Source organism: Trichosurus vulpecula, chromosome 3 (assembly GCF_011100635.1).
Source record: "Trichosurus vulpecula isolate mTriVul1 chromosome 3, mTriVul1.pri, whole genome shotgun sequence".
Taxonomy (NCBI): Eukaryota; Metazoa; Chordata; class Mammalia; order Diprotodontia; family Phalangeridae; genus Trichosurus; species Trichosurus vulpecula.
Window position 1 is genome coordinate 158,486,522 of NC_050575.1, and position 72,089 is coordinate 158,558,610.

At 42.9% G+C, this 72,089-nt stretch overlaps 1 protein-coding gene across 1 annotated transcript; it reads right to left on the reverse strand.

The window, feature by feature from the left end:
* Positions 1–8,541: 8,541 nt before the first annotated feature.
* STK35 (serine/threonine kinase 35) lies at positions 8,542–59,298 on the reverse strand. The gene is made up of 3 exons (XM_036750387.1): positions 58,481–59,298; positions 39,236–39,985; positions 8,542–14,593 (listed from the first exon to the last, which is right to left on the reverse strand). Exons 1-2 carry the CDS (start codon positions 59,013–59,015, stop codon positions 39,273–39,275), a joined length of 1,248 nt encoding a protein of 415 aa, XP_036606282.1. The 5' UTR covers positions 59,016–59,298; the 3' UTR covers positions 8,542–14,593; positions 39,236–39,272.
* Between the last annotated feature and the right edge of the window lie 12,791 nt (positions 59,299–72,089).

Genomic DNA, 72,089 nt, shown 5'->3' on the forward strand with positions numbered 1-72,089 from the left:
TCTCCCCAGAACCCACCACAATGCATTGCACAAAGAGGTACTTAATAAATGATTACTGAATGAATAATCACCATGCTACATGGAAAAGGGAATAGTCAGAAGAATCTATTTTGAATCCTGGCTCTGTTTGGTCCCATATGGCCTTGGGCAAGTGGATTAGCCTCTCTGGATCTGTTTCCTCTGCAAGATGAGGCAGTTGGGTTAGATAATCCCTAAGGTCCCTTCCAGATCTAAATCCTGTGAGTGAATGAACAAAGTATTAAAATTGCAAGGGATCTCAGCGATTGTCTAATCCAGCACCTCCTACTAATTTTTTATGTGTAAGAAACTGAGATTCAGCAAGGGGAAGGGACATCCAAGGTCACATGGAAAGGGGCAGGTTAGTTTTTACAGCAAATTTCTCTGACAAAATCCTCATCTCTCAAATATGGAGAGTATGGAGTCAAATATGTGAGAATGAGTCATGCCCCAATTGACAGTCAAAAGATCTGAACAGTTTTCAGAAGAAGCAATCAAAGCTATCTATAGTCATATGAAAAAATGCTCTAAATCACTATTCATTAGAGAAATGCAAATTAAAACAGCTCTAAGGTACCACCTCCCACCCATCAGATTGGCTAACGTGACAGAAAAGGAAAAGGGCAAATATTGGAGGGGATGTGGAAAAATAGGGACACTGATACATTATTGCTGGAGCTGTGAACTAGTCTGACCATTCTGCAAAACAATTTGGATCTATGTCCAAAGGGCTATAAAACTATGCATACCCTTTGACCCAGCAATATCACTACTAGGTCTGTATCTCAAAGAGATCAAAGAAAAAGGAAAAGGAGCTATATGTGTAAAAATATTTATAGCAGCTCTTTTTGTGACAGCAAAGAATTGGAAATTGAGGGGATGCCCATCAATTGGTGAATGGCTGAACAAGTTGTGGTAGATGATTGTGATGGAAATGACAAGGAAGTTAGTGTCATGAAAACCTGAGAAGATGAACTGGCGCAAAGTACAGTGCGCAGAACCAGGAGAACATTCTATATTGTAACAGCAACATTCTAGAGTGATCGACCATGATTGACTTAGTTATTCTGATCAATACGATGATCTAAGACAATTCGGAAGGATTTAGGATGAGCAATGTTATCCGCCTCCCGACAAAGAACTAATGGAGTCGGAATGTAGATGGAAGCATGTTTTTTTGCTTTATTTTTCCTGTTGCTGTTTTTTTTTTGTCCCTTTATTTTTGTTTGTTGTTGTTGTTTGGTCTGTATTTTCTTTTGCGACATGGCTAATATGGAAATATGTTCTGCATGACTTCACATACATATTCTATATCAAATCTCTTGCCTTCGTAAAGAGGGGTGGGGGGAGGAAAAGAATTTGGAACTCAAAATTTTTTAAAAAATGAATGTTAAAACACTTTTACATTGGGAAAATAAAATAAAATAAGGTAAGAGAAAAAAAGAAAGTAGCAGACTAACAAGCTGGATTGGAGCCCCAGGTCAGAGGGGTGCGGGCCAGGGAGACCCTGAATGGGTTTTGCCCACATCATGTTAGCAAAGCTGACACACACAAGCAAACAAATTGCAGAAAAGTCTAGAGTGCAACAGTAATAGGCTTTTGTTCCCAGATTAGTGTGCAGTGGATGACCAGTGAGAAAGGGGAGGTACTTTTCTGGGTTGAAATTTTTGGCTTCTCCCCCTCCTCCCCTATTTCAGAAGATAGAGTAGCTGCTTATTTTGGGGCAGTATGGAATACTATGGGGGAAGGAGGTGGGACAAGCAGCTGACCTAAACACCAGACTGGATTATTTGAAGATTTGGACAAAATGGGGGAAAGCTTTTTTTTTAAAAATTAGAGTAATTTTTATCATAATTTCAACAATAAGAACTGAATTGAGACTTTTAAGAGTCAATTTCTTTGGCATTCAAGGCTCTTCATAATCAGAGCACAACCTGTATTTTTCCTCATTAGGTTTACACTGTCTCTGTCTGGGCCCTGCAGTGCTGTGGCAGTAGACCCAGGCGGCTGTTATTAAATTCTTTTCATTCCATCTTCATGAAACAGGTGGGGAAAGAGATAAGGGCCTGAGGCTGTTTTAAGAACGGAGCATGTGGACCACAGCCTGAACTGGAAGGAGGAACGGGGTAATCTGAGGCTCCTGAAGAGCCATCACCACATCTTAGAATTGGAAGAGAGCTCAGAGATGACTGAGTCCATTTTACAGATTAGGAAACTGAAGCCCAGAGAGATTTTGTAATAGGATTATGGCCAGGCTGGGACTGGGAGACACTTGTCTCCTGACTTTTAGACTAGGGTTCATTCTACTTTGTCACACTGTCTCAAACACAAAGTCCTGTTATTGTTGAGAGTATGTTCAGAGTCATAGGATATAAGAGCTAGAAAGAAATTGCTAGAGCAGGAAGGAGTCTTAGAACAAAGAATGCCAGAGCTATATAAGACTTCAGGACTATACATACAGTCAAAGCTGGATAGGACCTTAAGAATGGTAAATTAAGTCACTTAGCCCCAACTGCCCTGCTTTTCCCCCTCCAAAAACAAAAACAAAAAAATGGCAAATCAATCAACAAACATTTATTAAGCACTTATTATGTACCAGACACAGAATACATAATGTTCTGCAGCTGGGAAATAAGATACAGAGGCAATGGGGTATAGAAAACTATCTTGCCCTACAAGAAAGTAAGGGGGAAGGGGATAAGAGATGGGTGGGGGTGGAGGGGGTGATAGGAAGGAGGTCAGATTGGGGAAAGGGGCAATCAGAATGCATGCCATCTTGGGGTGGGGGAGGAGAGAGATGGGGAGAAAATTTGTAACTCAAAATCTCAGCATACAATATCTGCTGGCTCTCTCAAAGGATACTACATCCCAACCACTCTCCTCAGTGCTCTGCGTTGCTTTTTTTTTTTTCTCCTGCTCCTAGGGACTGTGGGTCAGGAGAAGTGCTTACTCCTTCTCCCCACGTCTCCTTGAGGACCCAGGATATACTACCATCGCTGTCCAGCTTCTCCCTTGAGGTTCACTCTGTCCAGATCCTTGTTGAGATAGAATGACTTCCAGGTGGCTCTTTCTACTTAGTTGAGGAATTCACTATTTGATTCAGTCTCCCACTTGGTGAATTCAATATCTGTTTTACTATCCCCTTGAACACTCTTGTCTTTCCAGTTCATTCACTTCCAATTCATCAGATCTCCCATAACTGTGCCACCTCCTTCAGATATAAAACTCTGAAACTCCTCTTTCTGATTAAAATCTCCTCTCCTTTCTTCTCTTCTCCTGACTCACTCACACTAAATCAATCTTCATCCTCTCTGTGACCTTCAGTACTTCCATCCCTAGGCAGCTAGGTGGTACAGGCACTGAGCCTACAGTCAGGAAGACCAGAGTTCAGATTTGATCTAGACTGTTACTAGCTGTGTGACCCCGGGTGAGTCCCTTAATCTGTCTGACTCCGTTTGCTCAATTGTGAAATGGAGATTCTAATACTATCTGCCTCTCAGGATTGTTGTGAGGATCAAATGAGATAATATTTATGAGGCTCCTGCACATAGTAGGCAGGCACTTAATACTTATTCTCTTCCCCTCCTCTCATCTTCAATTTTCCAGTTTCTGTTGGTTCTTCCCCTGTAGCCTACAAACACCCTCAGTCCTCCCCATCCTTGAGGAACCTCCATGTAACCCTGCCATTTCCTCAAGATATTTCCCTATTTCCCAAGCTTCTAATAAAGTTGTCTACTTTTGGTGCCTCCACTTTCTTTCTTTCTTTTTTTTTTTGGAGGGGGGAGGGCAGGGCAATTGGAGTTAAGTGACTTGCCCAAGGTCACACAGCTAGCATGTCAAGTGTCTGAGGTCAAATTTGAACTCAGGTCCTCCTGACTTCAGGGTTGGTGCTCTACTCACTGCGCCACCCAGCAGCCCCTCCACTTTCTTACCACCCCCTCACTTTACCCTCCCGCTGTAATGAAAGTTTTATTTTGGGTCACCAGACAAATGATCTATTAATTCGTATATCCAATAAGCTTTTCTCAAGCCTCATTGTAGTTGACCTATCTGCAGCTTTTAACACTGTTGACCACTCCCTCTTTCAGCATATTATTTCTTTTTTTGGATTCCATGGCATTACTTTAACTTGGTTCTCCTACCTTTCTGAATATTCCTTTTTCAGTGTCCTTGTTAGAGTCTATCTTCTGCCCTGTGGACTGGAGTGTTTCCTAGGGTATGAACCCAACTCTTGTTTCTCTGTCTTTATCTCTTTCTCCACACACACACACACACACACACACACACACACACACACACACGATTCCAATCTACACAGCCCCAATCCTCTCTCCATCCCATATAGGAAAAAAATCCAGAAATGGATGTCCCATTGGCATCTTAAATTCCACATATTCAAAAAAGAGAGAAACTTTTGAACTTTCCCCCTAAATCTGCCTCTTCTCTAAACGCCCCATCTTCGGAGTACTATAATCCTCTTGTCTCCCACCTCTGGAAGGCACTCGATGATCATCTCTGCCCTTCTGCTCAGGTGCCATCTTCTCTAAGATACTGTCTCCATCCCCCTGCCCACTCTACCCCATGTTCTTCTGAATGTGCTCGTCCTCTTCAGGTTTTCTTGTACTGTACTTCTCTTTGTAGATCTCCCCAGTAGGATGTTTCTTGAGGGATAGGGACTCATGTTTTTGTCCTTGTATCATTCCCTAGCATCTGATGCAGTGCTCTGAACATACCTAAGAGTGTAATTAAATGTTTGTTGAAAGGTTGAATGTTTAACCAGGAAGGCAATTTAGACAAAGACTATGGAAAGACAGCCTGAAAGGAACCTTACTTAGAACATAAAACATGGAATATCAGAAACCTTTAGGATTCTCACATTAATCTGTGTCTCTTACATGCATTTACTTTCTAGTTTGTATTATTTATGAATGTCTTAGATGAGGCATATGGTGGCACAGTAGAGTGCCAGGCCTGGAGTCAGGAGAATCTGAGTTTAAATCTGGCTTCACACACTTACTAGCTACGTGATCTTGGGCAAGGTCCTCAACCTTTGCCTCAGTTTCCTCATCTGTAAAAATGTGGACAATCATAGCACTTGCCCCCTAGGGTTGTTGTAGGGACCAAATGCGATAATAATTATAAAGTGCTTAGCACAGTGTCTGGCACATAGTAGGTGCTATATAAAAGTTGTTGTTCAGCTCTTAGCAGCTGTACTTTATAGAATGTGGAAACGTAAGTCTAAGAATGGACCTTAGGGACCATCAAGTCCAATTTCTTATTTTACAAGTGAGGAAATTGAGAAGGGAGGTGACCTGCCCAAACATACAAGTTAGTAGCAGAATAATGGCTAGACCAAATGAGGTAGTTAAAGATACAGCTCTTAGCACAATGCCTGACACATAGTAGGTGCTTAATCAATGCTTATTCTCTCCCTTCCACCCAGCTCCTTCTTCCACACCCAATGGCTCCAATCTGTACTGCATATTTGATCACATACTGTGTTGATGGGATTGTCTTTTCTTTCTTGGAGCTAAGTTTGCTCCCTAAAGAACTTGGGGGAATCCTGCTGGCAGCCCCAGGAACGATTCCTGGAGCCTAAGGGGAACTTGGGTAATTTTATTCTGCCAGCTTATAAAGGAAAGCAATACACCCAAGCCACGACATCTCCCACTGTACTCTCTCTATATGTATGTATGTATTTCTCTAGCACCACAATCATTATGAGCCAACAATATTCAAATGATTCAGGCCACATTCAGAACATTTGTTCTTACATATTATATTCAATATAACCTTAAGTGTGTTGTTGTCACACATACACATACAAAAGAAAAACTATATAACACAGAAAGATTTACTTTAAACCATTACATTTAAGTTGAATAGTACTATTTCCAATGAGGCAAGTTTTTATCACTCCTTCCAGAGGGTGATAGAAAACCTTCCAGAAAACCCTTCTTTATCATTTCAATTATTTTGCCTGGCTTTGCTGGAAAGTATTTGTTATTCTGCACTTTAATGTCCTTATTAGGGAAGGATTTAGCACAATGCTTGGCACATAATAGGGGCTTAATAAGTGCTTGTTAACTGTTGAATGAATAAATGTATATTGACCACTCCTCCACCCTCCCATTTAAGAGAAACAAACACCATTGTGCATATCATACCTGAAAGATTGCTTTTATTTTACATATTTTCCTCGACTAAAAATAAATAAAACTTGCTTTGTGTGTGTGGTGGGAGAAGAGATTCACATTATAAAATGCAGAGCAGGGGTGGGTTATCTTGAAGGGCCAGAGCCCTAAAGGAAATCAGCTAAAGGTCTTATGGATGTCACAATCAGGGAACTCAGAAGCCATCTAACCTAATTCACATCCCCAATAAGTGGTCATTCAGCCTTTGCTCATTACCTCGTGAGGAAGTCCACTTTTAGACTTTATATTCTAATTGCTACCAAGTTTGTTTTTTTTAAATTTACTTGGAGCCTAAATCTGCCCTCAGAAAAAAGAAAAGAAAGTCAATCTGTTGATTCCTTCTTCTTATCAGGCTAAGCAGGACAAGTCCCACAATTACTCTTCTCCCTGACAGCATTAAGATCACAAGTCTTCTTCGGGCTAAATATTCCTAGTTTAACTAATAAGTTTCCAGTCCCCTCATCATTCTATTCACCCTCCTCTGGAGATGGTCCAGCTTGTCACAATCCTTAATTGGGTTTCCTAAAACTAAGCACAACTTGTGACCAGGTGGCAAGTCTTTTTGGTCACATCACCTCTTGAAGCAGAATTCTGTGCCAGGAGAGGGTGTGGAGCCCCACCCTTCACCTGCCCCGCCTCCCCTATTCTAGATCTGGAATGCCTACAAATTTGGCCTGTTCTCCCTACAGATTAGAGAACTCCCAGACGAATCTTATCTTTTTCTCGAACTCACATTCCAAAGACTTGAATGTTTTTTTTTTGCTTCAATTGAATTGTTTCCAGGCCCTGTTATCTCCCTAAAACATAGTAATGGGGCCCATCAAGCACACCACGAGCTCTACTGAAGTCTAGGGCTGGGGGTGATTAGTTCCATTTAAAAGCCATGGCATCTCCCAGACAGCTTCTCTCCCCAACCCCAATTTGGGAAGGGTGATAGAAGATTTAGCTCCTTTAACATTCCCTCTGGCTGGCTCATCATTAAGACTGAATACAGTCTAAGCTCCCAAGCCTGACCTCAACCTATCTTTCCAACCTCATCTCCTGCTCCTTCCCTACAGAAATCCTCCCCTATATCCAGACTGGTCAGAGTGCTCGACGTGAAGGTAAGAGGAGACGGGTTTGAATCCTGGCTTTGCCATTTATACCATTTTGAATTATGAACCTGGGTTTAGATTTCAGCTTTGCCAGTTTATACTGGTGTAAACATGGACAAATTACTTCTCTGGACCTGTTTGCTCATCCTCAAATGTGTGAGTGGGGGTGGGTTATACTAGATGGCTTCTAAAGTCCTTCCCAGCTCTCACTCTAATTCCTCAAACACTGTATTATTTTACCATCTCCATCTGGAATTCCTACATCCCCCCTTTTCTGATGATTAAAATATCACCTATTCTTTAAGGCCCAAATGTCACTTTACCAAGTTCTCCCAGATCCTGCAGTTCAGAACAAGAGACCCACCAGCAAGCAAAAAGGGAATTAAGGGGTCTTAAATGGATTATCACTGAGGTCTCAACCAACTTTGACATTGTGTTGTTTTGAGGTCCTACTTCAGAGTTGCTGGGAGGAAACCATTTTTGTAAAACCCTGGAATGCTACATATAAATGAGTCATTTTTAATTTTACACCTCTGAATCTTCTGTGATCCAATGTCCCTGGTGACTGAGCCATTCTCTTATTTAACATAGATGATCAGGAGGTAGCATTACAAAGTCAGAGGCTCTGGGTTCAAAATCCAGCCCTGCTTGTATGCCACTTTACTTTAGGTGCAGGACTATGGTACCTTGGAGAAAGTTCTTATAGATCAAAAGACCGTGCTCCTATGTCCTCAAGAGTTTACTTCTGGAAGAGCAAAGAAAAGTTAACTATGGTGGACTTCTTTCTTTGTGGTGAGGAAAAGATCCCTCCTCTATTTGTCAAATCTACCTTTACATCCAGAAAAGCCCTTGAAACTTTAGCCTCCCAATATTGAGTTCTGGTGGAGGTCCTGGGACAGGGGCGGACAACCTCCCAGGAGTCACGTTTTAAGTTGTTAATCTCTGTTCTTCTGGCTCTGCAAGTCTAAATATCCAGCTCCCTATACACAGAAGAGCTTCGCTACTCGAAGCTGACTTGCTAAATTCTGAACGAGTATTTCCCATCTTTGGCTTTAGTTTCTTCTTCTGTAAGACAAGACTGATGGTCTCACAGGGTGGCTGTGGTGTTCTTTTCCAAGGCTGTACCCACTAGGTACGTGCAGGGCTCAGAGTGGATGGGGGCCTTTGAGTCCTGGCCTATCCCTACCACCAAAAATTCACAAGTTGCAGGACCCGTTGAAATCACAGATGACTTCTTCAACCCCATCAAATAGCTTTATTCACACAAACGTCTCTTAATTTACAAAGTGTCTGCCATTCATACACATCAGGGGATCCACAGTGTTCGAGGAACTTAAATACAAGGTTTCAATCCAACCCAAGTAAACTGAGTACAAAAAATATTTATATAAAGTTGTTCACACGTAGGTCCTAGATTACCAGCTTCTGTGCAAAAAAAAAAAAACAAAAACAACCCAGAAAAATAGATTTATTAACTAGTATTTTAAACTAACTTTGAGCCTGGGTTTAAGCCTTTCCCTCACACCTGCCCATCTCTGTCCTGTCCACTGTGTCGAAGGAGCCAAAAGGTTCTATCTAACCAGAAGCTCTTTAGGAAAGGAGTCTTGAAGAGTGAAGATGACTTTTTCCTCTTGCTCTCCCCTAACTACATGGCCATCTGCTTTTTCCACTTTCTATACGATCTCTCTTGTGGCTGGGGAAGGGGGTCCTGGGGGTTCAAAGTGCTGTGGAAGCGCCAGGCCCTGAGCTGCCTGTAAGGCAACTTTACAGAGGGTGGGTGGGGCACCTACCCCCACCCCCGATGCTGGGGCTCTAAATGTTTGAGTGGAATTGATTTTTTTTGGGAGGGGGGAGGAGTGGGGAGAAAAATTGATTCACCCGGTAAAACCCAGGGCAGGGACAGGCTATTCCGGAGTCAGAATTCTAAGGGAATTAGCTAAAAGCCTTACTGATGTCACACTGAAACCAATGGCACCAAGATCTACCAGTGTAATGTATGGGGGCTTGCCAGCAAGAAGTCTACTGCTTTTGATGTCTGTGTACATAAAGACTTAGCTAATGTTATTCTTCTGAGTATGTACAAGGCTTGCTATGCCTTTATGCTTGGGACCAGGCTACGGGGCTGTTAACAGGTAAAATCATACATTGAAGTCAATCCTTTAACCAAATCCCTGGGCATGGCAAGATGAGAGGCATGGTCATCGATTCAGTGCTGTGGCTTCCAAGTGCCAGTAATCTGTCTACCTTACTAACACTATCCATTCTGATCATCAATCAGATGCCATTCTGAGGCTTTCAGGGTTCCTATTTGCAAGATGGTTCAACTTCATTGACATAAGGAAGTATGGGAAAAGGACAAAATCAGGGGTCTGATCTTGGACCAGAGGCCTAGAAAGGGGAAGCTGGGCAAACAACGGCAAAAGAGATCCCAAGCCAGCCTTGATGCATGGATCCGGGGACATGTATAGATTTGGCCAATGCCAGGCAAGGCACAATCCCCAGGCCAGGCTGGTGAGCTGAGTTGGCAGTGTGCAGTAAGAGGCCCACAAAACAAATCAGCAGTATTCCCTGCTCCCTCAGCCTGGGGATTTGCTCGCCTGGAGGAGGGGCAAGATGTGGTGTTTGTGCCTGTTTCTGGTACCAGGCACGCTTAAACCCAGACAAGATCCTGCCTACTGAGACTTCAAAAGTAAAACAAAACAGAATTGAGGAAGAGGATCCATAGGGACATTACTTTCCTCCAGTTACTTAAAAAAAACCCAAAAAACAAAAAACACCTTATTGCTCCAAGCACTCTGGTTCAAGGAGACATCTGATATGTTAAGGAGCTAAAAATTCGGAAAGGAGGAGGGAGGGGAGAGACACAAAATAGGCAGGAAGACCTGGGAAAGGGACTATTGGCCTGTTAGTCCTAGCACCTCTGGATTTTGCAAACAGGCGGGGAAAAAGAGAGGGACAGGAATACAACACCCCTCCCAAGGCTAACCGCTGGCTGTGTCACAAAGGACACTAGGTGTTTAATAAGGATTTAAACTCCCTGTGCTTTGAAAGTCCCAACCCACAGCTCCTGGAGTTTGGCCTCTCCTTACTGTAAACAGGACATTTCAAAAGTAAACAATTTCATACACTCACTCCTAGACCCCTTGGGAATCATATTCCTTTGAGGAGAGACTTTGTAAAGTCAGCTCTGGGCATGAGGCAGGGTATGGTGGAGAGGAAGACACTTGCTCCATCTATAGGGCTGGGAGAGAGGGGCCAACAAAATGGGGCTCGACCATCAGGTTGTCAAGAGCCAGAGCTTTGTCCCCAATGCCCCAAAGTGGTAACTGAGTCTATTTTGAACCAGGTTCATGATCTCTGCCAATGGGTGCCACGTGAACCTGGTTTGATGACTCCTAAACACCAGCCTGCGCTACTGGGCTCATCTCACATTCCTGTGTGTTGACATTCTCCCAACTCACGTCACTAGTGGGGATGTGCCCTGGTAAGGAATCTTAGCCAGCAGCACTATCAGCAAAGAGAAATGATGGAGAGGAGGTAGAAACAGGAGAACAGCAGGGCCTGACTGCAAACGAAGCTCTTCCCTCCAAGTGGAGGTCCCTGTCCCTGTCCTTCTAAGAGAGCAGCCAATGTCCTCTGGAAGGTGTGGGAAATGGCGAGGCAGGTCACAGGGCAAAAGCCTGGTCTTCCCACTAGCATGAGAATTTCAGTTACTTATGCCTAGGACAAGAGCCTCTTCCTGACAGTTCAGAGAACCAAGAACACAACACCAGAAAAGTCTGCCCCTAGAAGGGGCCCAGAAAAATAAAAAAGCGTCCACAGACACTGACAGGAAGGAGATGAGGAAGACAGCTGCGTGGAGGAGAAAAGGGAGATGAAGACCAGACAGGGGAAGAAGAAGGAGAGAGGAAGACAAAAGTGTGATATACTTTGTGAAGCTGGAAGTTTCCAGCATAAGGCACTATGGTCTGTCTCTGGGATTCTCTGGCCTTAAGAGAAACAGGTTTAGCCTGGAAGTCCTATCTGCTTTCCACAGGGAAGATACAGGCTTGGGCCTTTGGCTGGCCTGCCCTTTATGATTATCTATTCTGCAGAGAGTGAAGTCCATTCTATGGACTCCTGGAAAAGTAACGAAATGTTACCAGTTTGCCAAAAGGGATTTTTAGTGGGGAAAGGGGAAGGGCTGCACAGTAAGGAAACAGCCAAGAATATCTATTGCTCTTGAAATCCTGGAAAGGTTTTACTTCTTGGTCTAGGATGGGATTGGCCATAGTCATTAGAATTGAGCAACGTCACTCAGGGATAGGACACTGGCATGGGGAAAAGAATAAGAAGAAGAATATAGAAGGGGCATGGTGAAGGGGATGAACAATCATTAACTGCTTCAAGAGTGCCTAACTGTGTCACATTACAAACTGATGAACTCTATCTAGCTCAGACCCCTCAACATCTTGCCTTTCTGGTTATGGGCAGAGGAGAGCACAGAAAAACATTTAGCCTGGCACCTTCTTGATGTGGTTTCTAGAGAGGGAGAGGGAGACAAGTGGAAGGCAGGTCCTTGGCACTCACTAGATGGCTCTCACTGGAGCCAGGGTCAAAGGAGTCCTGGCCCATGCTTGGATCAAAACCGGGAGGGCAAGGCTAGCTTCCGATGCTAGGAGACCAAGGATTGAAGAGTTCAAAACCCTTGGTTGTGGGCTGCCTACCCAACACCAGACATAGCCACCTTTCTCACATGTAGACTAGAATGTCTGAGAAGTGGAGCTTTGTGACCTGGAAGGATGGGGGGATTCTGAGAGTCAGTAAAGGGTGAGAAGAGGTCTAGGTCAGGAGAGGTGGACAGTCTACAAGAATATCAAAACAGAACTGAGAAGAAGAGATGATGAGAGGAAAACAAAATCACCCCAAACTCCAACCAATCTTTAAATAAAACAAATTAGCCCTTGAACCCTCATCAGGGATTCCTGTGCAGGGGTTGGGGGGAGAGGGAGGTGCAGACAAGGGGGAATTTGTGGCACTGAAATACGGGACTGTTTTTCACCATTTACTAATGAATGAAGAGACAAGTCTGCCCCACGGGAAAAGAGGTTTGGGGGCAGAGAAGCAGCCTTCACCTTAATTAGGATTTTTCCCAGATCACACTTTCAAGAGCAGTGTGTATCCATACTGATATAAGGAGCTGTCTTCCTAAAAAGGTGGAGAGAGAAACAAAGAGTCATACCCAGAACAAAAGAGTTGCCTTAAGGAAGGCCAAGCAGGGGTCTGGGTCCAGGTGACCCCTGCAACTTTGGGGCAGGGGGCTGCTGAATCATGCTAACTGAAGCTAGCTGTCCACAACAAGTTCAGTATTTGAAGGCTAGAAGAATCCCATCAGGAAACTGGGAAAATAGATATTTTTTAATTGTACAGATACAGAAAACAGGGTCCCAAGTTGGGCATGCCAGCTAGAGGGAACCTGCCAAACCAAAGGAGATGGAGAAATAGTAAAAATGTCTTTTCCTTGTCCCTGTCAGTTATCTTCCCTCCTCATCCCTGGTCAATCTTCCCTAGCTTTAGGTGGAAAGAAGGAAAAAAAGGGGGAAAAAAAGACTTTTCCTTTAACATCAGTCACCTTTCCCACTCCTGGCTATAATGGGGTATATAATGCTTGTGCCACTGAGACGGAGAGGAACCACAATGGTGTACGTTCAAAAAACTTGACCTTAGCACTTGATCATACTGACAGAAAATGATAAATGCAAGGGGAAATTACCCTAGAGGGGTGGCAAGTACACTGGGTAGGAAGAGAAAGAGTGAGGGTGAAAATATACAGACACACAAAGAAAAGTCAACAATCTGGCAATTTTGAAGGTCATTTTCTAAGCTGGCAAATGGGCTTCTCTAATTAAGTGGGGCCTTTTCTTCTGTAGAGAGCAAGTACATTCCTATGGAAAACACCTCCAATTGAGATAGGGTCCCTCGTGGGGACTTTACTTTCACCACTATCTACCGGGAACAAGGCATAGGATGATTTCTGTCAGCCAAGCCCCAGGGGTTGCATGTACCCAGCCAAGGAAGTGATGTATTGTCAAGGCCGGCTGGGTTAGCCTCAGCTTGCCTGTCCCCACCATCCTATGATAATGCTGCTGGCAGACTCTTTACAACTGGGCCATTTCTAGAAAGCACCCCACCTCTCCTGCTGGTTCTAAAAGGGGCACCAGGTAGACTAGCCTAAGAACACCACCATGTGGCTACCTTCCTAGCAAAGATTTGGCACAACTGATTCTCTCCTTGCAGGAGAAACACACGAATAAAGATGGGCACAGGAAAATCCTTTTACAACCTCCTTTTAGCTCCACTCAGTCTGGAGACAAGCTCACTATAGAGTGAGAGACTGAGAGTAAGAGTGATAGAGACAGAGATAGACAAACAAGCAGAGACAGTGTGTATGTATATAAATCACCTAACAGTGGGGAGATCCAATTCCTGACTATGGCCTGAGGTTTGGATTCCTGGAAACCAAAGAATACTATGAGACTGGGGGCACCCTCCCCCAAACCCTGCACTGGGCCCTCCCATATTTTTCCAGGTCTGACCCAGCACATTCCCTGCCTCTTGTATCTCTTACTCTCTGTTATGGTATAAGTTAGTGCTGGCTATTTGGATATCACTTAGGACTGAAGACACGTAGGGCCTTTTTCCCCTCCCTAGTTATCCAACAGGAATGATCATCCTTGGGCCAGAACAGTTCCTGACTAACCTAGGGAAAGGATTTAAGAGGAAGGGCCCTCTGCTCCACACCAGCAGAAGAAACCCTTAGGAAAAGTCCTTCTGCCCTTGAATGGGTTTGATGCCCTTGATGGTGAAAGGCTGGACAAAGGGATCTTTCTTAACGAGCTGTATTGTTTGAAAAAGCAGGACTGAGACACGGGAGGAAAAGGAGAAAAAAAGGGAAGAAGATGAACAAAAATCCTTCCCCCACCCCATCTGTAAAAAAAAAAAAAAAAAGTACACATATGCTGTGTCCATATTCAATTGGTTTTAAACGAACTGGTGCCTGTCCATCTGAATAGCTTCTGCTCTTCTGAAGTCTCAATTGGCTTCCCAAAAAAGGTAAAGAAAAACTGAAAGGAGGGGAAAAAAAAATCAAACACAGAAAAAACCACAACCACCCCCCAAACAAAAGCTTCACATAGCTGGAGATCCAGCTGTCCGGAGAGCGCCCATCATCCGCCCAGCCACTTCTTGAGATCCTCTGCCTCCTTCTATGCACATACTGAAGAGATTGTGGGTCCCTGCGAAGTCAACCTGAAAGACACCAATAAAGGAGAAACCAAAATAAGTAGGTTTGGATTCACTCTCCACTTTGGTTGATGACAACTTGAAAAATTTACAGAGGCAGCATGCAGCAATGGAAGGACCGCTGGTCTTGAATCCTATTTCTAAGCCATTCATGATGACCTTAGGAAATCCACGGGATTTGGAAAGGACCTTAGAGATCATCTAGCCACTGAAGCCTAGAGAACCATACCTTGGAGAGAATGATTTCTGGTACAATTTCAACATGGCTGTTGTAAAAATCAAATGAGATAACATGTGACAAGATAATCACAATAGCAGCAAATATTTCTATCCTATAATGCTTTCAGTTGTGCAAAGCATTTTATATATGATAATAAAGATACTGCTGTAGCTCTTCATATGTGTGGGAGAAGGCAAAGGCACATGTGTTTGGAAGCAGCAATACAAAAGAACTTATTGAATACCTACGTGTCTAACATCACCAGGCAGAACTGGAAAACACCTTTTTTTTATCAAGTGACTTAGGGATCATTAGAGTCAGAGCTATAGGAGCCCTTAGATACCAACTAATTCAAAAATAAGGCCCAGGGAAAGGAAGGGACTTGTCACGGATTACACAGGTGGTCAGGTAGCAGAGTGGAGATTCAAGCCTGGGCTTCTAGTATACTGTCCACTATACTAGATTGAGTGACAGAGCTGAAACTAGGGTCCACAGCTGCTTTTTCCCATCCTGACTCTTTGTATCATTCCCTGCTGATTCCCAAGGGGAATGAGCATGTCAATTTCTGATCAAATGGATAGAGGTTGGGCTACTTGTGCTAACAGTGTCCTTTCCTCAAAAGGCAAGGGGAGAGAGTGGGGCAGAGAGAGTAACTCAAGGGAGGATGTATGGGGGCCCAGGAAGAACACGGGGGAAGTGTTTGTACTGCTGGCTACTGGCTGCCTTTATTTTAGCTCTTTCATTCAGCAAGACCAACTATTTCTATTATCTTCTGGTAATAAACACAAATAATGCAGTAAGCCTAGGAAATGAGTTTGGCAAGGTGGTCTCTGCATGTTAGATAGCAGAACTCTGGCAAACATCTGCAGCATCCTATTCTGCTGTTAACTCCACGTGACATGCCTGGGAGAGCTCTCATCAGTGCCTGGGATCAGCTGGGGGAACATGTGCCTGAGTAAGGGACATGCTGAAGCAGAGGCAGAAAGCTCACAGCAGATTGAATGGTCTCTGGGGTGGTGCAGTGCCCATTCAAGTCTGGGGGTGGGGTGGGAAAGGAGGGAGAAGTGTATAAAGAGAGTAAGGAGAGGTGTATAAAGAGAGTAAGAGTGTGTGTGTGGGGTGGGGGGAGAGAGGGTGTGGCAGGAGGAAGGGGGAGAGAGAGGGAATGCAACATTTTCAGATGAAGTGAAAACCCTAAGCCCAACCTAGGAAGACATTAGCACATGAATTTCAAAGGTGTTCATAGAGCCCCAGCCTCCATCACAAGGATGAAATCTCCTCAAAAGCATCCTTCCAAGTGGCCATTCATTCCTAGCTTAAACACTTCTTTCTAGTGATGAGTTCACTACCCTGTGATAGCCCATCTCTTTCCTTGGAATCCATACTTAGTTTGCCCAATGTTCCCCTTCCTCAGGGGCACATTCCTGTATACTGGAACTCTCACAGATCACATTAGCCATTAAGAATAAAGGCTTGGAGCACTGGCCCTGGAGTCAGGAGGACCTGAGTTCAAATCTGGCTTCAGACACTTGACACACTTACTAGCTGTATGACCTTGGGCAAGTCACTTAACCCCAATTGCCCAGCCTTCCCCCCTCCAAAAAAAAAAATAATAAAGGTTGGCAAAGTTGTGTGAGAAATTAAGATTAACGCCTTTAGGTTTCTAAGATCCAAAAAGCTCGGGGCAAGGATGGGTCTTTCCTTGATCCACCTCTAGCAACATTTACTAATTACCAGTTGACTGGATCTTCCACAATTTCGCTTTGCACATTCTTTTAGGATCCCAGAGTCTTTTCAGAGATCTCTCAAACTGCAAAGCCTAAGTACCAGCTAAAGCAGGAACCCCTGTCTGCAATAACCCTGACCAGTTGTCATTAGGTTGGCCTCTGCTTGAAAACCTCCAGGAAGGAGGAAATAGTCCCCTGAGACCAGGGCATCTCATTCCTAGATGGTCTTAATTAGAAGATTTTCCTCAAATTGACCTGAAATCCTTTCTCTTCTTTTTAACTTCTATTCTTTAGTCATCTATGATCTTCCTTCTCCATGATTTAAAAACAGTAGTCTTGTCTTCTCTTAAATCTCCTCCAGGCAGTTGTTTCTCTTTGGGGTTTAAATGATCTCATGGCTTGGACAATCACTTGACTCTTCAAATTCTAGGCTCAACATATTAACTTTGATTTTTTTTTAAACTGGTCACAAGAAAAAATAAACAACTGGTCATAAAAAGAACATCCTCAATCAGTGATGATTATCAGAGTTTCCTGGGGCACTGAGAGGTCAAGTGATTTGTCCTGGGTTATGTAGCTGGTATGTGGCAGAGGCTGGACTAGAATCCAGGTCTTTCTGACTAGAGGGCTGGTTCTTCAATTGAGGTATAACTTAAATTACACTAATTGGATTTGGTGGTGGTAGCCTCTGGCCTACAGAAAAACAAAGCTGGAGCTACTTAACTGCTTAAGTCAAGGTTTATTCTACTTCTGAAAACTCTTAATTCATTTAAAACAATGAGGTAGTGAGTGGTAAAAATCATGAAGCCTGGGCCAAGATCTAGTTCTGACATTTAATAACCAGGTAGCCTCAAGTAATTTTCAGAATTCTAATCAATGATACCCACAAATACAGCACTTGGCACAGCCTCGAGGGGACTCAACCCCCAACAACCAGTGAGGTGAGGAACTTCCGAGTTAGGAAGGCGAAGTGGTCACATAACTAGTAAGTGTTGAGAGAGAATAAAAAGTCACAGGATTAGTAGTAAAGGCAGGACAAGGATTCAGTCATGGAAGTTTAGAGCTGAAAGGGTAGTTCGGGCAACCACTTGCTTAACGTCACAAGGACAGCTGGATTTAGGAGCCAGGAGGGCCTGCTCTGCTCTGCCTGTTTTACTGTCCTGCTACTTCCCAATCCTGCTCCACAAGCCATTCCCACACCCCACTCCCCCACCTGAGTTTTCTCAGATGTAAAACAGAGTTCTTAATACTTGCATTATTTGCTTCACTGGGGGCGTTGTGAGGATCAAATATATTATCAGTAAAGTGCAAGATGAATACAAGCTACTCCTGATGCTATTCATTCCCTACTTCCTGAGATAACTGGGCAAGAGCAGAAAGGTGAAATTTAATAACCTCTACCCCTAAGAACCCCATATTCTTGTACAATTAACAGAATTCCCAGGAGGAGTCAAGGAAATGACTTCTATTTGACCTTCTATTTGAAAAGAGGGATGGCCAGCCTCTAGACCCCTAGACCCCAACAATCTAATGTCTGAGTTGTTTAGTAGGGCCTGGAATGTCTATAGCCCTTTCCCACTGTTCAATGTTCTTCACTGGACCATCTCCTTTCAAAGATGGTCTCAGGATCCTCCCAAAAGGATGGTGGGCATATTATTTAAGCAGATCACTAGAACAAGATATTAGAGGGGCATATCAAGTGGCACCAAGCAGCCTTCTTTGCTTTTGAAAGAGCTCAGATGCCACGGGAGCAGGGAGGTAGGGGGTCACTTCTCTGCGTTGACTCTGCTTTGTGGTGCCTGTTTGCCACTTGAAAGAAGTTAAGACAATCAATGCCACCTACCTGATTTAAATTAGTAGCTCCAACTGTGAATGGTGGGCAAACTTTCTGGTCTTTTTCCCCATCCAGTTCAGCAGTCAGCTTTAGGTTGTGATGCATGAGGGTCTGACCGGTTACACAAGGTTCCCTTCACAGCTGGAACTGACATTTCTGTCGTACATTGCATAAGTTCCCTCATCGAATTCTCAATACAGCCCTACAAGGCCACTGAGGCCATCAGAGGCAGCTAAGTCGGGGCAGCTTGATGGAGTGCCAGGCCTGAAGTCAGTAAGACTAATCTTCCTGAATTCAAATCCGGCCCCAGACACTTACTAGCTGTGTGACCCTGGACAAGTCACTTAACCCTGTTTACCTGTTTCCTCATCTGTAAAATTAGCTGGAAAAGGAAATAGCAAACCACTCCAGTGTCTTTGCCAAGAAAACCAGAAGAGGGGTCACAAAGAGTTGGACATGACTGAAATGACTGAGAAACAACATGAAGCCATCACAGGAGTACAGTCCTCATTTTACAGGTTAGGAAACTGAGGCCCCAACAAGTTCAGTGCTTTGATCCAAACTACAAAACTAGCCAAGAGGTGGAGCTGAGGCCTGAACCCAGGTCATCAGATCCCCAAATCCAGAACTCTTCTTACCACACCACAGCTCCTTCCCTAAATACTCAGAATATTGGGGATGGCAGGGTTTAAAAGAACCCCCAGCTCAAACGAGTTTCAGAGACAGAGAAATTTAGGCCTAGAGAGTGGAAGAGGCCACATCAGGGACCAGGTCAGTGTCAAGGCCTGATGATAACATGGTTACCACAGGTATGTTCAGGAGAAGGCACAAATACTTCAATTGATTTTGATGGTACCCCCTTCCCTCTGAGCCCATCCATGCCTTCTCATCCTGTGAGACTCTTAACCATGAACTCTAATAAATTTCCCTTATCAGGGGTCTACCCAATGTGTTGTGGGACTCTCTCTGGATCTTTTCCAGGTTGCTGACAGGGACCCACTCTAACCTCTGAGGAATATGAGAACTAAGACCATCAAGTACTCTGGGGCCTTTACATAACAGTAACGCATATTTCTACAATGTTGTCTAGTTTACAGAATGCTTTCCTCACACTATCCTTCCGAGGTAAAGAATAAAATTATTTTACAAATAAGGAAACTGAGCCTCAGAGAGGTTGAAAAATGGCTTTCCCTGAATTATGCAGCTGCTGAGTAGCAGGATTGGTCTCCAGACATCGTGATGCCAAATCCAGTGCTCTCTGGACTATGCTACATTGTACAACTGCTTGGGGAAGGAGTCTGGCCAAGACTGAAAAGGCATTTAAGTATCTGGCAGGCTGGTCTAGACCAGTGGTTCGCAAACTACTTTTGCTCACAAAATAGTATAGTTCTTTCTCATAAGGAACTGTGGCACACTGAATGTTTAAGCTGGCAAGCACCAGGAGAGTTGGGAGACAGATTCACACATGGGGTTCCTAGCATACCTGGTGAAACTCATGGCATTCCTTTTGAGAAGCACCAGTCTAGATGACCCCTAAAGGGAAGTATTTAATCTAACAGGCCTCGAGGCACTATGGTACAGCAGAAAAAAAAAAAACCACTGGAATTTTGACTCCTGAGACCTGCATTCAAATCCCAGCTCTGCTACTTATTACTTCTGTGACCTTGAGGGCAAAGTCATTTCATCTCTCTAGGCCTATTTCCCCATCTATAAAAGGTTAAAGCTGGATGACTTCTGAGATCCTTTTCAGCTCCAAAACTATGATCCTACACTGCTAGCGGCAATGCAGGAAAATCTCTCAGCGTGGATGCAATTCCTAGCTCAGTTCTGAGCTTATAGTATGCAATAAATATTTGAGAAGTGGTTGAAGTGGAGGAAGTACATAGTCAAGGAACCCACCAAAGTCTTTGCCATCCCCTCAAACTATCATCCTCTTATTCTCCCTTCCTTTCTCAGAAAAATTCCTTGAAAAAGATGTTGAAAGTCTATACTTGCTACCTCTTCCTCCCTCCCTCAACCCTTAACTATCTGGCTTCTGATGTCATCATTCAACTAAAACTGTTTTCTCCAAAGATACCAACAACTCTTAATCCTAAATGTTAATTTAATTGCTTTAACTGCCTTTTCTCAGTTTTTATCCTTCTGGCCCTATTTGCTGCATCTGGCACTGTTGACTACCCCTTCCTCCTCCCGGTTACTCTCCTACCTTGTCTGGACGATCCTTCTTAGTCCCCTTTGCTGGTTCATTAATCTATACCATCCCCCTAACCATGGGTGTTCTCCAAGGTTTTATCCTGGGCCCTCTTCTTCTCTTCTGCCTTTCTACTTTCTCTTGGTGACCTCGTCAGCTCCCACGGAAGCTCTCTCATCTGACCTCTTCTCTCTACTCAGCTACCACCCTATTTCTGGCCCTTGTCACATGGATCATTGCAACACCTTCCTCACTGTCTCCTTGCCTCAAGTCTCTCTCCACTCCATGCTGCTGTCAAAGTTATTTTCCTTAAACACAAATCTGACTACACATTTCCCCTAGTCAAGTAACTCCATTGGCTGGCTCCTCACTGCTTAGGGTAAAATATAAACTCCTTTGCTTAGCTTTTAAAGCCCTTTACAACCTGGCCTCAAGCCTTCCAGACTCATTCCTCTTCCACTTCATATTATCCCCCTCCATCCTTGAAAACACATCTATGTGAGATTTTTCTGGGTTCCTCAACTCCAAGTGTCCTCCTTCCTTTATGACTATTTTGTATCTATAATCAATAAGCATTTACTAAGTACCTGGTAAGGCACTATGGTAAGTGCTAGGGATACAATTACAAAGAAGGAAAAGATCCCTACTCACAAACTTACATTCTAATGAAGAGACAAGTAGATATAAAAATGTATACAACCTAAATAGAATGTTAATACAAATACATACAAAACTGCTAAGTACAAATTAATTTGGCAAGGACACTAGCAGTTGGAAGGCTCAGGAAAGGCTTCATGTATAAGACGATGCCTGAGTTTTAATGTAAACAGGATGCATGTGTAGAGATGCTGGGGTGGGCAGAGGGAGGGGAAGACTGAGAGAAGGTATTCCAGGGCTGGAGACATACCATCTGAGGGGAGCTGATCACATGATGCTGCTTCCAACTTCAAAGGTTCAGTTCAAAGTGGCTTAATTTATGAACTTTTCCCTAATTTGGAATCTACTATAGTTAGGAACAACAAGCTAACAGCAGGTTAGGAGGTAGACTGAGATAGCATCTTAACTTCCATGGGGGATCCTTGGCCAATTAATGAATCTCTAACTTCTTTCATGTCTCTACCATCTAAAAATGGCCACACTACTCTGGCTGATGACTGGAATGAGAGCTGCCATGGTGACATCTGTCTGGCTCAGTCAGCGCAGGCAGTACACACTATACTTTAAAAGGAAAGGCTTATTTGTTAAAATAGGCAGCCAGAGAACACTTAGCAAAATAGGACAAACGATAACCACATAAAGTGATGAACCTCATCAGCTTCTCAAGCTAATTCCTTTCTGAGGGCTGTAGTGCTGACCCCCAAAGGAACATGAACATCATCCCATTTTCATTACCTAGCTAGAGTGGGTCGGCCTATGGACTCTTTTGAAGGGATCAAGTTACTTCCTCTGTTACAGTACAATAATTCAGGCTCAGGAATGTCATCTTGGATTGGGGAAAATGGTTGAACACAACATAGTTAAAGAGAAGAAAAGTAACCACAAGGATATTGGCTTATACCTGGGAGACCAAAAGCCAGTGACTCCAATTTGGGATCACGGAGAATATACACAAATCAATGTGGCAAAGTGGAATGGCAGGAGGTGACCTGGAGATTAATCCTGGCTCTACCACTTACTGGATATACTACGATGTCCTGTGGGCAAGCCCCCTGCCTCTCACTGGATCTCAGTTTTCTTATCTGTAAATGACAACCCCAAAGGTCCTTCCAGCACTAAGATTCTATATCATCCTTCTAACCTCTTTAGACTCGAATTTCATGATATGGCCAATAGTAACAGGACTCTCACATGTGTGAGTCACTGTGATGGTAGATACAAGCTCCAAACATACAGACTCCGCCTCTGATTTACCGGGTCTCTGGCTCTTTGGGACTCCCAGAGATGAGGAGGAGATAATACTTGGCTGTTACCATGGTTAAATTAGGTTAAATTAACAGGTCTAAAGTAGAAATGATGAAACGAAGGGAATCTGAGCTCTCATCTAGAGCCAGAAGCCCAGTGAAGTCAGGTGATGGGACAAGTCACCTAACTTCTTTGGACTTCCGTTTTCTCACCTGTAAACTTCAGGGTTCCTCATCTGCAAAATGGGTGATGTTCTGAAAGTGTAGCAGACATATGACCCGGTGGTGGTATCGGTGTTATTAACTACTGGAGAAGAGGCCATGGCAATAATTGGTCTTAACTAATTCCCTTTCTCAACTTAGGAAGTGTGCCCACGAAATGGGATCTGCAGACAGTTTCAATTGGCTCCCAAGAGAGAGGGAGAGAGGGGTTCAGCTGCAGCTCCTGTAATTAGCAAAGAACTGGCTCTGGGGGAAAGGCTGTGATCTTATTGAAGGTGCCTCGGAGATGAAGGCCTCTGGGGCCTAATGCCACTAGACAGACATCCCAATGCTATTCCTAGCCAAGGGGCTAAAGGTGACCAGGCAGCTCATGGTCTTTGGGGAGAAAAACAAACTAACAAACCTGTGCCTGTAGAGAGTGAAGAGAGACCGGGACACGGCAGGGCATCGACTACCCGCAGGTACCTTCTGGGCTGGAAACAACCATACAAGTCCCTTTCAACTTGTTGGCTATAATTGCTAAAGGGCTTTGGGATCTCTGTGCGGAGGGACTGTAGAATAAGTCAATGAGGTTCCATGGGAGAATGATTAGACTTAGGCTGATCTGGCCAAACAAATGAGAACTAGAAAATGTCTCCCCACTATCCCCTGAAGATTAAGAAGAACAGTTCACATGTATAGAGCAATTTGCAGTTTGGAAAGCCCTCTCCTCACAAGACCCCACATAAAGGAAATGGCTCGCCCACAGTTATTAAGCTGGTATTCAGTGGAGACAGGACTTGAACTGAGGCCCTCTAGCTAAGCTCAGCATACTCCAGTGCCCCTCAACAACAACAAACATTTTCATAATCCTTCACAGACATAGATCTTCACATTAGTTCTGTGAGGGGGACAACGCAAGTATATGATCATCTTCCATTTACAGAGAAGGAAAGTGTAGAGAGGGGAAGTGTTTCTCTGTTAATTCCTATTCAGCCTTTAAAGTCTGAGTGAGAGGCTGCAGGGGAACATAACTCTTCAGCATCCTCCTCAAGGACAGCCAGAGAAATGCTGAGAAGGAAATGGGCAGAACAAGAACACCAACATAATGAACGCATTTTGTATGAAGAGATACAGAGGTAGAAATTCCAAAAGAAAAAGATATCAAGCATCATCAACAGAAGTACCAGATGTGAAACTAAATGGCACAACCTTCATGAAGCCTTCCCAAAGATCTGGCCAACAATGCTGCTTTCTTCTTAAACCTATCATGGAATCTTTTATTGCATGATAGTTAACCTGTATTTGTCTCATCGCATCTCAGCTTCCCTAGTCTGTGAGTTTAATGAGGGCAGGTATTATAATCCTATATAGCAAATTCTAAGGTCCATGTTCCTTTCATTATATTAAGGGGCCGTTTCCATGACACTTTCAATCCCCATCACTCCACTGCACTCAGTTTCTTTTCTCATCCCAAGAACTCTGGGGTCAGAGATGGCCCATCGCACCTCTCCCTCCCCAGACTGGATGTCTGCCGTCCACCTCTTTCATCCTGTTTGGTCCAGGGTCTTACCCCAGGTTGCCATGCTCTGCTCTATGGACCTCTCTCCATTCATTGGAGAACCTATGGTGGATCCGATCAGTAGGACACCTGGGACGCTAATTAGGACCAGCTCTGTGGAGGCCCAGGGACAAAGCTGGGGGTGGGGAGAGAGAAGAGGTGTCAGAAGATCTGTCTGGTTCCAGGTTTCTGTTAGTATCATGGATCCTGACGATGAACTCTATTGAATAACATTAATTTTCCTAAAACACATCCTTGCACATGCTATTCCATCTGCTCAAAAACTGTTAACCATATTCATATTTCTATATATCTATATTGCTTGATAAAACCTTCAAGTGCTTTCCATGTTAACTGTGAGCTAGGCTGTATGCTACTAATCTCTCTGATCCTCAGTTTCCTCATCTGCGAAAAGGGGCCAAATAACTTGGCCTTAGTCACTCAGCTAGTGCCAGGCACAAATCCAAGGCCAACACTCTAGACTCAAAATACAGTACCCATTCCCACTATGCCACAGTTTCAATGGACCAAGTCTGAATTTCCTAGCTTGGCATTCAACACCCTTTATAATCTGGCTCCAATCTAGCCACATAGACCAATTCCTATGACTCCCCTACATGTACGTCCCTACTCCAGCTAAACTAGTTTCTCTGATCCCAGGCATTCTTACTTTTGTGCCTTTGTTTACACTCTTCAGTTAGAAATGCCTTCTCCTTCCTCCTTCAAGGTCTAACTCAAATACCACCTCCTCACTGACTTCTACAGTCAAGAATCTTTCCCTTCTCTGATCTCCTATGATCTTGGCTGTACAAAAGGCGTATTATCCCATATTGTCATTTATTCTTAAGTCTTGTTTTGCTCACTGAAGACAATGTCAGAGATTACGTCTTAATTTTGTATTACCAGGAGTTGGCAGGAATCTTTGAAATCATTTAGTTTACTCCTTATGTGAAACATGAATTCCCCTCTATTATCATCCTTAGAGATGAGCACCCAACTCCTACTTGAATACCCACCCGTCCATCACAATGAACTCACTTTCCACAGAAAAAACTCAATTGTTGAAGAGTACTAATTATTAAGGTTCTCCCTTACATTGACATAAAACAATGATAATAGTAAAGAGAAAACATTTATATAGTGCTTCAAGTTTATATATTTTATCTCATTCGTTCTTTACAACAACCCTGAAGTAGGTGCTTTTATTATCCCTAATTTACAGATGAGGCAAGTGACTTGACCAGGTTAACACAAGCTACTAAGTGTGAGGTAGGACTTGAATTTAGGTTTTCCTGACTTCAAGTCAGGCCTCTCTCTCTCCTACCATTGACTAGCTGAAATTTTTCTCCATGGTACTTTCACACCAACACAGCATTTAGTTTATACATAGTAGGTGTTTTGTTAGTGTTTACTGATGTCAGAAACTGGCCTGCCCCAGGGGATGCTTCTCCAAAATAAGATCTAGTGAATTGTCAAGGGGATCCGAAACTATCAGGAGAACAGACCTACAAAGATCACAGATTTAGGGCTGAAAGGGCCCCTGAAGGTCAGTCCTCTAATCTAAACCCCTGACTTTACAGACTAAAAAACTGAGACTTGGTACTTCTATAATTGTCGGTAAGTCACAGTGCTGAGACTGGAGCTCAGATCCTCAAATAATCCCTAGAAAATAGAGTGGAAATGTGCTGCCACTAAAGCAACTCCTTCAACCACTGCACTTCTTACACGTTATTACCCTGACCCTTACCATACCCTTGAGAACATGAAGTGTTATGTCCTTTTTGCAGATGAGAAAACTGAGACTCCAAAAGCAAAATGCAGAAGCAGGTTTCAAATCCAGGTCTTTCAAATTCAAATGCAGTGTACTCTTTCTACAAAACCATGCTGCTTCACAAACACACGCACACGCATGCAAATTCTAGGTGAAGGACAGAAAACTTTCCTCCAAGATTGGGGGAAGATGATGACCACAGAAGGTATAATGAACAATTCTGAATTTTGTATACACAATGTAGTTAAAATTAGAAAGAAAATAGATAACTTGGGGGGAAAAAAATCTCTGCACTAAGTTTCTCTGATAAAGGGCTCATTTCCAAGATACATATGGAACTAATTAAAAAGTTTAAGCAGAGTAACGCAAATTAAAATAATCTTCATCAGACTGGCAAAGTTGATAAAAAAGGAAAATGACAAATGTTGGAGGGGTTATGGGAAACTAGGTTCATTCAAGAACTGGTGATGGAGCTGTGCACTGATCTAGCCAATCTGTAAAGCAGTTTGGAACCATGTCCCCACCCAATTACTAAACCCTTTGATCCAATGATACTACTACCAAATTTATACTCCAAAGTAATGAAAGAAAGAGGCAGAGAGCCCATATGTACAAAAATTATTTATAGTAGCTTTTTCTTTTTGTGGTGGCAAAGAAATAAGGAGGTGCTCAATATTGGCATGTGAATATAATATTATTGTGCTGTAAGAAATTATGAAGGGGATGGTTTTGAGAAACCTGGGAAGAACTCTAAGAACTGATACAGAGTGAAGTGAGCAGAACCTGGAGAACAGTTTATACAATACTGTAAAGACAAACAATTCTGAAAGACTTGAAAAGAACTTTGATCAATATAATGACTAATCCTGAGTTCAAAGGACTCATGCTCACCTCCTGACAGAGAGATGAGGGACAAGAGGTATACTGTATATTGGATAAAACTAATTGGGCCAAGGCAAGAATTTGTTTTGCTTGACTATGCAGATATTACAAGGCTCTTTTTTTTTCTTTTTCAACTGGGGGTGGGGGATGGATGGGTAAGAGAGAAAACAGATTTTTGTTTATTGAAAAAAAAGAACCCTAAACCCTAGGAGAGCTGAGTTCTACTACTGCCTTGGCCTTCGATAATTTGAGTGACCCTGAGTATGCCAATTCCTATCTCTGGAGCCCATTTCCCCCCTTTAGAAAAGGAACAAGAGTTGACTAGACAGACTATCTCTAATGATGACTTTGACATCCTATATTCTAATGTTTTATGTTCTCAGGTCCTGATCAGCTCTGATTTTAATCACCTCTGAAACTATGGCCATTAAGAGTATAAAGACAAATAGATAGAGGATTTATCCCTCTTACCTACAGGCCTACCATCTTCTATCCTATTTCTCCGGCTGGCATGAATTATAAATAGCATCCCACAATTTGCAATAAAAGTGGCTCTTAAGGAGATTTTTTTTTAAACAGCATGCAATCATGGCTCCAACTTATTACATAAGAGTATAAAAGATGAATGACAGAAGTCCCATTCTGACAGAACCAGAGCCTGCTCCCCAAGCCCTGTCCATGTGACAGGACACCACATTGCTCATTTTCAGCTCACTCCCACCCTTGAAAAAAGGATGACATACTCTTAAAAGACAAAATTATAGCAGAGTGCACATGCAAATGCCAACATGGTCATCTATCATTTAAAAGCAAACTGTTTACACAGAATAGGGACAGCAAACACTCAAGTACAAATCCTACCCAGCAAGCACAGGATATAAAACTCAGACCAGAATCTATCTAAAGGGGCAAGGAGGGATGGCTGGCCACAAAGGAGTATGGAGATGTATAATGGGGCCTGAACTTAACATCGGAGAATAAAACAGACTAATGTGGGGATCTGTGAGTTGAGGACTGACTTTGATCCCAGATAAATTAATGAACTGGATAGTCAAGAAACCTGGGTTCAAACCTTGAATCTATTACTTTTTAGCATGGGATGTCACTTCCCCTTTTCTGGGTAACAGATTCCTCATCTGAAATAAGAGATTAGTCATAACTGTACCTACATCACAAGGATGTTAGGATCAATGTATGTAAACTGCTTTATAAACTGAAAAGTTCTATATAAATGAACTTTTACTTATTATCTTTGAAGGCACTGAACTATATGATCTTCCCTTTTAGTTCTGATATTCCTTTTAGTCCTAATATGATGTTTTGAAATCCCTTCCAGCTCTAACAACCTATAATTTTAGGATTCCAAAATCTAGAAAACTGTTGCCTTCCATTAAGGAAGTTTATTTAAGAAGGCATGGGAGTGATGGCTAAAGAAGAAACCCCCTCACGCTCTCCTCCTAGGCCTCTTCACCACAAGCTTCCCTTCTCTCTCAAGAACAACTGATTCCTACCACAGCAACATAAAAGGGAATCAAGAATTCATGGTTGAAGATTTTTGTATTATTCTAGTTCCTTTCACCAGAGAATCTTAAAAGTATTATTACTGCACAGAAAATAGTCTCCCCAGGGCCAGGGGCATCTGTAGAGAAAAGTCAAATTGTTTCTCCGCACCCCGCCGCCGCCGCCCCTTTCCTCATCCTCTTTAGAGGCACTAGAGGCAAGAGAGGAGGCTTCAGTGCCTCCAAGGACCATATGCTGCCTCATCATAGGCAAACACACCTGTTTTGCAGACTTTGGTGATGGCTAATGTACCAAGGGAGAAAATAATGAGGAGAAAGGGCCACTATTAAGCATGACTTACCCAACCTGGACTGGGAGTCAGAAGCCCTGGGCTTTAGCTTGGAAAGGTTTATGGGTTTGGAAAGGTTTCCTAAGGGAGGTGAAGGGAAGTGGGTTGTAACCTGGCCTTGAAGAATAAATGTTAAGTAGAGTCTAGCTGGGGAGGAAGCAGAAAGCAGGGCGTAGTAAACAGACCAGCCTGTCCTGGGAAGAGGTTTCATGTTACAAAGCAGGGGACCATAGACCTTGACTAAGACTGAATCATAGGGTTGGACAAGGTTGGACAGCTGAGATTGTGCTGGAGCTGTAAGCTAGAAGTCAGGGGAGCCTGGTTCTGCCACTAACACTGAGTAAACTCAGCTAAACCACTTCCCCTTCTGTAGGCATTGACAAAGAGGGGGAGCTACTCCCAGGAATTCCTGATAAATTGGATAGAAAAGCCCTTGCAAAGTTTTAGACAAGACTCCGTAAACTCCAGTTTTTCTAGCCCTGATCAAGTTATTCAAACCCAAAAACGTGAGTGCCAAGGTTAATGTCAGGTCACATCATAGGATCCTGACTGCAGAGTCAGAAGGGACCCTTCCTTCAACATCATCTAATCCAATTTCCAATCCTGTTTAGCTGACAAAATATGCCTATGATTTTCAGGGTAGTGAAATATTTTTGAGATGACTAGTAGTAGCCACATCTAAATTTCAGTTTATTTTATTTTCAAAGTAAATTTTATTTCTTAATTTCAGTTCAGAGAGTAGGCCTAGTCCCTGAAGGGGGAAAAAAGCCAGCTAGCTGCTAGTTTGGGGTGTGGCTTATTCACAATCCTCTACATTCAGGATTGCTGTCTGTCCCACATTAACCTTGGCTCATTAGAACCAGTCATCCCAGCTGGTTACTAACAACAAAGAATTCTTCACTTGTGACCACTGGTTCTTTTTCTGCCTTGTGCAAGGTTGGATTTTTCTGGTAAGATGTTGATATAATCTGCCAAAAGCTGAAAGTACTACACACCCATTCACAGCCTTGGACTTGCTTCCTAGGACATGTCTTGGACATGTTAAGAACATCTAGATGCAAATACAGAAACAACTGGAGGCCAGTTTGATTTACCACTTTCCAAATGAATAGAAGAGATAAAAAGTGAGGCAAAGCCAACTCATCCATGACTTCCCATTTGTGCAGAAAAATGGAAGCTCAAAAAGCCCAAGACAACTCTCACAAAGCCAGAGTCCCTACCTGAAATGCACATAAGATGACACTGGAGGATTTTGGAATTCAGCGGTACCATTTATATAACAATTAGCCTTATCTCACAGAACTTTCCACCACAGATACTGTGGTTTGGCAAAATTGGGTGACTGGCCATCTTTCATACACACAGTCAGTTTTCTGGCTCCATAGTTTTGCTTCATCCATTTCCTACATTCAGAATGTAACCTTTTCTCAGTTGAAATTCAATTCGTGGCAAGACTCCGATCAAATTCTATCTCCTTCAGGAAGGTACTCCCGATTTCCTTCTTTTCCTCCTTCCCCCTCACCCAGTCAAGAAATGATCTTTCTTCTCTCAGATCTAATAAACTTTTGTGTGCATTATGATACTACTATCTTCTATTCTGCTTTATGTTTACTACATATTTACCATGTTTTGTATCCCCATGGCTATTGTGAGCTTCTTAAGGTCAGAGACCGTGTGGCTTGGTGCTTAAAGAGGTCAGAAGACTTTGTAACTTACTGTGTGACCTTCTCCAAGTCAGTTAACATCTCTTTGACCCTCAGTTTCCCGATCTATGAAATGGAGCTCATACTTGTACTATTGAATGTACCAGACTATAATGAGGAAAGCTCTTTGTAAAATGTTATAGAAAAGCGTCATTTCTAATGAAATATTTAATTATAAATATTCTTCTGGTGATACTGAATGGCTTAGAATTATGATTTACCACAGTTTCTAAAGAACTGAAGTTCTGGCTTACCCACAGGGCAATGGAAAGGTGCATGGTGGGTACAAATACTGTTACACATAACCAACAAAGAAATGAGCAGAAGTAGGGTAACAGTTGTCATTGGAAACATGTATGACTGTAAAAAGAGGTGGGCTAGGTGACAGCATCATAGTTATCCATAAATGGCAAGAGGCTGAGAGGGACTGGACTTCTAAGGTCTCTTTCCACTCCAGAGCTGTAGAAAACCCTATGGTCTAAAGGTGAGCCCCCTATCACACTAGGTGGTTACCCTACAAAGGATTTATGGCAGGACATGGCTGATACTGTTACAGAGTAAGAGGGCATGGAAGGGCTGCAATCTAGACCCACTGGAAGAATGAGATTAGAGATCTGTGGAAACGTTTCCTTGAGTAGCACATTGCGGACACTTCATACATGGTTATTAAATGAACTTCAATCAACTCATATTGTACAATATCATAAAAGAGATCTTAAAAGAAACTTCTCTATCTTTCTCTGTGGCTTGTAGCTTTTGGGTGGCCCCTTCTGAGCTCTTGTCAGTCTCTGGATAACACTTTCTTTTCCAAAGAAGCAAAATAGAAAATCTGACCTTTGTATAATGCTAGTTGAGTTATAGCTTTCCCCTGGCACCTCTAACTGAAATGGAAATTCCTTTAAAGTTGGGAAATTCATCACAGTAGTTTACGGTATTGATTTATTTTAAACATCGTTGGCAGTTTTAAGACTTGCCTTGACTGAATGCTAGAAATGATGAAAGGCTGGCTTCCTTTCATTATGTAATGCTACCAAATAAACCACCAGAGGGCTGAAAGAACCTGTGAGTAACTAGAGAAAGATGCTTGAAATACAGACTCTCTCAAATTCTTTATCACTGAGACTTGAGTGCATCATCATGAGGAACTTTTACTGACCAAGAGCGCTGAGCTCAACATGCATACAGCAGGTGAGGGAGTCTGATATAGTGCAGAGAGAACACTTAACTGGGAATCTAGAAATATCCATGCTCTGGGGTCTTTTGTTCCCTCTCTTACTCTGGAAGAAAACGCTCTCCACACCTCCCTTCTTTAGGCCTCTGGAGAACAAGGGGTTAGATTGGACAGTCCCTTTTCAGTACTGACATTCTAGGATTCTCTGATCTATTGGTGCCCATGACCCACTATAAGAATCCAATCCAACAAGCATTTTCAAGACCAATCTCCAAATCCCATAACTGCTATGTGGTTAGGGGCTGGTCTCACATATGCAACCTAATGATTTAATTCAAAAGGGACTCTGGCACTTTGGGGCCACAACATAAACTCCATTACCTGCTAGCCCACTGTTACAGTTTTATACTTTAAATCTTTAGGCAAAATGGGACAAAAAAAATAGGAGAGGTGGGCAAAGAATGCCAGAAAGGACCCCCCCAAAGGCTTTTATTTCCTCTCACCCTCTTAATTTTCCTGGAAAAATACCTAGGTTATATGGAGCAAAGGGTACAAATTATAGAACACTCACTATCAGAGCTGGAAGGAACCTTACTATGTTCATCTGATCCTAAGGATTGAGTCTTAAGAGTGGAAAGGAACCTTGGAGGCCATCTAACTAATTTCACACAGGAAGAAACACAGGCCTAGAGAAGAAAAGTGATTTGCCCCAGATTCCACAATTAGTGAGAGGCTGGAAAGAACTTGAACCCTGGTGTCCAGACTGGGTCTGAGTTCTTTCCACTATAACACACAGTGTGCTCAGGAGAAAATAGGAAGAGGCAGCTGGAGTTTTAAGTAAATAGCTGCAGGGCAGGACCGTCCCCTCCTGCTTTTGATTGTCCTGCATTTACTATTCCATAGAGCAGCACAGTGTGGATTTTCCCCAGAGGGTACTGCTCCTCTTACATAACTCAGCAGCATCACATTAGCACAGCACGAGTGATCACAGATGGCAACGGTAGAGGCCAAACACAGGCCACTCGGGAGCTCCCTGATGCCAGGCAGGGCCTCTGAAAATAACATTCTTACCCTAGAAAGGAAAAGGGCTCCAAGATTCTGGCATGTACAATGGCACCTAATGCTTTAAGGGAGAATTTATTGCTGTCTCACTTTCCAGGAGAAAAAAGGTCCATATTCATTAAGAGGTATGGAACCTTGGGTATGACATAACCTGAGGGATCTGTTTCTTCATCTATAAGACAGGGAATGGCAATACTTATTCTATTCTGCCTCACAGGGATGCTATGAATAAAGTACTTTGTAAACCAGACTGATGTAAATGTATTATTAATATTTTACCCTCCCTTCTCACTTCCCCTGAAGCTCACAAAAGGTGTACTCTGTTATTACAGTAATTCATTAATGCAAAGAATCTTGGAGCTGTCTGGAATCAGTCTTCTATCATGGGGTATACACATCTCCCTCCTTTTGGCTATTTTCATGGCTCATTAGCACTTAAGAAAAAAAAGAAGAACTTTATTAGTAATGTTGATATCACCTTCATTTCCAAATATATTTCTCTCCCTTACCTACCCAGCAAGGCATCTCATATATGAATTTTTTAAAAGGAATATAATCAGCAAAACTAATTAATATAGCAATTGAATCTAACAGTATATGTAATATCCCCATACCTATAATTCCCCAAATGTGTTAAGGGGAGGGAAGGAGGTGCATTAACTTGCACTTGCAATAGATCACAGGCAAAAATAATCATAGATTCACGAACCACATGATCTAGCGCAAACTGTCACCCTGTAGAATCGGCTCCTTTACTTCACTCCCCAAGTGGCCAGCACAGCCTTTGAATACCTCCAGCAACGGCACTCACTACCTCACCAGGCAGCCCATGTCACTGCATCCAAGGACTGGAGCTAGAAGGGATCTCTGAAGGGCAACTAATACAACCCCATACCTTACAGTTGAGATCTAGTGACACCCAATGACTTGCTGGAGTTGATACAAACAGCAAGTAACAGAGCCAGGAGTTGGAAAAAGGCCCTTTGACCCCAAATCTAGCAATCTGTCCAGTGTACCATGCTGCCGCCTGCCAATCTTTGCAGAGGTGGAGGACTATGGGTATGGAGTTCTGCATATACTATCAGACACAAATGAGTCAGATGATTTTGGTAAAGTGTCTCCCCACCCCTTTTATTCTCTATTAGAGGGGATGGCTCACTGAGAAGGGATATATTTAGAAATAAAGATGATATAAAAACAAAAGATTTTTTAAAAAAAAATTTTAAAAATTAAAGGGGTTTCAAGTCCGTTGATCAGTGAGAGTTACAGCCACCACTTAGCTGTAACTACTATAATCGTATTTTTGTAATTCAGTCGTGTCCAACCTTTGTGATCCCATTTGGGATCTTCTTGGCAACGGTACTGGAGTGGTTTGCCATTTCAGTCTCCAACTCATTTGACAGATGAGGAAACTGAGGCAAACAGGATTAAGTGACTTAGCCAGGGTCACACAGCTAGCAAGTCTCTGAGGACAGATTTGAACTCAGAAAGATGAGTCTTCCTGATTCCAAGCCCAGTGCTCTAACCACTAAATTACTTAGCTGCCCTGTAAATCTGTATTACACAGACAGCGACACAAAACAATTTAAAAGGGGCTTAAAATACAAACCAGTCCACTTTGCTACTTGTCAGTTACACTACTGATAGGTTTGAAATTCAAATATACTGAAGGTGAATCAATGTACCTCTCTTCACAAATTACACATTTCATAACCTGTTCCTATTTGCAATTTAATTAAATGCCTACTATGTGCAGATCCTGGGTGTGGCACTCATTGGGCATATAAAGATAAAATTAGATAATACACCTTCTCCTTTGGAAACTTTGTAATTTAAGAGTAGATATAAACAGATGAGTATGATACAAAGCAGAATGTGATTAAGTGCAAAGGAGAAGTCCAGGAAAAGTGTTAAGAGAAATTTGAGACAGTAGAGATGACCTGAACTAAAGGGGAAGAAGAGCTAGGAGGCCATTTCAGACATGTGGAGGTAGTGATTTGCCCAGGTAAACAAGCTGGACAGCTGGCTCAGTGAATTCAAAGCACAGTGTTTAGGAGGTCAAGGCCTCCTTTCCTCTAGATTCATATGTACACTGCTTACCTGACCTGCACTCTCACAAATGCATGCTGCTGGGCCATCAGAACTACATGAAAGACAAGAACAAAGCACAAGACCCGCTAAATGTGGTTTAGCAGCATCAATTTCATAAAAGGTCTGCACATTTCTTATGCTTCTAGTGAATGAACTTGACTGTTAGGATCATAAACCACAGCAGAAGAGCAGCAGAAAAGACTTGAGGACACTGTGTAAGAGAGACAGAAACCATCAGTGTTGGAGTTGGAAGTCACTTTGCAGATCACCCATTCCACTCACTTTTAGTTTTACTGATAAGGAAACTGAGGCCAGAAGAAAGTGATCTGTCTAGGCAGTCTGGCACAGCGAAGCAAGCGCTGAATGTGAAATCTGCAGACAGGGCTTCTAGTCCCGGTGTTATCACTGTCTTGCTGTGATCTCAGACAGGTCTCTCAATCTTACTCAGCCTCCAGTTCATCACATTTAAAATGGGGATAACACCTGGCCGGATAAGACTATTGTGAGGATCTCAGAATTACAGAGTTTTATAAATGGATAATACATAACCATCAAGTCCAACATCCATTATTTTACATACAAGAAAAGTGAGGCCAAGAGAAGAAAAGGCCTAAAAAGAGCAAAGGTGGAAGAAAGTGGGATATAGTGCAAGGGAAGGACCACTGGATTTAGGGTGGAAAGGGCTGGATTAAATCTCTAAATTCATGACTTCGGACAAGCCACATCCCATGTAACCACACCCCGCCCCCCCCCCCCCCATCTTGGATCTTCATCTGTGAAATGGGCACAAGTCTTTCACCCCATACCTGATTCGAACAGAGCATCTAGTAATCCTTAAAGAATTCAAGAAGTCTGCCTTTTACTACAACTACTAATGTTAATTATGATTATTTGCAGTTCCTCAGAGTTGTGAAGATCAAATGAGTGATATGCAAAGGCAAAAGTAAAGCATTATATAATTGTGAACAGCTGTTGCTAGCCACTGAACAAGTCAGTAGCAGGGCCTGGCCCCCAAGGCCCCTCACTGCCACTCTAGGACTTTCCTCACCGTTCCCTGTTCCCTTTTGTGGTGGCCTCACTCTTTCAAATGGCAACCATTCAAGTCTAACCTCATTTCCCTTCTGCCCTGGCTGGAGATGCACAGACTTTTTCTTCTTGTCTCAAGACTGCCTGCCGAGGTCCAGCTCCTCCTAGGTCTAACTATCTACAATCCCTATGCTCCAAGCATTTCAACCTGGGTCTGCTCTGCTCCTGTCTCCCTAACACTTACAGCAGCACTTGGCTTTGAATGCTTAGGACTCTTTGGGCTCAGTCAGACACGTCACACACCAGGGCCTTGGCTCAAGGAGGCCCTAGTTACGCTGTTTTGTTTATAGACAGCTGCTTCAGCTGTGAATGCAGACTGCAACACCCCGTGCCGCTGCCCCCCCCCCCCATGCCCTCCTCTCTGTCTTGTTGAGCCAGTGACACCTAGAACATCAGCCTGGCTGGTTTGGCATTTGGACTCAAGACACAGCAGGGCAACTGCAGTAGCTGAGGCAAACAAGAGAGAACAAGGGCTCTGCTGCTTAGCATTGAGTGATGTGCAAAAATAGATGTTTTGGAACAGAGTGGTTTGAGACTAGAGCTTTTGTTCTTAAAGGTAAAGTGATTTGGTAATACTCTAACTCAGAAGCAAGGCCTGCTCTTGTTCCAACAGCATGGGGAGGGGCAGCAGAAGCAAAGCAAGGTGTTTCTACTTGAGTTAAACAAGCTGTACCAATACTGGCCTGAGCTTTTATTTTTCAAAAAAACCCACTATGCTTTCTAGTTCTCTTTTACGAACAACCAAGCTTATGTATCCCTGACAAACTGTAATCTTAAATCTCTCCCAGGTGGATGCATTGCAGACCCCTTTTATCTGCAGGTGTTGAAGTATAAGACTAGAACCTATGTTCAGAGCAGGCTCTTCCTACCTCCATAATAGCTCTGAAATCAATCCCCTCCTAATTTCACTGCCACCACAAGACTTCAGGCCCTCATTTCCACTATTAGGTCTCCTTAGCTTTACATTCTCCCCACTTCAACTCTCCTACACACATAGCCAAACTCATCTTCCTTATGCATAAATCTGGTCACATCACTACTATTTAAATCACTTTAATGGCTCCCTATTGCCTATGGGTTAGGAATTTAGATTCCTTAGCCGTACACTGACTAACCTAGCAACCTACCTACCTTACCTTTTCATCCTTCCCCTGCTTCTCATTTATTACTTAGCCAAACTCTACTTTGCCAGTCCCACATCCTTGCTTTCTCCACTTTGTACCACCTTACTGTCCCTCTTCAACTCTTGTACCCTACCCATCTTTTAAGGCCAAGATACAAGATACTCTATGAAATCTTGATTCCCCCTTTGGGAATCCTAGACCATGGAATGGAAACCAATGGATTGGGCAGAGCAGCCTCCAAATCATCTATTTCATTCTCCTTTATCAAGAACTCAGTAGGGCAGTGGAACTGGAATCCTTGCTGCCACTTACTCCCTATGTCACCATGGGCAAGTCACCTAACCTCTCTGGGCCTCAGTGTCCTCATCTAGAAAGCAGAAGCTTCCTTCATCTGTAGAATAGGGACTGCAATATTACTTACCTAATAATGATGTGAATAAAATGCTGTGTAGCTACGAAGCTCTGTGTGGACAAAAGATCATGGGATTAGAGCTGGAGAGAACCTCGACAGTCATCTAGTCAAATGCTTTCATTTTCCAGGCGAGAAAACTCAGGCTCAATGAGGAAAAATAGGATGCCTAAGATCACAGAGCTATTAAATAGCAGAGCCAAGATCTGGACCCGGGCCCTCTCCTTTTAAAGCCAGTGTTCTTTTCCCTGCATCATGGGAGCTGGTTTCTAGGCCCACATTTTAGGTTAGATCCTCCAATGGCAGCCCTACAGGATATGGGGATCCTCCTTGAAAGGACAGCTCAACTGGGCCCCAGAGGGTGGAAAAGATTAAAGAGAAACTGAAAAAGAGTCCGGGTCAATAAGGGAGTCCACTTGGCCTTTTTGTTTCCAGCACCACATCCCTAAACTCAACCCAAGAAAGGTAGCTGGATAAGCGGGGGGATAAGCGGCTCCTCAATGATTCAGTATGTAAAATAACTGTGCTGAAAACCTAACAAAGAGACTGTTGTGCTCTGGTATCCTAGCTAATAAAGGGCTCCTTGCAGAGTGCCGGGACAGGGAAAGGAGGGAAGAGGAGAGAAAGAGAGCTAGAGAATGGGAGTCTTTAAGTTATTCGTTACTAGTGACTACACCATCCCAGAGCTGAGCCTGCTTCATTTGAGGACGGAAGATGTTACCTAGCCATCCCCCCGAGGCAAGAGGGCGTGGCTGCAGGTTGTCACTAAGGCTTCTCCACAGATTAAAAATAGTACAGTATCCTTCAGACAAGAAACACCTCATGAATTTTTGTTGTGTTGTATCAGAATATATTTTAAGAGTTAAATATGGGAAAGAAATTATTGTGCTCTGGCTCTGGTCAGTAACTTGACTAGAAGCAGCTCTGGTTGGTTCGTAACAATTTATTATCTTCGATTAGAGTTTCTGCGGTCTAGAGTACACATTCCACCTTCTTGTGGGTTCTGCTGTATCTCTCAGAACAAAGGGTTGCCCACAAACCTCCTGCTCCTTCTTGACTCCAACAAGAAAAAGGGTTTGTTTCTTCTCCAAGGTCCAGAGATGGCTTTAGGATCTGCTGAGCTACCAGCATACAAGAATAAACCCCCTTCAATCTGTTTTAAAATCCATGCCATGCCTTCAGCCAATCAAGAATGGCCATGGGTCTGGGTATCCCACCCATACTAGAAACTCAGCAAGTACCTTATTATTCCCTATCCTACGTAAGCACAGTTTATACTCACAAAGATCATTAACGGCTCCAGTGGTAGTAGGTCTTAGTAGTACAAGCACTGATTTGGAGCTGGAGGATTGGGGTTCAAATCCTCACTTTGCTGCCTGCTACCTCTGTTACACCTTGGGCAAGTAACTTCCTCTCCTGGGGAAATGATTCAGTCATCTGTAAAGTTAAGGGATTAGTGCGTATGACGTCTAAGGTCCCCTGAGCCTGAGTCTAAGACTCTATAAAAGATGACAAGCAATGGCTACATTGGTACGGTTCCTCCTTTTGGTGTACATGATACTTTTTATGCACATTATCTCTTCTGATCTTTCCAGAAGCCTTGTGAGGTAGCAAATATTACCATTCCCATTTGGAGATGAGAAAATGGGGGTACAGAGCGACTAAGGGATTTGCCCAAGGTGATACAGCTATTATTCTGAGAGCCAGAATTCAAAATCAAGGTCCTCTGATCATAAATCCAGAGCCCCTTCTATTACATTACAGCTCTAAGTTCCTAATGTAGCCTGAAAGCTTCTCAGGATACCCCCTGGTTCTTCACAGACTTCTGTGGGCAGAAAATAACCCAGTTCCAACCAAATACTCACCCAGTTATAAAACGCCCGGGATGCTTTGCCCTGAATTTTAAGCAGCACATGTGACTTGGTCCATTCTTGTTTCAAGCTCAAAGGCATCAGGTCGGTCTTGTGGGTTAGCAGCTAACATATCTTTCAAGAGCTGCTTTATCCCCTCAGACATGGAAGTCCTGCGTTTCTGGGGGATGTGCAACTCCATCTTTGGGTTCTCTAGCAGCGCTTCCCCTACGGGTACAATCTCTGTCCCCTGTTTGATGTAGGTCCCCAGCAGTTCCTTCTTGGTCTCGGAGTCAATGAACGTGATCCGCTCTATCATGGCCCAAATAATAATGCCTAGGGCAAAGATGTCCGCCTTGGCTGTATAGTGCCCCTCCCAGACCTCAGGGGCCATGTAGAAGTCAGAGCCACAGGCTGAGGACAACCAGTATTTATTCACATTCACATTTTTGTTGTCCTGACCACCCTCTTTCCCTCGAGGTGCCAGCCCGGCACAGACTTTGCTGAGTCCAAAGTCAGCAACCTTAAGGACAGGGACCCCAGATCTCTCAGTGATTAGGATGTTGTCAGGCTTGAGGTCCCTGTGCACGATGTGGTTTTTGTGCAGGAAGGCGATGGCACTGGTAAGCTGCAGCATGAAGCTTCGGTTGGTGGCTGGGTCTGGCCGACGGGACAGCACATACTGATTCAGATCTCCCCCTTCACAGAACTCCATGACAAACCAGAGATAGCAGGGCTCCTCTGCATAACCCAGAATCCTTTCACCTGTGTGAAGAGGACAGGAAACAGCTTCAATTTCGTGAGATGGGCTAATTCAGACTCTTAGGCAATGACATTGAAATTTTGTGGTGAGAAGAGCAAAAGATACCTACGCTCACCAGAGATCTTTGAAATGGGCCTCTGAGATCCATTAGTTCAATTTCCTCATTTTATAGATGGGAAAACTAATGCCCAAAGAGCTAGATGACTTGCAGTCACACAGGTAGTAAGGAGCAGAGATGGATCTGAATTCAGGAATCCTGACTATAAGTGAGTAAATATATGTGTGTATACACACACACACACACACACACACACACACACGTATTATATATATATATGTATGTGTATACATATATATATGTGTATGTATATACACACATCCATTAGCCACACTGCCACTCACATTTACATATACTGCTTTAAAGTTTACCATCTCATAACCCTCTAAGGCAGGGAGGGCAAATATTATTATCCTCATTTTGCAGATAAGGTAACTAAGGTTCAAAGAGATTAAAGGAATTGCACAGAGTTACAAAGCTAGTAAGTGATGGAGCTGGAATCTCAATCCATGTCTCTTGACTCCTAGTCCAGTGTTTTTTCCACTGTATCACATAATCTTGGTGTCTGATCTTCTCCAACTCCAAAATGTTTAGATGGCTTCCCATTCCCTACCTAAGCAAGTTTAAACTCCATTTAAGAGTCTTCATCACCTTGCTCCAACCTACCTGTCCCATATCTCCATACTGGACTAGTTTCCATCCCTTGCTCTTGTCTTACCTTCTAACATCATTGTTCCTCTGCTTATTCTGTCAACCATGCTTGGAACAGCCTCCACCTTCATCTCCATTTGTAGACATCACTACCTTTCCCCTTTAAGGCCCAACTTAGGGGACTTTCTTCCTTGAGCTATTTCCCATCCCCCACTCCCTTCCTGCAATTTTAAGTACTCTATCTTCTTTGCTTAATCATTGTCCACCTCTCATTATACCTATTATTTATTATCTTCAATCTCCACCCCCCCACCCCAGCCCATCCCCAACCCCTCTCCACCTCAAAAAAAAACTATACTAAGTTTTTTTTACGGCAGGACTGTATCATTTTTCACCTTTGTATCTTTAGGGCCAAGAATATGAGCTTAATAAATGTTGATTGATTCAAAACACGCGCGCGCGCACACACACACACACACACACACCTGCTGCTTTACCAGAGAACATTAGTGAATCGACCTTTCTTGACTTGATGTGAACCTGAACCTATTGTTCATTAATATTATTTTAAGTACTGTGCTTTCCTATAGGAGAGAAGTAAGTTTGGTGAGATCTGGAATTAAAGTTGCAGGCATGTTACTATGAATTCAGACATCTCACTTCTCTGGGCCTCGGTTTTTTCACATATAAATTGGGACTTTCACGATCCCTCTAGAAATATATTTTTATGATTCTAACGAGCATTGTTCCATTAACTCCATACTTTTCTTTGTGCAATTTGGATGAAGTATACCTAACCTATTGAAATCCCTTTTCATGCTCTAACTCAGCAAGTAATATAGTAGAAAGAGCACTGGGCACGGGAACCCCAAGATCTGGATTGCAGTCTTGGCTGTTCCTCTAACTAGCCACGGAACTTGGCCAAATCACTTCTCTCTGATGATTCTCTGTTTCCTCATCTACAAAATGAGAGGAATGGGGAGGCAAGTGGTGTTCTCAAGGAGAACAGTAACAAGGGACAGCCTCCTAATTGGTCTCCTTGCCTCCCTCCCTGAGGCTCTCCCCTCTCTAATCCCTCCTCCACACAGATGCCAAAGTGATTTCCCCAAAGCACAAGTCTGACCGTGTCAGCCAAATACATGCCAGTGACTTTTTATTCTTCTAGGGTCAAATACAAACCCCTCTGTTTGGTATGTAAAATTCTTCACAACCTAGCCCCAACCTACTTTTTCATTCTTAACAATACTACATTTAGGTATTTGATAGTCCATACCAAACTGGCCTCCTTGTTGTTCTTCACACATGACACACTCCTATCTTCAGTCTCTGTGTCACAGACCCTCTCCCTTTCCCAGCCTGGAATGCTCTTCCTCGTCACCTCTGCCTCTTGGAATCCCTAGCTCCCTTCAAAAATCCTGAGCGCCACCTTCTGCACAAGGTCTTTGCTGATTACCTCTCCCCACCTGACCCCCAGCTGTGTCTCTTCCTCACCAATTACCTTGTATTTATTTTGTGTATCTACCACAGTCACCCAATAGAATGTAAGCTCTTTAAAGGCATGGTCTGTCACTTTTGTGGTTTATTTTTATCATTAGAACCTGGGACTGTGTCTAGTATATAGTAAGTGCTTAATAAATGCTTGTTGATTATCACCAAGCAGTAGGCAAATTCCTTTGACTATCTTTTGAGTTACTACGTGTCCAAAGGGGTCTTTTACCCTAAAAACTTTCATGGACATTTGTGAGAGAGTGGGAGGAGTGGCTAGGTGAACAAATTCTTAAAAAATCTGCACATTCTGAACCTTCTACTCTAATGTGCTTTCCCACTATTAGCTGTTCAACTTGATGTAATTAAAAAAAAAAAAAACACTTTAGGATTCTGGAGCATAAGGTACTATACTCTGACTTTGCTATTAGCTCTGTGACACTGAACAAGTCAATAGTCTTTGGGCTTCAAATGACTCCTTTGTAATAAAAAGGCTGAATTTAATGGCCTCTAAAGTCCATCCCACACCCAGACGCTATGGCACTCAACATCCCTACTTCTGGGGATGAGACTCGCTCAGGAGTTCTGAGCTGCAGCGGCTTAAAGCACATCAACTATTGTCCACAGTGCCAACATGGTGAGACCCCAGAAGTAGGGAACCATCAGTCTAAGGAGGGTAAACCAACCCAGGTAAGAAAAGGAACCAAAGCTCCCATGTCAATTGGCCCATAAGTGGCTACTGCACTTCCAACTTAGGTTGTAAGAGAAAACCTGCTTCAAAACGGGTAAGATAAATCAATGAAGTCCATTCTATCTCTAATATCGTTTTATCTAAGATCCCTTTTTCTTCTAGATTTAATATACTACACTCTATATTCCATAATCTTGAGTGTTCTTGGTCCTGTTATGTTAATTATTTTAAGACTCTTTTCAGTTCTAATGATGTTTGATTCCAAGACTAAGTTATGCAGTCTGGCACCCCAATAATGTACTACTTAAAACAGGGCACAACTGGAAAGACCACAGTGGGTTTAGGTTTTAAAATTTAAAAAAGAGGCCAGAAAAAGCAAGTTTACCCTCAGGGTTCTGACTATGGCCCTACACATGACCTTCCTCAAAGCACACATTTCCCTGCAATAGCTCATTTCCCCTGTAATTATATAATTTGTTTATGTTGTTTTGAATCTTGGTGTAATACAGGTAGAACCAGTTTAGGGAAAATGGATGTATTTTTAAAAAATCTGTTAGTTCTCTTTATCATAATCCACTTCTAGGTCATCAACTCTGAAGTACTATAAATACTAAGAAAAAAAATCAAGGCAAAACAGATTTCTGAAACCAATCAAATTTTCAAATTAATTCCCTGGGAAAGAAAGCTTGATATTTCAAACTGTAGGTGGAGCCAAAAAGGAAAAGATTAAAAAGGCATCCAATTCTTTTCTCATAGGCCATGTCTGCAAACATCAGTGACATTTTGGGAAATGCTGGTTATTTTATATACAAAGTTGGTAACCATGGCTACAGGGGTGGAAAAGCCAGTCTACAAAACAAAATATACCTCACAATCCTGAAGGGTAGGAAGAGAATTAGAGTGGGAGAAAAGCTTGAATTGCTATAAGGGGGAGTGGGTCATTGTTGCTAGATCAACAGAGATCAAGGAATCCTCCAGGAGTCCTCTGTTCCAAAAGACTCAGTTGGGAAGCCAGAGCTTCTGTTTAAGGTATGAGGTAGAAAAGGGAGTAGGGGGGGAGAAGAAGCAGGAGGCTAAAGGGGAGAGGAAAAGGGGGTGGGGTTGTTTTTGGAGATGAATACAGGGAACAGGAAGAGACGCTCCCAGTCTGAAGACGCCCATAGTAAGCTAAAGACAAGGCATGACAGAATGGAAAATAGAGAGCTATGCCTTGTTCCAGATACAAAAATGTTTACACAAGTACTGAACAGTGAAGTGTAGGGAGTTTGTCATTTCATTAGGGTGGCTCTTCTGGGATGCCCCAGTCTCAAGTTGCCTACAGGGAGCCTTTTCTTTTGTATTTTGTTATGAATGATAAAATATCAAAGCATGACAGAAGGAGCACCAGACTGGGGCCCCTAAGACCATCTCGGGGACTCCAAAAATTGCACTGCAACCTGACTCCACCGCCTAGTTTCAAAGCCCTCCAAAGGGGTCTAGGCTCTAACCTCCCCTCTCTCCTAGCCTTGCCTCAAGCTGCTCTCCATTTCATGCACCTGCCCCTGGCTAAACCCATCCTGTGGGCTTTCAGTCCTGACGTTTCTGCTCACACTGCTCCATACATCTACAATATCTTCTAAACCTTCACCTGCTGATGTGCTACTCACACCTCAAATAGCACTTCTCCCATCTCTCCAGCTGCCTAGGATCACTTTTTTCTTGACGTTCTCAGGAAAGACCTTAGAAATCACCTATCGGGAGTTTGTTTTGTTTCAAAAACAATTTTAATAACTATTTAAACATCATTGGCTTCCTTTGTAATCCTATTAAAAAAAAAACACTTAAAAACATTACCCTGGCAGACTGTCAAAGGGCTCCATGACCCGCAAAAAAAATGAATATCCCCTAATTGAGATCAAATGAGATATTTTATGTGAATCACTATGCAAGCTTTAAAAGTATGATATAAATAGCATTTATTCCTGTTATCTAGTATGTCCATTTCACTTTGGTAAATGTTAGGGTTACACTAACAGTAAGGGGAAGAGCCAGGATGATTCTTACCTGTTGACTTGCCTACTCAGTCCAGTACTCTCTCCACTTTTATTATGAACTTCTTCCATTTTAGCTTCTATTATAGTTACTGGTTAAACATGTGTTATCTCCCCCACTAAATTGCAATCTCCTTAGATGGGAATTCCTTAATTTAATTTAATTTTCTCCTCAGAAGGAATAAAACTGCACACAGTTTTGAAATGTTTGTTGAATGAATAAAGGATTTGGACTAGATATCTGTATCTCTTAAGGTCCTTTTTTATCACCAAATTTCTATGATTTGCTTAACTGGTCTCTATCCATCCTGGAATGGGCTGTCACCAGATCTGCCAGCAATAGGTTAGCCTTTCATTCACCTGACTAATGAAGCAGAATTCTCTTTATGAAATAAAAGAGCTGGGAGACACCTAATCATATTCACATGGGAGATGTATAACATAATGGATAGACTACTAGACACCAAAAGATGTGAACTATAGTCTTGGCTTATACTACTCTTATCTCGTATGGTTTTATTGAGGAAAGCATTTGTGTAAAACTAGATCAATCACATCTCTGGGCCTCAGCTTCCCCCATCTCTAAAATGGGGATAATCTTAAGTGCCTAGGCTATGACGAAAACCAAATTAGCAAAGTCCTCACAAAAGGCATAAAGGACCATACAAATGTTTTAAATCATCATTATTACTAAAAAATACTAATGAGTCCACTGATTTTATCCTTGATCCTCAGGTGGTAGATTGCTGTATATAACATTATCAATGCGGAAAGCAGAGAATAGAAAGAATTACAAAACCACCTAAGCCCTTATAAGACCCATGAGAATTTTGGATGTTGTTAATATATACTGTGGCAGGAAAAGCCTCGAACCCATGTGGCCTGAGTTGTAGTCCAGAGTTCTGCCACTAATTTCCTGTGTAAACTTGGACGAGATTTAGAGGGCCTGGGTTTGAATCCAAGCTCTACTATTTACTGCCTTTGAGACTGTGGGCAAATTACTTTAGCATTTTGAACATCAGTTCATCATTTGTAAAATGAGAGGGCTGTACTAGATGTTCTTCTTCCAAATCTAAATATATAATCCTGAGGGACAGAATCAGAGACTTGGAAGGACCTCAGAGGTCATCTAGTTCAACACCTTCCCAGAGCATGAACTATGTCAATTACATACCTCCTAAACCAGTGACCATCCAAGTTACTGCCATAGCTAATGCTTAAATACCTTTATCATTTAAATCGGTTCATCTCTCTGAGCATCAGTTTCCTCATCTGTAAAGCAGAGATGGTCCTTTCCACTCTAGATCCTGGAGTTCTCTATTATTCATTCATTTAGTAAGCCCTATGTCAAATCAATCAATCAATCAATCAATCAATCAATCAATCAATCAATCTTGTGCCCACAGCATTGTGCTTCTGTAGAGATGGTGTGAACACTTGTCAGGGATGGCAGGATTCCAATTTCAAGTTAAATTTGGCCTCAATGTCCCACCACCCTCAAATCCCCTTCTAATTCTGAGACTAAAGATGAATCCACGTCATACATACCATGGTTACAACTCATTCCTTTCCCCTAAATTCTAGCATCTCTACGACCACGGGCCAAACTCTGTCCCTAAGTGTCTTCCCCTATCCTACATCACAGAATGCTGTAGAATGAATGAATGAACTCAGAATTAAATAGGGCTCTCTGATATTATTCATGGATCAAAGAGTATTCACACATCTATCTTCATAAGCTACTGCCTGGCACATTCAGGAATAAGAGAGTGATGGGTTCAGTACAAAGAAATAGCAACTAATGGCAAACACCTCCCTAGAGGGGAGAAATGACACCTGATTTGTTCATCTGTTATCATATATTACATTGGCTTCTAACCATAAGATTATGTTGCCAGTAAAATTAAAAAGAAACTCAAAGCATATAGTATTGCTGTCCCATAAATTAAAAAAAAAAATTCCCAGAACAAAACCTTAGCTTTCAGATTAGAGTCTCCATGTCACAGAGGTAGGACTAGAAGCCAGGTCTCATTTTTATTTGATTGAGAAGCAACAAGGAGTGGAGGGAAGGAGACTAGGATGGAGTTGGATGATCTGGGCTCACATTTTAGTTCTATCACTGATTGTTGAACTTGGCCTCCGTTTCCTCATTCATCCTTCCTATAGCTGCCAAAGTGCCTTTCCTTATGTGCAGATCTGATCATGTTGTTCTCCTTCTCAAACTGCAGTGGCTCTGTTGGCCTCTGGGACAAAAAATCAACTCCTCTGACTTGAAAGCCCTTTTCACAGCTTAGCTCCAAACTACCTGTCTAGCCTCATTCTACACCGCCCTTTAACGATCCAACCAAATTGGCCTTCTTGCTAGCCCTCCAAGCTCTGTTCTCGAGGCCTTTGCACTGGCCATTCTCCAGGCCACCAATACAAGTCTCTCCTTAACTGTTTCGGACAATCTCTTCCTCTAAGATTAAATCCAAGTACCACCTTTTAGAAAACAACTTTCCTGATCCCATCTTTGCCAACTGCTACTACCCTCCCTAAAAAGCTTTGTATTTATTTTGTAGAGACTGAGACATGTCTCTCCTGGTAGAAGGTAAGTTCCTTGACAGCAAGGGCTGTTTCGAGTTTGTCTTTTTATATCTAGCCCCTAGCACATAACAGGCATTTAACAATGAATGTGTTCATATGCATTAAGTGGGAAAGACCAAATGGCATTTTTAATGGGAGAAAAGAGGGGAGGAAGGTATCCAAGGATGGAGATGAAACAAGATGTCACAAGAGAAGGTTTGATAGGAAGGGGTATATTCAAGAATGCACACTATATAAAACTATCAACAAAACTTTTTTTTTTTTAAGTTGCAGCATATTAAGTCCAGAAGACAGCATATTTTATCTGCTTTGGTTAACAGGGCAGTTAAGAGTCCATGAATCTAAAACCAGAGGTACACAGATGAAGGGACTTTGCATAACTATAGCTAAAGGAAGAAGAATGGATGAAGATGATCATAAAACATTGAAAAGGCCATTTTCAATTATAAAATTGAAAAGTTTTTGGAGGAACAAAATCGAAGCTGCTAGATTTAGATGAGGAGCAGTTAAAAGAAAAAAACTTGAGTGAATAAATTATGGCATATAGATGTAATGGAACGTGATTACAAAGAACTTAGGAAGTTGGGTATGAAGCGATTTATAGCAAAGTAAGCTGAACTAGAATAACTTACATGATGATCACCAATGATGTAAAGGATTATACAGAAACAAACTATGATTTCTGAGGACTTGACTGAGAAGCACACCTCCTGCCTATCGGCAAAGAAAGAGCAGTTAATAGCTGCAGAATAAGCTATGCGTTTTTTTCAGACATGGCCAATGTGTTCCTCTGTTTTGCTTGACTCGAGTACTCATTTACTGTAAGGGATGGCTGGTCATTAGAAATAACAGTTGTGGAATAAAATTTTTAATTGTAAAAGTCCCTTTAAGCCTAAGGAACATTATAAACACTATTACATATGGAACATTTGGGGAAGGTGGACCACCTGAAAACAGAATATCAAACAAACAATCCTAGACTTCAGAGCTGGAAAGCAATTCAGAGGTTATTTAGCCCAACAATGGGGATGGGGAAAAAGCAATGATTTTTTTCCTAATGAACTTGGGAGTCATGAAACTCTAGTTCAAAAACCTGCTCTGCCACCTAATCACCTTGCGTGACCTTGGGCAAGTCATTTAGCTTCTCTGGGCTTCAGTTTCCTTACCTGTGATGTCCTTTCCTATTATTGGCACAGTCCTACAGCCTTCTTCCTAGTGATGGGACCTCCAAGAAAATTCATCCTGATGTTACCAAGTTCTGATTGTTGGAAATTCTTCTTTATGTTAAACTGAAACCTGCCTTCCTGTAACTTCTATCCATTCATCATAATTTCTGCCTCTGTAACCAAGTGCATTCTTTTCCTCCACATAAGTACTTGAGATACATGACATGCAGCTTTCAGCCTTTTCCCCATCTGGGTTAGCTAGACAGTAGACTTCTATTAATGATTCTCCTAGCAGAATGACTCTCCTAACATGAGGCAGCAATGCTTAAACTATGATCTTTCTAGTTTCTCTTCCTCTTTCAGTCTTATTTTTTTTTTTACCTCACTGTTCTTTTTGCTTTTACTAGTTTGTTTCAAGAGATGGAAGATGAGGAACGCTGAAGAATCTGTTTCCATATTCCTGGATCCCCATGAGGCAAATTTTAGTGAGAGGCTGTATGTCACCTTACTTCTGACCATAAAGATTGTTACTGAGCAAAGAGAACTCATTGGCATGAAGGCCTAAGTCCTACCTCTAAACTTACTACTTACTGGTAGTAGGTTTGGCCAGAAAAAAAATCCTCTTTAGCCACACAGTCTCACTACGAGGTGGGCAATACTTGGTGCCAGGTCCAGCTTGCCTGAAGTCTGGTAGACTGCAAAGCTTTCAGAGTCTGTCCAGACTACAGCCTAAACTTCAACCTGTAGTTTGAATGATTTTTAAGTTCCTTCAAAATCTAAGGTCCTCTTTGGATGTCATTCTACATTAACGATATACTTAAAGAGTATTGGATTTGGAGTCAAAGGACTTGGTTTCAAATATTAGTTCCTGAGCAAGTTACTATTTTATGTCTCTGGGCCTGCTTTCACATTTTAAAAATAAGGGTCTAAAAATTAGATGATCGAAGGCCCCCTCCTCTGACCTTACAGTCATTTATGACCAGCCAGGAGGCTAGTTCAGGTAATTTCTGAGGTCCCTTTTAAACTTTGAATAGTGTTGGCACAGTTCTGGGATCCTAAGCATCCTTGCACATATTAGGCGGGGAAAGGTCACCATCTGAGTGCAATATTGGTAATCTCAGTCAGTGTTTTGTGGGTGGAAGAGAAGAGAAAATGACTGGCTCACCCCACTCCAGCATATCTCCCTCAATAACTAGCGCCAGGCTCAGAACTGCATCTTGGTGATCCAAAGGCCAGGCTGTCCCATAATCTCCAAATGGTGGCTACACCACTTATGTGTATCAATGGAGGCTTGCCCAGGAACTGAGTGTTCAACACTTTCACACAAGACATAACTTTTCAAGGTCAGCTCCCCAATTTAACACTGGCAGATCACAATGTGGTTAAGAGGGATATTTTTTCTTGGCAAACCTACTATCAGAAGATCACAGCTGGGAGGTATCTAAAAAGAACTTTTTCACTCAATAAAAAGGAAAAATTTTCTAACAATCAGAACTATGCAGCAACAGAATGGAATGCCCTGGGAATTAACAAACTGTCCACTAGACAGCTTCAAGCCCCATGATATAAACATAGGAAAAACATTAAACCTATAGTCAGAGAGCCTGGGTTAAAGGTTAACAACTGTTTTGGGCCTCAGTTTCTTTCGTCTCTGTAAAATGATGGTGTTGTAACAGGTGAGCTCTGGAGTTTCTCACAGATCTAACCCAATCCTTTCATTTTGTGAAGGAAGAAGCTGCTAAGGGCAGGGAGGGGTACTCCCACATTCACAGAATCATATTAAATGACAGATCTGGGTGTTGAACAGAGGTTCTCTGACTATTAGGGGTCAGGGCTCTTTGTGCTACATTGGGTTGCCCCTCCCCTTGCACTCTGGACTAGTGATTGACCTTAAAGTTTTTGAGGGTTAGAGAAATCCATAGTGCCCTTTAGATATATTCCCCCATAACTCTTCAGAACTAAGAGAAAATACATTTCACCAATGAGAATTAGGGAGAGTTCTATAAAGCACACACAGTTCTCACTGGAAGAAGGGCTGGCAATTATTTGTGAAACACTGCAAAAAAAATCCCATCGTAGTATAGCGATGCTGACTGAGAAGGGAAAGAAAAAAATACTTTTTATGGCACATCACAAACAGGTTAGGAGAGAGGAGACAGAATAGAAATTAAAAAAAAAAAAAAAAAAAAACCTCTGGTAGAAGAAGCCCTGTTCTTGGTAAAGGATCTATGGTTTTGATGCCAGCTCTAACTACTATTGATGGGCTAGTTATGTAGCCTTGGGCTGTCTCTGGGCTTGTTCCCCCCAACTGAAAAATGGGGATGATATGTAGCAGAATCATAGAATTTTAGAGCTGGAAGGGACCTTAGAGGTCATCTAGTCCAACCTTTATTTTATAACTGGTAAACTGAGGCCCAGAGAGAAGTGATTTGTGCAGAAGTCACATGCCAAGTTAGTGACAAGGCTAAGATTAAAACTCAGGGCTGTACATTCTACCTTTCACTACTGATTTCACGACATTCCTGTGGGAGTCACATATGAGGTGATGCTGGTAATGATGCAGGTAATAATGCTTGGCAAGCACAAAGTACTATACAAATGTCAGTTATCATCAGTCTAAAGGTTTTTGAATTAGATACTGAAAGAAGTTCTTAGTTGAAAGGTTAGAAACCTTTGATTAGCATAGAAAAAGCACTTATATCTAATCTGACTACTATCTCATGAAAAACACTATACTCAAATAATTCCCCTCCTAAGGTAGCACCTCAATTAATCAAACCTCTTAATTAAGTCAAGCTTTCTTCCATCTCCTGAGGTCGTACTATGCTCTCCCTGAAGTCCCCAAGCACAGCACAGAGGGAGTCAGGCAGTCAGCTCAAGTGTCATTTAGGAGCAAGGGAGATTACCTACCCTAAGTGTATGAGTGAAGGATGAGGATACCACTCCTTGTGGATGATTCCCTATGGTTCCCAATAGCTAGAAGGCAGGATAGAAAAGCTTGCCCCAAAGGACAAGCACAAAACCCAGTCTTGATTATCACAAAATGAATTCTAGAAACCACTTAGGCCACTCCCAACATCAATGGTAGTCACCAATGGTCGAGGCTGGTGACATCAGCTTACATTTTGTAAAAACATCTGCCTCACAACAACATTGAGAGTTAAATAGTTCAAGGATCATCACCCCCAATTTAAAGAAGAGGAAACAGGAAAACTGTCTTAACAGGATCACATGATATCTAGCCATGGGACCCTGGCTAAATCAAGGGCTTTGGGATTTTAGGTTCAATGCTCTTTCCATCATACTGATTCCTTCTGAGAGATCCTCAACTTTATTTTCCTTTAGTCAAAGCTGGGTGCCCAGAACTAAAGATAATAACCTTACGATGTTGCACTTTGCTTTACTAAAACCCTATAAGCTAGGTGGTTTCAAGTATTATCCCTAATCTGGAGAGGAGCCAAATGATACTCAAGTGACTTCCTCAAGGTCACAGAGTTACCTTCTTGGGGGTGATAAGCAGCCAGCCCTGGTCAAGCCTTGGCCCCTCTTTTTTTCCCTCCAGAAAACCTCATTAGCTCCCAAAGGTTTAATTATTACCTCTATGCAGATGACTCCCAGATCCACATATCCAGCGGCAGTCTCTCCCCAAGTTTCAGCCTTGGGTCACCAAATGCTTACCGGATATGTTTCAAACTGGATGTCCTGTAGATCTCTTAAACTCAACTTGTCTAAAACTGAACTCCTGTGCCTCTCCAATCTTCCGTTTCTGCTGAAGGTCCTTCTACTGTCCTTCCAGAGACTCAGATTCAGTCTCACATTATCCTCGACATCTCACTCCATAAAGATGCCAAGTCTTGTTGTTTTACCATCACGACATTATTCTGTCTAACCCTCACCCCTCCACTTAACACAGTTACCACTTCTTAGTCCAGGCAACTATACTCCAGTTATTTTATACCCTCATGTCAAATAATTTTCCTTAAATACAGATCTGCCCATGTGACTTTTCTTCAACCAACCCCAGTGGCTTCCTATTTCCTCTAGAGTAATATATGAAGTTCTCTGCTTAGCTTTAAAAGCCCTACAAAGCCAGCTCCCAATCTATTTTTCGAGCATTACTGGACATCACTCCCCATCTCATTCTTGGGAATCTAGCCAAACTGGCCTTTTGTTTATTCCTCACACGACACTCCATTTCCCCTCACTGGGCCTTTGCACTGGCTGTCCCCATGCCTGGAATGCCTTCTCCCTATTTGCACTTCACCTTCCGTATGAAGACTTTCTTCATTCCAACTTCTAGTAACCCTCTCTCTCACGTATTTAAATACTTGGAAGTGGTGGTATGTATGTATTTATTAATTTTATATTTATTTTGTATATACTGTTTACGTGTACCTGTACCCAATGGAATGGAAGTTCAAGTAGGTATCATTTCATTCTTTGTACTTGTATCTCTGGCTTCTAGAATAGTGTCTAGGCACACAGTAACCATTTAATAAATACTTGTTGATTGAATAATGTTACCTACTTTCTTCTCTCTGGGGCTTCCCTTTTCCCATCTGCAAAGTGGCAAAAGACACAATGATCGCTAAGGTGCTTTCCAAGTGCAAGCTGCTTTGCTAATATCTTAGAATTATAGAAGAGATTCTAGAAGTCATCAATTCCTAACTTCTATCCAACTCTATAGCTGCATTTTATGCTGGTGTTCAACGTGTCAGGGGAAGTTTCTATTGGAGCCCTACTCTATGTTCTAAGAAAGATCAGGATTTCACCTGGCTTTCCCTTCTATAGACCTGGCCTAGGATTGTAAAAACATGTCAAACCCTGTTTCCAGGGCTAAAGGATCCAAGTGGGATTTGTCTCAGGAGTTAGCATCAGTCAAAAAGTCAAAAAACCTCTTACTAGCTAGGTTTCTTTCCTATAATGCTGTGTAAAAAGCAGTGGTGAATTTGACATCAGAAAATCTGAGGCTCTGCTGCTGATCCTGCTATGTAGCCTTGGGAAAGTTACTTCCCTTCTTGACTAGAACATATCTAGCTAACATCCTTTTCAGAGATAAAGGTCTAAAAATTGATACAGAAACACAGATCAAGAGCTGGATTGTAGGGGCCTTGGAAATTATGTAGTCTAATCCTGACATTTTACAGATAAGGAAGCCAACAGGGGCTTAAGTGACTTGCCCAAGGTCACACAGTCCCAGTGGCAGAGCTGGGATTTGAACTCTGGTCCTGTGACTCTAAGTTCAGTGGTATTTCTACTCTACTACTGCTGCCTTCCTGCCTGCCCCAAGTTGCAGCCAGCTTGTAAAAGGTTTTAAAAACCAGAGGATTTTGTTTTACCCTAGACCTAGGGGTAATTAAGAAGCCACCGAAGCCTTTTTTTTTTTTTTCAATCAGGCATATGGCATGCTTGGACTCTGCTTATGAAGAACCTTTTAGCAATTGGAGGGCAGTTTGGAGAAGAAAGACTGGAAGTATGGAGAAGAGTTGAGAGACTTACAAAACAGCCCGGTGAAGAAGTGATGAGGAGAGGAGGAGTTGGATGTGAGAAATGCTGTGAAGGTAGAATCAACAAGACCTGGAAAATAAGTGGTATGAATGAAGGTTGTAAATCTGGGTGACTGGGAGAATGGTAGTGCCCTTGATAGAAATAAGAAAGTTTTGAAGAAGGGTAGATTAGGTGGGAAAGAAAATTAATTGTTTTGGATATGTTTGAGATGTCAATGGAAAATCCAGTACAGAAACTGTTTTAATTAAGACTTTTTGGTCTATGGTCAAAGGAGGAGATGAAGATGAGATACAAGAGCAAAAGGATTAAAATTTTAAATCAGACCCAGTCTGAAAAGAGAGCGAAGGTCACCTCCCGTTTTGCCATTCTAAAGTGATCAAACCCAGCAAATAAGGAGCTGATAGGTTCTGAGGACCCCAGCAATAGAGAATGATTTTAATCAGATAAAGTATATGGTACTATTTAGCTCAAATGGGAAATAGACTCCAACCTCATTTTCAAGGTCCATTCAAATCCTACCTCTACCAAGAAACCTTCCTTGGTCATCTCAGGTCCACAAATTTCTTCCCTCTTCTTATAACAATTATTGTCTGTATCAACCCATTTAGCAATTTGTCAGGTACTATTTCATGTTACTCCTTCTACTTTTGTCTTGAATTAGGATTAAACTTTAATTTCTTACATGTTTATGGCCTGTCTATTTAAGTAGCTTCTTAAAAGAGGAATGATACCTCAATACTTTTTTATATTCTTCACAGCACCTTAGCGTAGGAAGTATAAAATAAACGTTTGTTTTGAGTCTATCGGGGCCAACTTCAATACTTAACAAGAAATACCTATTCACATATGATCAATAAAGTTAGGAGAGCTCTCTAAAGTAACTTCTAACTCAGAGTATATCTGGATGAAGTCTAAAAACTGGGTTCATTGTTTGCTGGACACTGCTTCTGTCATTGTGACACTCAGCTAGTTAAATCACATTTTCTCCCAAACCTCAGTTTCCTCATATGGTAAAACAAAGCTTAACTAGCTGTAAAATTACTGCCGAGACTCATTGGTCATCGAGACCAAATTCCTTGTTCTGTTTTTAAAAATGTATTTTTCTTCTGAAATTAAACACTAAATCAAATGGGCATTTCCACATACATAGGACAGAAAGAGGACTGTACGTGTAACTGAGAATTCTGTTATATACAGCTTGCTTTTCTTCTAAATTATATAATAAATTTGACTGGTAATTTTCAAAGCTGTCCTGCTTGTCTGTAATTCTTTCCAGCCCTCCTACTGTTCTCTTCTCTAACTCTCACTTTTTGGCAGAGGAAAATGAGTTAAGTGACTTGCTCAGGGTCCCACAGGGGGACTAGAGTCACTCTTCTGATGACTATTTGAATGCTCTTTTCACTACTCCAGCCTACCTAAGTTCCTTTTTAATGCTCATTAGCATGTTACAAACCCAATCTTTTTGGACAATAGCTTTAAAGAATAAAGAGCCCACAAGCACTAGAACCTGAATATGCATAGACTTAACCCAAAATAAAGCTCTATCTTGGGAGAACTCTAGGGTTACAGAAAGACCAGGTTCTAACTGGAAACTCTGGGTGTACTCTGTGTATATGGCATATAGACCCATATGGGTACTGGTCATAAAGACATAGCTAGAAGATCCTTCTCCTCATACCAACCCCTACATGGTATAATCATCCTTTTGTAGCTCTGAGCGTTTGGCTAAATTTGAGCATTTTGGGTTCACACCCTACTGAATGAACATGGGATCATCATGTCTGAAAGTAATTTTCCCATGGTGATGAATAAGCTACCTAAAGAGTTCCTGTTACTGAAGATATTCAAGAAGAAGCTGGATGACCCCTTGTCAGGGATATTAGAGAAAGGGTTTCTGGCTCAGGTATGGGTTGGATTAGCTAAATGGAATCATGGGACTTCAGAAACTAACTTTACCAGGTTAAAATTTTCCCATACTCCAACATATAACTCAATGTGCACCAACAGATATGTTCTTTTAGCACAGGCAAGTCAATAAAATGGGAAAAACCCTAAATCCCGGTAGGAGTTCAGGAGTTCAAGTGCTAGCTCATCTATTAATCTGTTGTGAACATGGGCCCTCTCTTGAAATGAAGGAGCCTCGTTTTGTGCTTTCCACAAGTTGCCATTATTTAGCAAAGGTCCTGTTTCTGAGACCTGAGAGTATATGTGTGGTCAAGAGGCTGTGGAGAGAAAGAGAAAACAGTCTCAGAGAAGTCAAGTTACAGGATTCAGAGGTAGAAGGGATGTTAGAAGTCTAATCTTATGTCCTAGGAAACTAAAGGCCAGAGGGAAATTGTCTAGAAGTTACAAACCCAACTCATTTCACGACTGGCAATGAACTTGGAGACAAGGGAATGTGTATTGAACAAAGGCAGTTCTTTAAGCTGCCCTCCCCAGCCCCAGCACAATCCAAAAGTGCAGAAACACATCAAAAGTATATTTAACAGAGGGAAAATGTTTATAGAGTTCAGTGGGTAACAGTCTGTTCAGAAGACAGAGGGGCCTATTTGTGTTGCGAGGGCAGGAAGGAGCTGATCTATAGCTAATATTTATATGACAAAGATCTTCTTTGGGAAGAGCTCCACAAAGGTAAGGTAAATATTTTTAACCCCCTATTATAGAACGCAGAAACTGAGGGCTCAGTAAAACCTGTGCCTAATTAAATTTCAATGCTTTAACTACAACACCAAGCTGAGGAGATACAAAATATAGGGCTTTAGGTAGTTTATCCACCTTTCTATGAGAACAGGTCAAACTACACAAACAGCCTAAACTGGGGAATAAGAAGCCTCTTTAAATCCTAGTCAGTCTTAATCTACTGGGGCAAGAGGAATTGTTGGGAGTCAAGGATGTGGGTAAGCTGAAAGAACAGTGATCCTTCCAGTAACACATGCTCGACTCTCAACTCTTCCTCATTCTATATATCTTAGTCAGTGGTCAGCTCTTGTCAATTCTGCCCCCACACCTTACATCCATGCCCTTCTCTCAACTTCCCCAACCACCAGTTAAGGCCTTCATCACCACTGCTTAGACCACTGCAAAAGCCCTAACCTCTCTCTCCTCCATCCCAAATAGCTGCCTAACTATATCCCTAAATCAAACAGTTCAGCTCATAAGGACCCTGGCACTCTCCTGCTCAAACTGTCTCTAACATCAATACAAACTTTTCCATTTGAAATTTAAAGTCCCTCACAATCTCCTTTCATGTACCTTTCCCGGCTTATTTTTCCCTCTGCTTTCATTTATGCACTCTTAGGGTCCAACTAAACTAGCCTACCTCCTGTATATGCCATTGTCTCCCATCTCTACACCTTTGCAAGGTTCTCCCCGTACCTTTCATTTCACTCCTTCCCACCCTCTCCTTCTTGGGATCCTTAACTTCCAAGTTTAGCTCAAGTCCTACTCCCTCCACACAAGGCCTTTTCCTGATCTCATCCTAGCTGCTAATGTCTCCCCCCATACCTGAAATTAGTTTCAAAAAAATTTATTGTACACACACTGTTTGCACTGAATGTAAATGCAGAACGTAAACTCCTTGGGAGCAGGAGCTTTTTGTTTTTGACCCCAGCCCCTAGCACACACAGCGCCTGGCACAGTATATACTCTTTGACAAATTGCTTGTGGGTAGAAAGTGTACTCAAAGTCAGAAAACCTAGGTCCCAGCTCGGACTTCTCCAACACAAGCATCTACAAAGCCACAGGACTAAGCAAATTCACTTCTCAGAACTTCAGTTTACCAGTAGATCCCGGGTTAACAAAACTTGTAGGACTTGCTCCAAGTGAATATAAATGTAACCTATTATAGCTTGTTATTCGTATTCTTATTAAGCACCTAGGAGCATAAAAGAATGGGGGGTGGGGGGGAAGGGGATAGAGGGAGGATGGGCAGGTTGGCGCCGACCCCGGGAAAGGAGCAAGCTGTTAAAGAAACTGAAGGTCAGGATTCCAGGAGGCAGAAAATGAGGAAGGGTGCAGTATTAGGGGTTCCCCGGGTACAGATGGCAGGGAGGAATTCTAAAGGCCCTGGGGCTACAGTAAAGTCAGTGGAACAGGTGTGAAGACTAGAGTGGTGGTTGTAAAAGCCTGGGAGCCACAAAACAATAGGGCATTTCGAGGGTCCCTTCCCGGGGCGGCGGGTGCAGGAATGAATGACTCCAGGCTGAGAGCAGCCTGGGACCCCGGGAAGGCCTAGCGGGCAGGCTGGAGGGGAGGGGGTCCGGAGCGCGGGGCGCGGCCCGGGAAGCCGGGGATGCCCGGGGGGCTCTGTCAGCGGGCCGTACCTTTGAGCGAGGTCTCCACCAGGCGCAGGTACAGCTGCGAGTTCTTGTTGCCGTGGCTCATGCGCTGGGCCAACCCGTTGCGCTGCAGGACGCACTCCTCGAACTGCACCACGTTCTGGTGGCGCCGCTTGAGGCTGGTCAGGGCCCAGAACTCGGCCAGCGCCAGCTCCACGTTCTCGGGCGCGTCGCAGCGGATCTTCTTTACCGCCACCCGGGCCCCGCTGCGCCCGGCCACCGCCTCGTACACCACGCCGTAGCTGCCGCGCCCGATCTCAGCCAGCAGGCTGTACCGCGGACGCGTCGCCGCCTCCCGTCGTCTCAGCGCCGCCGCCAGGTAGGCCTTGCCCGCAGCCGCCTCCTCTTCCGCGGCCGCCTCCATGGCCTGGGCCTGGGCCTGGGCCTGGGCCTGAGCCTGGGCCTGGGCCGCTGCCGCCGGCCTCAGCTTTGCGCTGGGCGCCCGGATCCCTGGGCTTCGCCTTTTCCGCTCACTGCTTTGTGTCCCTCGGCGAACACCGTCCTCCTCGCCCGTTTCCATGGCTGCGGGCGGCGGGGGGAGCAGCAACGGCGCTGCCGGGGTCCCCCTTTCTTCATCCCTCCGTCCGGCCCCGGGACGCGGCGGAGCGGGACTTCGGGCTGGAACCTGCAAGCAAAAGAATTGGTTAGGCGAGGAGGCCGGGTGGAGGAGAGGGGGGAGGTGGGGGGGAGGGCGGGGATCGCAGGCCGCACTGCTTACCCTTACCCTTACCACTACCACCACCACTACCACCACCACCACCGCCGCCACCACCTCCTCCTCCTCCTCCAGCCGCGGCCCCTTTAAGACTGAAGCAGCGCCCGCTGCTTGAATGGGGGGAAAGCGGGAAGGTCGAAACCATTGAGCCGCTGTGTGGAGGGGGGAAAGAAAGAGAATCTAAAAGCACTTGTTTTGTTATTCAATCTATCTTAATGGATAGTGAAAAATGATGGCCAGAATTCTAAAAAGCAGAATAAGGACATCTCATCTTGGGTTTTTAACCTCCTCTTGCTCTCATCCCCCGGCCCCTGTCCCTCCCGCTCTTCCCCCACACCTTTAGCCGCGATGGATTCTCCCTAGTGTAAACAGTCCATTGAATTAGGCCGGAGTGGAGTCTAGAGGACCATCCCAACTTTGGGCTGGAGGTGGGTAGGTGCCGAATGTGGCCTCTCATTCACCGGAGACCTGGGGTCTAGTTCGCCCTACAGGCAGCGCCGACACTCTGCCCGGTGCCTCCACCTACGGCCCCTTGGATCTCCTCCTTACCTGACTCCAACCCTGCCGTCCCTGGGCTGCCCGCTTTCTCTTCTTCCCCCTCGGGGCGTGATGGTCGGCTCCGTCCTGGGGATGCCCCGGGGACTGGGCTGCCCTAGCAGCCCAGAGCGGCCGCGGCGGGGCCGGGGCTGCAGGTACGGCGTCCGTGGTGAAGAGCGGGCACCTGCAACTGTTGGCCCCGCTGCCTCTTCTGCACCTCCTCTCGCTACAGCCCATGTGGCCGCGCCGGCTGAGCCCTTTATATAAGCCCTTTATGTAACTGGCGTGGCCCGCCTCGGGCGCCGGGGGCAGGGTCGGCTCGGGGTGCCCCATCCCCCGGGGTCTTTCGGGCTGGCTCAGCCTCAGTGCCTGCCCAGGGCTCCAGCTGCAGCTGCCGGACCAATGCACTTTCGAGTCTAGCCCGAGCAGAGCAAAACCCGCCTCCTAACCGAGGACGCGCGAAATCCCAGCGAGCCCCTGGCGAGCCCCGCCCTCCCTCCTCTAGTCGTTTCCCCTCCCACCCAGCAGCCTCGGGATTGCACTGCATGGCCCCCGGCCCGGCCCCCATCTCCATCCAATCAGTATCGCTTCTGTGCCCTCCCCTCAGCTGCAGAGCTCATCCTAATCCCTCCTAACCTGCCACTGCCACCCCACCTGCCTCCCATATTTGATGGTGAGGGAGTCAGGGTAACAGTAAAAATTCATGGTTTGACCGAAGACCCTTGTTTTGGTTTTGGCTCTGCAGTGACCCTGGGCAAGTCCCTAACCTTTCCCTGGACCTCAGTTTCCTCCTCTGAACTAAGGATATATTGTAAGAATATGTATGTAGGTCATAGAATCTTAAATTTAGAGTTATGAGGCACAGTAGGGGCCATTTAGTCCACCCCTTCATTTTGCAGATAAGGCACTGTGGCCAAAGGAGGTTAAGTGACTTGTCCAGGGTGACACAACTAGTAAGAATTCGAAGGAAGAATTTGAATCCAAGTCTTTCTGACTCCAGGATAATACTCCGTCCACAAAGTCAATGAAGCCTCTCAATTTGTGTTTGTTGTGTTCCATCTTAAAAAAAATTCTATGATTCTGTGACTATGTTTTTCAGCTTTAGTTTCCATATTTATAATTATAAAATGGAGTCAGGAAGCATAGTGTGGCTACCCAAAGAAGGTGGGCCTTGAAATAAAGAACACCTGGGTTCCAGTTTGATCTACAGCCCAAGCCCTCGGGTAATGCCAAATTTAATCATTCAATCAACTAGTATTAAGTGCATGTTAAACATCTGCCACTGTGCTTAGGGCTGAATCTAAAAAAAAAAGTGTCTATGCTATGTATTTATGTTGTAATGGAGAGACAAACTCACAAATACATTTCTTTTTTAAAAATTAATTTTTAGTTTTCAACATTCACTTCCACAAGAAGTTCCAAAGAGTTCCAAATTTTCTCCCCATCTCTTCCCTCCACCCACCCCAAGAGGGTATGCATTCTGATTACCCCTTCCCCCAATCTGCCTTCCCTTCTATCCCCTCCCCCCCAATCACTGCTCCTTCTATTTTCCTATAGGGCAAGATATATTTCTATACACCATTGCCTATATATCTTATTTCCCAGTTGCATGTAAAATTTTTTTTAGCATTCATTTTTAAAGCTTTGAGTTCCACATTCTCTCCTTCCCTCCCTCCCCCAATCCCCATTGAGAAGTCAAACAATTTGATATAGGTTATACATATGTGGTCATGCAAAACATTTCCATGACAGTCATATTGTGAAAGGCTAACTATATATCCCTTCATCCTATCCTGCCCCCCATTTATTCTATTCTCTCCTTTGACCTGGTCCCACCTCAAAAGTGTTTGCTTCTGATTACCCCCTCCTCCCATTTGCCCTCTCTTCTATCATCCTCTCCTCTCTTATCCCCTTCTCCCCTACTTTCCTATAGGATAAGATAGATTTCCATACCCAACTGAGTGTGTTATTCTCTCAGCAAAATCTGATCCCAATTGAGTGTGTTATTCCCTCCCTCAGCAAAATCTGATGGGAGTAAGGTTCTCTCATTTCCCTTTCACTTCCCCCCCTCTATGTAAAAGCTTTTTCTTGCCTCTTTTTTTTTGGGAGGGGGGTGGGGAAGGCAGGGCAATTGGGGTTAAGGAACTTGCCCAAGGTCACACAGCTAGTAAGTATGTCAAGTGTCTGAGGCTGGATTTGAACTCAGGTTCTTCCTGACTCCAGGGCTGGTGCTCTACTCACTGCAACACCTAGCTGCCCCTTTCTTGCTTCTTTTATGTGAGATAATTTACCCCATTCTACCTCTCCTTTTCTCCTTCTCCCAGTATATTCCTCTCTTACCCCTTAATTTTATTTTTTAGATATTATCCCTTCATATTCAACTCGCTCTGTGCTCTCTGTCTATACATGCACACACACACATATATCTGTGTATGTATGTATATGTATATGTGTGTGTGTGTATACATATATATGTGTGTATATATATATATTCCCTTCAACTACCCTAATACTGAGAAAGGTCTCATGAGTTACAAATATCATCTTCCCATTTAGGAATATAAACAGTTCAACTTTAATAAGTCCCTTACAATTTCTCTTTCCTGTTTACCTTCTTATGCTTCTCTTGATTCTTGTATTTGAAAGTCAAATTTTCTATTCAGCTCTAGTCTTGTCATCAAGAATGGTTGAAAGTCCTCAATTTCACTGAATTTCCATTTTTCCCCCAAAGTATTATACTCAGTTTTGCTGAGTTGGTGATTCTTGGTTATAATCCTAGCTCCATTGACCTCCAGAATATCATATTCCAAGCCCTCTGACCCCTTAATATAGAAACTGATAAATCTTCTGTTATCCTGATTGTGTTTCCGTAATACTTGAATTGTTTCTTTCTGGCAGCTTGCAATATTTTCTCCTTGACCTGGGAAATCTGGAATTTGGCTATGATATTCCTAGGAGTTTTCCTTTTTGGATCTTTTTCAGGAAGTGATTGGTGGACTCTTTCAATATCTATTTTCCTCTCTGGTTCTAGAATATCAGGGCGTATTTCCTTGATAATTTCTTGAAAGATGATGTCTAGGCTTTTTTTTTTATCATGGTTTTCAGGTAATCCAATAATTTTTAAATTATCTCTCTCGGATCTATTTTCCAGATCAGTTGTTTTTCCAGTGAGATGTTTCACATTGTCTTCTATTTTTTCGTTCTTTTGGTTTTGTTTTATAATTTCTTGATTTCTTATAAAGTCATTAGCTTCCATTTGCTCCATTCTAATTTTTAAGGAATTATTTTCTTCAGTGGTCTTTTGGACCTCCTTTTCCATTTGGCCAATCCTGCTTTTAAAAAAATATTATATATTCATTTACTATTTTTAGTTTTCAGCATTGATTTCCACAAGAGTTTGAATTACAAAGTTTCTCCCCATTTCTACCCTCCCCCCCACTCCAAGATGGCATATATTCTGATTGCCCCATTCCCCAGTCAGCCCTCCCTTCTGTCACCCCACTCCCCCCCATCCCCTTTTCCCTTACTTTCTTTTAGGGGAAGATAGATTTCTATGCCCCATTGCTTGTATATCTTATTTCCTAGTTAAATGCCAAAACTTTTTTTTTTAACATCTGCTTTTAAAACTTTGAGTTCCAAATTGTCTCCCCTCTTCCCTCCCCACCCACCCTCCCTAAAAAGGCAAGCAATTCAACATAGGCCACATGTATACCATTATGCAAAACCCTTCCACAATACTCATGTTGTGAAAGACTAACTATATTTTGCTCCTTCCTGTCCTATCCCCCTTTGTTCAAATTTCTCCCTTGACCCTGTCCCTTTTCGAAAGTGTTTGCTTTTGATTTCCTCCCCCCCCCATCTGCCTTCCCTTCTATCATCCCCCCTTTTTTATCTCCTTCCCCTTCTTTCCTGTGGGGTAAGATACCCAATTGAGTGTGTATATTATTCCCTCCTCAGGTCAAATCTGATGAGAGCAAGATTCACTCATTCCCCCTCACCTGCCCCCTCTTCCCTTCCCACAGAACTGCTTTTTCTTGCCACTTTTATGCGAGATAATTTACCCCATCCTATCTCTCCCTTTCTCCCTCTCTCAATATATTCCTCTCTCTTCCCTTAATTTGATTTGATTTTTTCAGATATCATCCCTTCATATTCAACTCACCCTGTGCCCCGTCTATGTATATACATATACATATACATATATATATATATGTATGTATGTATGTATGTATGTATGTATGTAGGTATGTATATTCCCTTCAGCTACCCTAATACTGAGGTCTCATGAATTATACACATCATCTTTCCATGTAGGAATGTAAACAAAACAGTTCAACTTTAGAAAGTCCGTTATGATTTCTCTTTCTTATTTACCTTTTCATGATTCTCTTGATTCTTGTGTTTGAAAGTCACATTTTCTATCCAGCTCTGGTCCTTTCACTGAGAAAGCTTGAAAGTCCTCTATTTTATTGAAAATCCATATTTTGCCTTGGAGCATTGTAAAGGCAATCAGTGAATGGGAAGATCTTCCCCACCCATTTGAGGGGGCTTTGGGGTGGGGCTCTCAGGCTCCTGGGGGAGTGGCTAGGACTGGAGCCAATGGAAGCCTGTGGGGGGAGGAGCTTGCTGAATGGTTAGAGCAGAGCTAAGAGGCAGTTGGTGAGAGCAGTTAAGAGCTGAAGGAGAGAGGAAGCAGTCAGCTATCTGGAACACAGGTTGGAGATTGTGGCAGAAGCAGCAGAAGCAGCAGCGATGGCGGCAGGCACTATAAAAAAGCAGGACTGAGCCTCTTGGAGACCAGAGAGTGCCGAGCAGGGGCTTGGGGCCAGTGGGTGGTCTTCTTGCTGGAGGGCTCTGGCTTTGGTGGGGAGAAGCACCAGTATGGCTTGGCTTGCTGCCATAACGTTTTTCTGTGGCCTCCTGGTCACTATTGTGAAACGGGCGTACTGGTTTTGGAAGATTCTTGCCAGTGTGTCAAGTTGGGGACACTGGTCCGTGGGTCTGCTACTTTTGAGTTTCAATAAATGCTTTAACTCCTCTGTCTTCTACTTAGAGAATTCCTTATATCCTGCAATTCTGGACCATTCAGGCATATTTATGGTTATCTTTGAAGTCATGAATTCTGCCTTAATGATATAAGCATTATACTCAGTTTTGCTGGGTAGGTGATTCTTGGTTTTAATCCTAGCTCCATTGACCTCCAGAATATCATATTCCAGGCCCTTTGATCCCTTAATGTAGAAGCTGCTAGATCTTGGGTTATCCTGATTGTGTTTCCACAATACTCAAATTGTTTCTTTCTGGCTGCTTGCAGTATTTTCTCCTTGATCTGGGAGCTCTGGGATTTGGTGACAATATTCCTAGAAGTTTTCTTTTTGGGATAATTTTTCAGGAGGTGATCGGTGGATTCTTTCAATTTCTATTTTACCCTCTGCCTCTAGAATATCAGGACAGTTTTCCTTGATAATTTCTTGAAAGATGATATCTAGGCTCTTTTTTTGATCATGGCTTTCAGGTAGTCCAATAATTTTTAAATTATCTCTCCTGCATCTATTTTCCAGGTCAGTGGTTTTTCTAATGAGATATTTCACGTTGTCTTCCAGTTTTTCATTCCTTTGGTTCTGTTTTATGATATCTTGATTGCTCATAAAGTCACTAGCTTCCACTTGCTCCAATCTAATTTTTAAGGTAGTATTTTCTCCTGTAGTCTTTTGGATCTCCTTTTCCATTTGACTAATTCTGCCTTTCAAGGTATTCTTCTCCTCATTGGCTTTTTGGAGCTCTTTTGCCATTTGAGTTAGTCTATTTTTTAAGGTGTTATTTTCTTCAGTATTTTTTGGGTCTCCTTTAGCAAGTCATTGACTTGTTTTTCATGGTTTTCTTGCATTACTCTCATTTCTCTTCCCAATTTTTCTTCTATTTCTCTAACTTGCTTTTCCAAATTCTTTTTGAGCTCTTCCATGGCCTGAGACCAGTTTATGTTTTTCTTGGAGGCTTTTGTTGTAGGCTCTTTGACTTTGTTGACTTCTTCTGGCTGTATGTTTTGATCTTTTTTGTCACCAAATAAAGATTCCAAAGTCTGAGTCTGAATCTGAGTCCGTTTTTGCTGCCTGGCCATGTTCCCAGCCAACTCCTTGACCCCTGAGCTTTTTGTCAGGGTATGACTCCTTGTAGAGTAGAGAGTACTTTGTTCCAAGCTTGAGGGGATGCACTGTTATTTTCAGAGCTATTTCTACACACCAAGCTCTGCCATACCAGTGCTCTTCCTCCTCCAAAAACTGCCAACCTGGATCTCGACTCAGATCTAAGCAGGCTCTGCCCTCCTGCTCTGATCTGCCACTTAATTCCTCCCACCAGGTGGGCCTGGGCCTGGAAGCAACTGCAGATGTAGCTCTGGAAGCAGCCTTAGAGCTGCACCACCTCCACCGCCCCTGGGGCAGTGGCCAAACCATGAACTCCTTTCACTGTCCCTTGCAGATTTTTCCACTAACCTTCTCTGTTGTCTTTGGTGTTTGTGGGTTGAGAAGTCTGGTAACTGCCACAGCTCACTCATTCAGCGTGCAACGGCCTGTTCTGCCCAGGTCCCAGTCTGATTGGTCCAGGCGCGGCCCATGCTGGGCTCTACTGTCCTCTGCTCCCAGCATGGTGCAATAGACCTTACCCAGTGACTATCGAGGCTGTCCTGGGCTGCTTCCCTCTGCTATTTCATGGCTTCTGCAGTTCTAGAGTTTGTTCAGAGCCACTTTTTATAAGTGTTTGGAGGGTCCTGGGGGAGAGCTTTAGGCAAGTCCCTCTTTCCAGCTGCCACCTTGGCTCCGCCCCCTTTCTCTATTCCCCTGTTCTGCTTTTTAAGGCATTCTTCTTCTCATTCACTTTTTGGACCTCTTTTGCCATTTGGGTTAGTCTATTTTTAAGGTGTTATTTATTTCATCATTTTTTTGTGTCTCCTTTAGCAAGCTGTTGACTCGTTTTTCATGATTTTTTTGCATCACTCTCATTTCTCTTCCCAATTTTTCCTCTTACTTGATTTTCAAAATTTTTTTTGAGCTCTTCCATGGCCTATGACCAATTCATATTTTTCTTGGAGGCTTTGGATATAGGAGCTTTGACTTTGTTGTCTTCTTTAATTGTATGTTTTGATCTTCCTTGTCACACAAGTAAGATTCCATAGGCTGATTTTTTTCCTGCTATTTGCTCGTTTTCCCAGCCAATTACTTGATTTTTTAGCTCTTTGTTAAGGTAGGTCTCTGCTTCCTGCGTGAAGGGTATACTGTCCCAAGCTTCAGGGGTATTGTACAGCTGTTTTCAGATATGTTTCTAGGGACCTGTAAATGTTCAATTCTTCCAAGGTTATATGATTAAAGGAGAGGTGTTTACTCCTCTCCTGCTCTGTGCTCTGGTCTATGAGTGACCACAAGCACTCTTTTCTGCCTTGAAACTGTGAGGAGGATTCCCTCTCCACCACCACCACATGTTCCACTATGCCAGCGCTCCTCTCAGGACTGCCACCCAGAACTGCGACCTAGTTCCAAGCACAGACAAAGCAAGAGAATCAATCCTGCCTCAGCACCACCAAAGAGATCCCTGTAATCCACCTCTGATCAGCTGCTGGATCCCCCCACTATCTGTGGGCCAAGAGCTCTGGAAGCAGCCACCGCTGCTGCCCTGGTCTGGACCTTGCTCCTTTCTCACCCAAGTCCAACAGACCTTTCCTACTGACTCTCTAAGTTGTCTTTGGCATTTGTGGGTTGAGAAGTCTGGGAACCACCACAGCTGCCAGTGATTCAATCCTCTGAGGCCTGCTCTGACCCATCTGTGCCAATGCGGCTCACACTAGACCACGCTCTTCTCTCAGACTGGTGCCACAGTCCTTTCCTGTCAATCTTCCGGGTTATCTTGAGCTGGAAATTTGTTTCCCTCTGTCATTTTGTGTGTTCTGCTGCTCTAGAATTTGTTTAGAGTCATTTTTTACAGGTATTTGAAGGAGTTTGGGGGAGAGCTCAAGCAAGTCCCTGCTTTTACTCTGCCGTCTTGGGTCCACCCCCCACAAATATATTTCTAAACAAGGTATATACAAGGTAAATAAAATATGAGGGAACCTTGAAAGAAAAGAGAAATCAAGAGTGGCCTCATACTGGATGTGGAGGAAGAACATTCTGTGGAATAGGGACAGCCACTATCCAGGCACTGAAAAAGGAAATGCAACATTATGTGTGAAGAACAGCAAGAATACCAGTTTAGTTGGAATTCAAAGAACATAGAGGAGAGTAATGGGTAAGAAGGATGGAAAGGTAAAAAAAGCTTTAAATGAAAAACAAAGAAATTTATATTTGATCCTAGAAGTAATAGAAAGCTGCTAGATTTTATTGAGTAGTGATATGGTGAGTCCTGTACTTTACAAAAATCACTTCAGCAGCTGAGTGGAAGATGGATTAGAGTGAGGAGAGATTTGAAACATGCTTATAACCTCTGTGTGTGTATATGTGGAGATTATATATATATATGTATATATACATATATGTACATGCATATATATATGTGTGTGTGTTTATATGTATGTGTGTATGTATGTGTATTTGTTTATTTATAGCCAAAGGAGGTTATAAGTTGCCTAGAATGACAGTAAGAATCTGAGGCAAAATTGGAATCCAGATCTTCCTGATTCCGGGACCAATACTCTATCCACAAAGTCAATGCAACCTCTCATTTTGTGTTTGTGTTTGTTGTGTTCTATCTTTAAAGTCCTATGATTCAGTGACTATGACTTTCAGCTTTAATAATTGTGAAATGGGCCAAGATGGCAGCCGGAAAGCAGGGACCAGCATGAGCTCCCTGCCGAGTCCCTCCAAAAACCTATAAAAAATGGCTCTGAACCAATTCTAGAACTGCAGAACCCACAAAACAGCAGAGGGAAGCAGGACTCCAGTCCAGGACAGCCTGGATGGTCTCTGGGTGAGGTCTATCCCACACAGAGCTGGGAGCAGGGAGCCGAGCCGAGCCCAGATTGAGCGGTGTAGACCAACCAGACCAGGAGCCAGGCGGAACAGGCCCTAGCGCCTTGAATCAGTGAGCTGCGGCAGTTACCAGACTTCTCAACCCGCAAACACCAAAGACAGCGGAGAAGGTTAGTGGGAAAAGGTGCGGGAGTGCAAGGAGTTTGAGGTTTGGCTTCCAGGCCCGGGGTAGTGGAGGTGGGGCAGCTACAGCTGCTGTTGCTTCTGGCCCCAGGCCCACCTGGTGGGAGGAATTAAGTGGCAGATCAGAGCAGGAGTTCACAGCCTGCTGAAGATTTAAGCCCAGTCTGGGTTGGGGGTTCTTGGGGAAGGAGCAGTGCTGGTGTGGCAGAGCTGGCACATCCCCCCCAAACGTGGAACACAGAACTCTTTAGTCTACAAGCAGTCATACTGCGCTGAAAAACACAAGGGTCAAGTTAGTTGGTTGGGAATATGGCCAGGCAGCGAAAACGCACTCAGATTCAGTCTCAGACTTTGGATTCTTTCTTTGGTGACAAAGAAGACCAAAACATACAGACAGAAGAAATTAACAAAGTCAAAGAGCCTACAACAGAAACCTCCAAGAAAAACATGAACTGGTCCCAGGCCATGGAAGAGCTCAAAAAGGATTTGGAAAAGCAAGTTAGAGAGGTAGAGGAAAAATTGGGAAGAGAAATGAGAAGGATTCAAGAAAACCATGAAAAACAAGTCAATGACTTGCTAAAGGAGACCCAAAAAAATACTGAAAAATACACTGAAGAAAACAACACCTTAAAAAATAGACTAACTCAAATGGCAAAAGAGCTCCAAAAAGACAATGAGGAGAAGAATGCCTTGAAAAGCAGAATTAGCCAAATAGAAAAGGAGGTCCAAAACACCACTGAAGAAAATACTACTTTAAAAATTAGATTGGAACAAGTGGAAGCTAGTGACTTTATGAGAAATCAAGATATTATAAAACAGAACCAAAGGAATGAAAAACTGGAAGATGATGTGAAATATCTCATTGGAAAAACCACTGACCTGGAAAATAGATGCAGGAGAGATAATTTAAAAATTATTGGACTACCTGAAAGCCATGATCAAAAAAAGAGCCTAGATATCATCTTTCAAGAAATTATCAAGGACAACTGCCCTGATATCAAGGACAATTGCCCTGATAGCCAGAGGGCAAAATAGAAATTGAAAGACTCCATCGATCGCCTCCTCAAATAGATCCCAAAAAGAAATCTCCTAGGAATATTGTTGCCAAATTCCAGAGCTCCCAGATCAAGGAGAAAATACTGCAAGCAGCCAGAAAGAAGCAATTTGAGTATTGTGGAAACCCAATCAGAATAACCCAAGATCTGGCAGCTTCTACATTAAGAGATCGAAGGGCTTGGAATACGATATTCCGGAGGTCAATGGAGCTAGGATTAAAACCTAGAATCACCTACCCAGCAAAACTGAGTATCATGCTCCAAGGCAAAATATGGATTTTCGATAAAATAGAGAGACTTTCAAGCTTCCTCAGTGAAAAGACCAGAACTGAATAGAAAATTTGACTTTCAAACACAAGAATCAAGAGAAGCATGAAAAGGTAAAAAAGAAAGAGAAATCATAAGGGACTTACTAAATTTGAACTGTTTTGTTTACATTCCTACATGGAAAGATGTCATGTATGATCCATGAGACCTCAGTATTAGGGTAGCTGAAGGGAATATGCATATATATATATATATGTTTATATATATATATATATATAAGTGAATGTGTATGTATGTATATATCTATGTGTGTGTATACACACACACACACACACACACACACACACACACACATATATATGAAAGAGAGACAGCAGACACAGGGTGAGTTGAATATGAAGGGAAGATATCTAAAAGAAATAAAATCAAATTAAGGGATGACAGAGGAACATACTGAGAGAGGGAGATAGGGAGAGATAGAATGGGGAGGATTATCTCGCATAAAGGTGGCAAGAGGAAGCAGTTCTGTGGGAGGAGGGGAGAGGACAGGTGAGGGGGGGATGAGCGAACCTTGCTCTCATCAGATTTGACCAGAGGAGGGAATACCATACATACCCAATTGGGTATCTTACCCCACAGGAAAGAACAAGGAGGAAGATAAAAAAAAGGGGGGGTGATGATGGAAGGGAGGGCAGATGGGGGTGGAGGTAATCAAAAACAAACACTTTCAAAAGGGGACAGGGTCAAGGGAGAAAATTCAATAAAGCGGGATGGGTTGGGAAGGAGCAAAATATAGTTAGTCTTTCACAACATGAGTATTGTGGAAGGGTTATACATAATGATACACATGTGGCCTATGTTGAATTGCTTGACTTCTTGGGGAGGGTGGGTGGGAAGGGAAGAGGGGAGAGAATTTGGAAGTCAAAGTTTTAAAAACAAATGTTCAAAAACAACAAAAAAAAGTTTTTGCATGCAACTAGAAAATAAGATACACAGGCAATGGGGAGTAGGAATTTATCTTGCCCTACAAGAAAAGAAGGGAAAAGGGATGGGAGGGGAGTGCAGTGATAGAGGGGAGGGCTGACTGGGGAACAGGGCAACCAGGATATATGCCATCTTGGAGTGGGGGGGAGGGTAGAAATGGGGAGAAAATTTGTAATTCAAACTCTTGTGAAAATCAATGCTGAAAACTAAATATGTTAAATAAATAAATTTAAATTAAAAAAAATAATTGTGGAATGGAGTCAGGAAGAATGTGGGCATGTAAAGAAAGTGGGCCTTGAAATAAGGAATACCTGGTTTCAAGTTTGATCTACAGCCTAGGCTATCAGGGAAGTACCAAATCTAATCATTCAGTCAAAACTAAGTGATATATGTGTGTGTATGTGTGCGTGTAAGTGTGTGTGTATCTATCTATTATATGTGTTGAAGGAAAGGAGAAGGAAGGAAGGAAGGAAAGGAAGAAGGAAGAAAGGAAATGAAACTTCCTTATTTTAAGTTACCACCATCCTTCTAGTTTCCCAGATTTATAACCTTGACCCTATCCTCAACTCTTCACCTTTCCTCACTCCACAATCCCAATCAGTTGCCAATTTTGACAGTTCTACCTTCATGATAATTTTTCATCTGATGCTCTGTCCACTCAACCAATTAGTAATCGATCAGTAAACACTTATTAAGCCCCTGTGCTAATAGCTAGAGATACAAAAAGAGGCAAATGACAGTCCCTGCCCTCAAAAAGCTTACAGTCCAACGGAGAGAAAAGATGCAAACAAATAGATACAAAACAAAACTATATACAGGATAAATAGGAAATAATTAAAAGAGGGGAAGTGCTAGAGTTGAGGGGTTGGGAAGGCTTCCTGTGGAGGGTGGGATTTTAG

What these genes read in the sequence shown, in the direction of transcription:
- STK35 (XM_036750387.1), bottom strand. Translation starts at nt 59,015, where the DNA reads ATGGAAACGGGCGAGGAGGACGGTGTTCGCCGAGGGACACAAAGCAGT. An exon ending in GGTGGAGACCTCGCTCAAAG is followed by an intron (nt 39,986 to 58,480) that starts GTACGGCCCGCT and finishes CTCTTCACACAG; the next exon opens with GTGAAAGGATTCTGGGTTAT.